The 70,853-nt window shown below is 44.2% G+C and overlaps 4 protein-coding genes and 1 long non-coding RNA gene across 7 annotated transcripts; 2 read left to right on the top strand and 3 right to left on the bottom strand.

Moving 5' to 3' along the window:
• The first annotated feature begins 36,833 nt into the window (after nucleotides 1–36,833).
• Nucleotides 36,834–41,467, top strand: LOC125540421 (4-hydroxy-7-methoxy-3-oxo-3,4-dihydro-2H-1,4-benzoxazin-2-yl glucoside beta-D-glucosidase 1d, chloroplastic). The gene is made up of 12 exons (XM_048704039.2): nucleotides 36,834–37,165; nucleotides 37,336–37,405; nucleotides 37,675–37,733; nucleotides 38,240–38,315; nucleotides 38,459–38,530; nucleotides 38,623–38,710; nucleotides 39,063–39,321; nucleotides 39,425–39,758; nucleotides 39,865–39,899; nucleotides 40,139–40,241; nucleotides 40,594–40,699; nucleotides 40,917–41,467. Exons 1-12 carry the CDS (start codon nucleotides 36,890–36,892, stop codon nucleotides 41,131–41,133), a joined length of 1,695 nt encoding a protein of 564 aa, XP_048559996.1. The 5' UTR covers nucleotides 36,834–36,889; the 3' UTR covers nucleotides 41,134–41,467.
• Nucleotides 41,468–43,484: 2,017 nt separating this feature from the next.
• DOT2 (SART-1 family) lies at nucleotides 43,485–49,140 on the bottom strand. Of its 2 annotated transcripts, none has more exons than XM_048704040.2 (13): nucleotides 48,801–49,140; nucleotides 47,601–48,205; nucleotides 47,302–47,467; nucleotides 47,154–47,214; nucleotides 46,894–47,007; nucleotides 46,722–46,815; nucleotides 46,584–46,650; nucleotides 46,448–46,507; nucleotides 45,718–46,324; nucleotides 45,237–45,607; nucleotides 44,755–44,975; nucleotides 44,141–44,222; nucleotides 43,485–43,955 (listed from the first exon to the last, which is right to left on the bottom strand). In XM_048704040.2, exons 2-13 carry the CDS (start codon nucleotides 48,161–48,163, stop codon nucleotides 43,875–43,877), a joined length of 2,487 nt encoding a protein of 828 aa, XP_048559997.2. In that variant the 5' UTR covers nucleotides 48,164–48,205; nucleotides 48,801–49,140; the 3' UTR covers nucleotides 43,485–43,874. The 2 variants fall into 2 exon arrangements, with proteins under 2 accessions (XP_048559997.2, XP_048559998.2); XM_048704041.2 differs by having other exon boundaries at nucleotides 47,601–48,200.
• Nucleotides 49,141–49,836: 696 nt separating this feature from the next.
• Nucleotides 49,837–54,208, bottom strand: LOC125540423 (N-terminal nucleophile aminohydrolases (Ntn hydrolases) superfamily protein). The gene is made up of 11 exons (XM_048704042.2): nucleotides 53,939–54,208; nucleotides 53,721–53,771; nucleotides 53,296–53,416; nucleotides 53,066–53,150; nucleotides 52,526–52,607; nucleotides 52,306–52,435; nucleotides 51,118–51,284; nucleotides 50,781–50,944; nucleotides 50,451–50,571; nucleotides 50,264–50,365; nucleotides 49,837–50,174 (listed from the first exon to the last, which is right to left on the bottom strand). The coding sequence occupies exons 1-11, from the start codon at nucleotides 54,143–54,145 to the stop codon at nucleotides 50,082–50,084; spliced, it is 1,323 nt and encodes a 440-aa protein (XP_048559999.1). The 5' UTR covers nucleotides 54,146–54,208; the 3' UTR covers nucleotides 49,837–50,081.
• A 2,222-nt stretch (nucleotides 54,209–56,430) lies between these two features.
• LOC125540424 (uncharacterized) lies at nucleotides 56,431–61,119 on the top strand. The gene is made up of 7 exons (XM_048704043.2): nucleotides 56,431–56,682; nucleotides 57,296–57,407; nucleotides 57,710–57,812; nucleotides 57,936–58,113; nucleotides 58,811–58,922; nucleotides 59,483–59,586; nucleotides 60,708–61,119. Exons 1-6 carry the CDS (start codon nucleotides 56,567–56,569, stop codon nucleotides 59,537–59,539), a joined length of 678 nt encoding a protein of 225 aa, XP_048560000.2. The 5' UTR covers nucleotides 56,431–56,566; the 3' UTR covers nucleotides 59,540–59,586; nucleotides 60,708–61,119.
• A 1,037-nt stretch (nucleotides 61,120–62,156) lies between these two features.
• LOC147987747 (uncharacterized) lies at nucleotides 62,157–63,797 on the bottom strand. 2 transcript variants are annotated; one of them, XR_015617717.1, is made up of 3 exons: nucleotides 63,567–63,797; nucleotides 63,274–63,427; nucleotides 62,157–63,140 (listed from the first exon to the last, which is right to left on the bottom strand). It is a non-coding gene; the product is annotated as an uncharacterized LOC147987747 (long non-coding RNA). The 2 variants fall into 2 exon arrangements; XR_015617716.1 differs by having other exon boundaries at nucleotides 63,274–63,797.
• Nucleotides 63,798–70,853: the final 7,056 nt, after the last annotated feature.

Raw genomic sequence — 70,853 nt, 5'->3', positions numbered from 1 at the left:
AGCCATTTTGCGGAATCTGGGCTCATCATCGCTTCCTCATAGTTCGTAGGTTCGTCATGGTCTAGTAACATGACTTCCAGAACAGGATTACCGTACCACTCTGGTCCGAACCGTACTCTGGTTGACCTACGAGGTTCGGTAGTAACTTGATTTGAAGTTTCATGATCATCATCATTAGCTTCCTCACTAATTGGTGTAGGAATCACTGGAACTGATTTCTGTGATGAACTACTTTCCAATTGGGGAGAAGGTACACTTACCTTATCAAGTTCTACTTATCTCCCACTCACTTCTTTCGAGAGAAACTCCTTCTCTAGAAAGGATCCATTCTTAGCAACAAAATATCTTGCCTTCGGATCTGTGATAGAAGGTGTACCCAATAGTTTCTTTTGGGTATCCTATGAAGATGCACTACTCCGATTAGGGTTCGAGCTTATCAGTTTGAAACTTTTTCACATAAGCATCGCAACCCCTAAGTTTAAGAAACAACAGCTTTGGTTTCTTGCCAAACCATAGTTCATATGGTGTCATCTCAACTAATTTAGATGGTGCCCTATTTAACATGAATGCAGTTGTCTCTAATGCATAACCCCAAAACGATAGTGGTAAATCGGTAAGAGACACCATAGATAGCACCATATGCTGTGGTGTTCCAGGTGGCGTGAGTTGCGAAACTATTCCACATTGTTTCAAATGAAGACCAAACTCGTAACTCAAATATTCGCCTCCGTGATCAAATCGTAGAAACTTTATTTTCTTGTTACGATGATTTTCCACTTCACTCTGAAATTCTTTGAACTTTTCAAATGTTTCAGAATTATGTTTCATTAAGTAGATATACCCATATCTGCTCAAATCATTTGTGAAGGTCAGAAAATAACGATACCCGCCGCGAGCCTCAACAGTTATCGGATCGCATAGATCAGTATATATTATTTCCAATAACTCAGTTGCTTGCTCCATTGTTCCAGAGAACGGAGTCTTAGTCATCTTGCCCGTGAGGCATGGTTCGCAAGCATCAAGTGATTCATAATCAAGTGATTCCAAAAGTCCATCAGCATGGAGTTTCTTCATGCGCTTTACACCAATATGACCTAAACGGCAGTGCCACATATAAGTTGCACTATCATTATTAACTTTGCATCTTTTTGCTTCAATATTATGAATATGTGTATTACTACGATCGAGATTCAATAAACCATTTATATTGAGTGTATGACCATAGAAGGTTTTATTCATGTAAATAGAACAACAATTATTCTTTGATTTAATGAATAATCGTATTGCAATAAACATGATCCAATCATATTTATGCTCAACGCAAACACCAAATAACATTTATTTTAGGTTCAACACTAATCCCGAAGGTAAAGGGAGTGTGCGATGGTGATCTTATCAACCTTGGAATCACTTCCAACTCTCATCACCACCTCGCCCTTAACTAGTCTCTGTTTATTTTGCAACTCCCGTTTCGAGTTACTACTCTTTGCAACTGAACCAGTATCAAATACTAAGGGATTGCTATAAACACTAGTAAAGTACACATCAATAACATGTATATCAAATATACTTTTGTTCACTTTGCCATCCTTCTTATCCGCCAAGTATCTAGGGCAGTTCCACTTCCAGTGACCATTTCCTTTGCATTAGAAGCACTCAGTTCCATGCTTGGGTCTAGCTTTGGGATTCTTCATGGGAGTGCCAACTTGCTTGCCATTCTTCTTGAAGTTCCCTTTCTTTCCCTTGCCCTTTGACTTGAAACTAGTGGTCTCGTCAACCATCAACATTTGATGCTTTTCTTGATTTCTACCTTCGTCGATTTCAGCATCACGAAGAGCTCGGGAATCGTTTTCATCACCCCTTGCATATTATAGTTCATCACTAAGTTCTAGTAACTTGGTGATAGTGACTAGAGAACTTTATCAATTACTATCTTATCTGGAAGATTAACTCCCACTTGATTCAAACAATTGTAGTACCCAGACAATCTGAGCACATACTCACCGGTTGAGCTATTCTCCTCCATCTTGTAGGCAACGTATTGTTAGAGGTCTCATACCTCTCGACACGGTCATGAGTATGAAATACCAATTTCAACTCTTAGAACATCTTATATGTTCCGTGGCATTCAAAACGTTTTTGAAGTCCCGGTTCTAAGCCGTAAAGCATGGTGCACTAAACTATTAAGTAGTCATCATACCGAGATTTGTCAAACGTTCATAATGTGTGCATCTGCTCCTGCAATAGGTCTGTCACCTAGCGGTGCATCAAGGACATAATTCTTTTGTGCATCAATGAGGATAATCCTCAGATCACGGACCAAGTCCGCATCATTGCTACTATCATCTTTCAACTTCTTTTTCTCTAGGAACATATCAAAATTAAACGGGAAGCTACATCGCAAGCTATTGATCAACAACATAGATATGCAATTACTATCAGGACTAAGTTCATGATAAATTAAAGTTCAATTAATCATATTACATAAGAACTCCCACTTAGATAGACATCCCTCTAATCATCTAAGTGATCACGTGATCCATATCAACTAAACTATGTCCGATCATCACGTGAGATGCAGTAGTTTTCAATGGTGAACATCACTATGTTAATCATATCTACTATATGATTCACGCTCGACCTTTCGGTCTCCAGTGTTCCGAGGCCATATCTGCATATGCTAGGCTCATCAAGTTTAACCTGAGTATTCCGCGTGTGCAAAACTGGCTTGCACCCGTTGTATGTGAACGTAGAGCTTATCACACCCAATCATCACGTGGTGTCTCAGCACGAAGAACTATAGCAACGGTGCATACTCAGGGAGAACACTTGTACCTTGAAATTTAGTGAGAGATCATCTTATAATGCTACCATCGAACTAAGCAAAATAAGATGCATAAAGGATAAACATCACATGCAATCAAAATATGTGACATGATATGGCCATGATCATCTTGCGCCTTCGATCTCCATCTCCAAAGTACCGTCATGATCTCCATCATCTTGATCTCTATCAACATGTCATCACATGGTCGTCTCACCAACTATTGCTATCGCATAGCGATAAAGTAAAGCAATTATTTGGCGCTTACATCTTATGCAATAAAGAGACAACCATGAGGCTTCTGCTAGTTGCCGATAACTTCAACAAAAACATGATCATCTCGTACAACAACTTATATCTCATCATGTCTTGACCATATCACATCACAACAAGCCCTGCAAAAACAAGTTAGGCGTCCTCTACTTTGTTGTTGCAAGTTTTACGTGGCTGCTACGGGCTGAGCAAGAACCGTTCTTACCTGCGCATCAAAAACCACAACGCGGTATAGTGATTGCTTTTTGATCTTCAGAAAGAACCTTGTTCATTGAATCTGATTCAACTAAAGTTGGAGAAACTCACACCCACCAGCCACCTATGTGCAAAGCACGTCGGTAGAACCAGTCTCGTGTAAGCGTATGCGTAATGTCGGTCTGAGCCGCTTCATCTAACAATACCGCTGAATCAAGAATCAACTAGTGACGGCAAACAATATGTATATACCCACGCCCACAACTCCTTTGTGTTCTACTCGTGCATATAACATCTACGCATAGACCTGGCTCGGATGCCACTGTTGGGGAACGCAGTAATTTCAAAAATTTCCTACGCACACGCAAGATCATGGTGATTCATAGCAACGAGAGGGGAAGAGTGTTGTCCATGTACCCTCTAGACCGTAAGCGGAAGCGTTATGACAACGCGGTTGATGTAGTCGTACGTCTTCACGATCCGACCGATCCTAGTACCGAAAGTACGGCACATCCATGATCTGCACACGTTCAGCTCGGTGACGTCCCACGAACTATCGATCTAGCTGAGTGTCGAGGGAGAGCTTCGTCAGCACGACGGCGTGATGACGGTGATGATGATGCTACCGGAACAGGCTTCGCCTAAGCACCGCTACGATATGACCGAGGTGGATTATAGTGTGGGGGGCACCGCACACGGCTAAGGGATCAATGATCAACTTATGTGTCTATGGGGTGCCCCCTGGCCACGTATATAAAGGATGGAGGGAGGAGGAGGTTGGCCCTCATAGGGCGTGCCCAAAGTGTGGAGCCCTACTAGGACTCCCTAGTCCTAGTAGGATTCCACCTCCCGCATGGAATAGGAAAAAGGGAAGGGAGAAGGAGAAGGAAGGAAGGGGGCACCCCCTTTACCTAGTCCAATTCGGACCGGTCCATGGGGAAGGGGCGCGGCCACCCTTGAGGCCTTTCTCTCCTTTCCCGTATGGCCCATTAAGGCCCAACACAAATTCTCGTAACTCTTCGGTACTTCAAAAAATACCCGAATCACTCGGAACCTTTCTGATGTCCGAATGTAGCCTTCCAATATATCGATCTTCATGTCTCAACCATTTCGAGACTCCTTGTCATGTCCCCGATCTCATCCGGGACTCCGAACAAACTTCGGTCATCAAATCACATAACTCATAATACAAATCGTCAGAGAAAGTTAAGCGTGCGTTCCCTACGGGTTCGAGAACTATGTAGACATGACCGAGACTCATCTCCGGTCAATAACCAATAGCGGAACCTGGATGCTCATATTGGTTCCTACATATTCTACGAAGATCTTTATCGGTCAAACCGCATAACAACATACGTTGTTCCCTTTGTCATCGGTATGTTACTTTCCCGAGATTCGATCGTCGGTATCTCAATACCTAGTTCAATCTCGTTACCGGCAAGTCTCTTTACTCGTTCCGTAATGCATCATCCCGCAACTAAATCATTAGTCACATTGCTTGCAAGGCTTATAGTAATGTGCATTACCGAGAGGGCCCAGAGATACTCTCCAATAGACGGAGTGACAAATCCTAATCTCGATCTATGCCAACTCAACAAACACCATTGGAGACATCTGTAGAGCATCTTTATAATCACCAAGTTATGTTTTGAAGTCTGATAGCACACAAGGTGTTCCTCCGGTATTCGGGAGTTGCATAATCTCATAGTCAGAGGAACATGTATAAGTCATGAAGAAAGTAGTAGCAATAAAACTGAACGGTCATTATGCTAAGCTAATGGATGGGTCTTGTCCATCACATCATTCTCTAATGATGTGATCCCGTTCATCAAATGACAACACATGTCCATGGCTAGGAAACTTAACCATCTTTGATTAACGAGCTAGTCAAGTAGAGGCATACTAGGGACACTCTGTTCTCTATGTATTCACACATGTACTAAGTTTCCGGTTAATACAATTCTAGCATGAATAATAAACATTTATTATGATATAAGGAAATATAAATAACAACTTTATTATTGCCTCTAGGGCATATTTCCTTCATCTATATCTATTCACAGGGTTTGCTGTCAGTTTGCTTGCCAGAATGTCAGACCAGAGTGATAGTCAGAACAGGTCAGAAGAGCAGGTGTAATTGAGTGAGGGCACTAGTCCCTCAAGTACCTCAGATGATGGTAGCACTAGCACTCCTAGTAATTTGCCAAAGGCAGCCACCGGGTCAAGGAAGAAGAAAACCTCAGATTCTGAAGATGAGGACTATGTGGCTACCGAGGAAGAAGTCAGCTCCAAGAAGAAGGTGCTAAAGAAAGAGTATGGCACAGCTGCAACAACTAAGCCAGGGTTGAACAAGAAGGCACCAGCAAGAAGGATTCCTATGTCTAAGGCTAGAGTCTCCACTCAAGAAACTACGGAGTTCACTCTTGAACCCAAAGAGGCTAGAGAAGGAAAGAAGAGGAAGGAGAGGGTCAAGAAGACCATTGCCAGAGTTCTTGGTAGATCCTCCATCATGAGAGAGCCAGAAGAAGATGAAGAGGAAGAGGATGCTGCTTTAGATCCCAAGTCACAATAGCTTATGGGAGATGTTATCAAATCAAGGGCTACTGCTTCAAAGCCCAAAAATGCTCCCAAAGCTGCTGCTCAAACCACCAAGTCTAAGCCCAAGAGAAGCACCAGAAACATTCCTGCTGAAGAAAAGAACAAGGCCCCAGTGCCTGAAGTTGAAGAAAAGGATTATGAAACCCTAGTGCTAAGAAAATTGAAACCCAAGATTCCAGACCACAATGATGCTCATCTAGTAACTGAGGACATGAATATCAGGAAGAATGCAGGACTGAGATTGTGGAGACTGTCTAATCCTTATGCTGTGAGGAGGAGGACTGCTGTTGACTATAGGTTCCACACCAAGGAACAACAGGATTTCTATGAGACTATTCTGCTTGACAAGAAGCCAATTGTCTGCGATATGAAATGGGTCGATTAGGGATACATTGATGAGAATGAAGACTTCTTCCTAGGTGTACATGAAAGCTTCAGGGCTTGTGGAGTTGATGAGTTTGTGGGTCAAAAGTTGACCAAATGGAATGACGAGCTAGTTATGCAATTTTACTCCACTGCACATTTCTATCCAGATGGAAGGATAGTATGGATGACTAAAGGTACGAGGTACCAATCAACTGCTGAAGAATGGTCCAAGTTGATCAATGCCCCAGAGGAACATGATGATGATTTGGATGTGTATGCCAAGAAGAATAAAGACCACAATTCTATGGCAAACATGTACAAAGAGATCCATGATAAAGCTTTGGAGACACACAAGCTTGGATCTGTGCACTATTTGTTTTCTGGTCTGCCTACTATCAACACCATCTTAAGGCATACTTTGCTACCCAATTCTGGAGATCACAAGATGATTAGAGAACATTCCATCAACTTGCTGCAAATCTTTGATGTACCTCAAAAATTCAAGGTCATGAGTCTGATCGTAGAGACAATCAAGAGGACAACTGCTGATCAGAAAAGATCTTGTGGGTATGCTCCACACATTCAGGAGCTCATCAACTCAAAGATGGGCACATGCACCTACCTGTTGGACAAGGAGCACTTACCTTTGCACCCAGAACTTGAAGATAACACAGTTGTGATGAATGAGGATGAACATTCATCAGCACAAGCACAAGAGAAGAGAGCTAAGGCAAAGGCAGAAAAAGCTGCAAGGATGCCAACTGCCGAGGAAGCATCTCAGGTGTTCCTGAAAAGCAAACAAGATCAATTGGGTTATCTGATACAAGCAACATTAAGGATTGAGAAGGGCTTGGCCACCCTGACTCGGAATCAAGAGAGCTTGGAAAGGATTGCTGAGACAAAATTCTATGATCTTGACCTCAAGGTGACTGAGATACAGATTGCAGTTGAGCAGCTCCAGGAGGAAGTTGAGGAGAAGAGAGGGAAGGAAACTACGGATGCTTTTCAGCGTGTGCCAAGGAGTTAGAGGTCAGCTGCAGTGCCAGTACCAGATTCTAGAGCTACATCGTCAGCACCAACAATAGCCTCAGTACCACCTCCAGCACCTGCTCCACCAGCTCCAACGTCATAAACTGATGCCTTCATCCTTGGAGTTCTCTCTACACCACCTCCCGAAGACCAAGCCTGAGAGACACATAACACTATGCATTTTTGAACTTTTTGGTAACTTGTTGCCAAAGGGGGAGAAATGTATAGATCATAGGCTTCGAGAGAGAGTGTTTTTGCTTCTTTGTCTCTCTTGCTTTTGGTTGAACTTTATTGTGTGCTTGGTTGATACTCTATGTCTATGTGAGATACTTGTTTGATCAACTGTTTGATCATATGCTACTTTAATGCTTGATTGGATGATATTATCTCTTATATCCCATATATGATCATTCACTTTGCTTGGTGATGAGTGCATGCTTTTAATTTACATCATTTGAGCGCTCCACCAAGATGTATGTGACATGGAAGAGTAACCCATGATCCTAATCGATTGTGCATTTGCATTCAAAAGCAAATTTTAAATAATGCACAAATTTAGGGGGAGCTCTTGCTTATCACATACTTCTCAAAGCGATGATGTATTTCAATCTTATGATCATTTGTCGAAGCTTTGATCTATATGTTGTCATCAATTACCAAAAATGGGGAGATTGAAAGTGCAACTATCCCTCGGTGATTTTGGTAATTCCTAACAAAATATAGCTCATTGAGCTAATGATATCTCGAGATAAATATTTCAGGAAAGCTCAATGATTGGCATGACATGGATTAGAAATGTGGATCCCTCAAAATGCCAAGGACAAAATATTGGCTCAAGCTCTAAAGCTCAAGACTCTACATTTTAATTTTAGTGATCCAAGATCACATTGAGTCCATAGGAAAAGCCAATACTATTAAAAGGGGATGAGGTGTTGCTTAATGGGTTGCTTGCTCAAAATGCTTAGTGATATGCTCCAAAAACCCTCAACTATTTTCTCATATCCACATATGTCCCAAACCAAAAGTAAAACTCGGCCCCACCAAAATACTCTATCCGGCGCCACCGAGTTCTTTTGACATAGCCACTGCCACAAACCCTAGTCACTTCGGTCTTACCGATAGGGATCTCGGTCTCACTGAGATGGGATTGCAAACTCTCTGTTTCCCTTTGTAACGTTTCGGTCCAACCGAGATGAGCGATCGGTCCCACCGAGTTCGCAGTGCAAACTCTCTGTTTCCCCTTCGTAACGTTTCGGTCTCACCGAGATGAGCGAATCGGTCCCACCGAGTTTGCCTGACCAACTCTCTGGTTAGCTTATTACCAAAATCGGTCCCACCGAGTTTGTGTAATTGGTCTCACCGAGATTACGTTATGCCCTAACCCTAATGAAATCGGTCACACCAAGTTGACATATCGATCCCATCGAAAAACCTAACGTTCACATTTTGAACTAAATCGGTCTGGCCGAGTTTCATTATTCGGTCCCACCGAGTTTGGTGATTTGCGTGTAACAGTTAGATTTTGTGTGGAGGCTATATATACCCCTCCACCCACTCTTCATTCGTGGAGAGAGCCATCAAAACATGCCTACACTTCCAACATTCATTTTCTGAGAGAGAGAACTACCTACTCATGTGTTGAGACCAACATATTCCATTCCAACCATATAAATCTTGATCTCTAGCCTTCTCCAAGTTTCTTTCCACTCAAATCATCTTTCCACCAAATCCAAATCGGTGAGGAGAGAGTTGAGTGTTGGGGAGACTATCATTTGAAGCACAAGAGCAAGGAGTTCATCATCAACACACCGTCTATTACCTTTTGGAGAGTGGTGTCTCCTAGATTGTTTAGGTGTCACTTGGGAGCCTCCGACAAGATTGTGGAGTTGAACCAAGGAGTTTGTACGGGCAAGGAGATCGCCTACTTCGTGAAGATCTACCCTAGTGAGGCAAGTCCTTCGTGGGCGATGGCCATGGTGGGAGAGACAAGGTTGCTTCTTCGTGGACCCTTCGTGGGTGGAGCCCTCCGTGGACTCGCGCAACCGTTACCCTTCGTGGGTTGAAGTCTTCACCAACGTGGATGTACGATAGCACCATCTATCGGAACCACGCCAAAAATCTCCGTGTCTACATTGCGTTTGCTCCCTCCAAACTCCTCCCTTTACCTTCATGTGCAATGTTTTACATTCCGCTGCTATACTCTTAGACTTGCATGTGTAGGTTGATTGCTTGACTAGTGCTAAGTTGCTAAAATCTGCCAAGACTTAAAATTGGGAAAATACTAGATTTTTATTTGGTCAAGTAGTCTAATCACCCCCCTCTAGACGTACTTTCGATCCTACATAAGCAAAGAGTAGGTGTGAGACCCCTGGTGCGCCACGACAGATCGTCAAGGGTTCAATAGCATTTGTTCTCACCCCTGCTTTAGAAGCCCAGACAGACCATCAACTACAAAAAAGAACGAAAATGGAGACAGGGGATCACCCTACTAGAGGCCACACACCAGTGTGAACGATTGTGAGAGGGTTCGATTGAATTTAATATCTCATCGTGGTGACGCATGCCATGATCTATTGCACCCACGGATGAGCAAAACCCATCTTAACCATCATTCGCTCCAAGAATCCCCAATTAACACAATCACAGGCTTTAGAAGGATCCAATTTGTAGGTTATACTAGGCTCTTTAGAAAGAAAAAAACTTTACACCACCCTAGTTTTTCTTCCTTTTTTCCATATATTTTTGTTTGTATTACACAGAAAGGTCAACGTCTATTACGAAAATGTTCATCGTATATTAAGGAAATGTTCACCGTGCATTTTAAAAATGTTCATCGTACACCAAGAAAATGTTCATCGTATTGTTACAAAAATGTTCAATTTATATTTCGAAAAACTTCAATGTATATTACAAAAAAACTTCTGTAAGTGCATCTAGTTCCCCTTAGTGATTTTGGTGTATTGAAGACTTATAGGTTAAGGGACTAATGCGTGTGTGAATGTACACATGTCTATAAGTCTATGAGGAGTTTGATATTTACAGGAAAAGTCGACCCCTAAAAATGAATATCTTCGACTGAAGATTTTGGTATTTCTGAAGACTTTCATGAAGACTTTGAAAGTGAAGAAATTGGTGTGTCCGTGAAGACTTGATATTCATGCGAGAAATATGAAGCTTGAAGACTTTCGTGTTCATAGTTTTGTTTTTCTCTTTCTTGAGTCATAGGAAACACCGTACTGTTAAAGGGGGTCGGGGAAATACTAAGGAAAAATTTCCATGTGATGCTCAACTCAAAATCCTACACCTACCAATCCCTTCGAGTGAAGCCATTGGAAATCTCATATAGTTCAGTCAATTTCTTCAGTGACAGAGACGAAGTTCTTCTGGTCTCTGAGGAATTTGTCCTGACTGAGGAGTTAGGGATTCGCCAGTGCGGATTGCCTACACAGTGAGGAACATGATAGCCCTGAGGATTTTGCTACTCAAAATTCCGCCAGTTGCTGTGCTATGCGCCAGCTGTCCCAAAATATCTATCCACCTAACGGTCATATCATTGAAGGGCATTTATGTCTTATCATGTCGGGCTGCTCCCTAGGCTATAAATAGCCGCCCCCTACAACCACTAGCTAGTTGGCTGCTCCGAGAGAAACTGACACTTGTCATTTGAGAGCAACCCATCCTCCGACGACTTTGAGCGAAAATCATCAAGTGAGGAAAAACCAAAAACCCAAAACCCAAACACCTACAAACCCCAAGTGATTGAGCATCACTGAAGAGATTGATCCTGAGTGGATCCGACGCTTGTTACCTTTGAAGACTGTGCTTCTTCCAGACGGTTAGGCGTCATGGTCTAGAGCATCCAAGAGGAATTGTGGATCGCCGAGTGACCAAGTTTGTGAAGGTTTGGAAGTCGCCTGAAGACTTACCACGAGTGATTGGATAAGGTCTGTGTGACCTTAGTTCAAGGAGAATACGGTGAGGACTGGGTGTCTTGGACTAAGTGTCCTTGACTGGGTGTCCGGGACTGTGTGTCCTCGAGTTTAAATACTCAGCCCCCCCAACCAGACGTACAACTGAGACAGTAGTTGGAACTGGTCTACCAAATCATTGTCTTCACCGAGCTTACTGGTTCTATTTCCTCGACTCTTTCATTTCCTCATAACTGTGATGTATGTTTGTTCTTATTTGTGTTTGAAGACTTTGACTGAAGACTTTCTCAATTTCCTCAGTTCAATTTCTTCAGTCTGTTTGTCTTCATCCTGTGTTATCCTGTGATTACGCTTCTTGTACTCTGTGCCTGTCTTCATTTCATCATGATGAGTATGCTTGTATTCTGTTGTGTTTACTTTTGAGTACTTATTCCACTGCTAGTAGTTCTTCGCTAAGGAATTTCCTCACCAGCAAATTCCTCAATGAAGAATTTCATAAAAATCGCCTATTCACCCCCCTCTAGTCGATATAACGCACTTTCAATTGGTATCAGAGCAAGGTACTCCCTTGTTCTGTGTGATTTTGGTTTAACCGCGTGGAGTTTTAGTTATGTCGATCGCAGGTATGACGAAGATGACATGCCCCATCTTTGACAGTCACAAGTATCCCAAGTGGAAGGCCATGATGAAGAAACACCTCATGGCGATGAACAGCGAGTTGTGGACCGTCACTGAGATTGGCCTGACTAATCTGTGCAAGATGGCGCATGCTGATGAAATTCGCAAGTATACTCTTCTCAACCTCATGGCGAAGGATGTCATCTGCTCCAGCCTGTCACAAAATCAGTTCAGGAATATCATGCATCTCGATCATGCGAAGCTCATTTGGGACCGTCTCTCTGAGGTCTATGAATGTCATCGAACTTGTCATGATCCTTGGTTTGAGGACTTCAAGGAATCTCTCAAAATGATGACATTCGAACCAGAATCATCATCTTCTGCATCATGCCTTATGGCAAAAGATGTTGTGGTAACTGAATGCTACCTATCCGAGTCCAGTGATGATGAATCTGGTGATGAATTTGGACCCAGCTATGTCAAACTTGCTTCCCTTGCTACTAAACAACAAAGAGCTTTGGAAAAAGCTCACTATATGCTAAACAAGAGTGATGATATGTTGGGTGAGGAATGGATCAGTCAAAAGCTTTGATTGAAAGTCTTCAGAGACTTCATACTAAGTATGACACCCTTCAAGATCAACATAACACTCTCTTATTGGATCATGAGAAGCTTTCTTATGAATTTCTTCAAAGAAAGCAAGACCTTGAGAAGCTAAGAGTGAGTTATGAAGATCTTCAGAAGGAGCGCGATTCATTATTTGCTCAACAAATCAGCACTTCTCAGGAAGAATTTGTTCCTCCATGCTTGAAGTGCATTGAACATGAATCTGATAATTCTTCACCTGAATGTTCAAATGCTGCTAATGTTTCAAATTCTTCACATGCCTCTACTATCACTAATTCCTCATCTGAGGACATTGCTGGTATCACTGACAATGCAGGGTTGAAGGAATTGTACATGACAGGCATGTACAAAAGCCTCAAAGGGCATCAGGCTCTTTGTGATGTGCTTAAAAAGCAAATCCTCAACAGGAACCCTAGGAAAGAGGGTATCGCCTTTGAGAGGAAACTCAATGCTGATGGTACATATTGGAAGCCTGAGCAGTACCCCAAAACTACATGGGTTGCTGCAAAGGGACCTCCAGTTGATCCATCTAACTTATCTGGATTTGCATGTGAATCTCCTCATTCTGATGATGAGTCAATTGACTCCAACTATAAGCTATTCAAAAATCAGAATGGTGAAGTATTTGCTAGATATATTGGCACTAACTGCAGGAACGGCTCCCCTATGAAGAAAATCTGGGTTCCCAAAAGATGTCTTGATAATCTTCAGGTGAATGTCATCATGACGCCACCTGTGAAGAATAGGAACCCCAGATCAAATTCTTCATATGGACGAAATTCCTCATATGGAGCAGAGTCCTCATATGAACATCATCGTGCTAACCCGTCTGTTTCGTAGGGAATATCTAAGGATTATGGATATGTGCATTATTCTTCAAATCATTATGTCCATAAGTCCTCGAAGAATTTCTCTGCATACTCTTATGCTTACTCTAACCCCTCTTATGTGAGACGAAATGGACTGGCTTCCATGTCATCCTTTTCGTATGGAGCTTGTAGAATGATGAACTCTTTACCACCCCTTTAGATGTGGGTGGTGAAGAAAAAGAACTAATCTTTTCTGCAGGGTCAGGTCTCCAGACGCACATAATCATCTGAAGAATTTGCTGGAGACCTGAGCATGCCTGAAAGGACGCAGGCTAACCATGAAGAAATGAACTTTCATTTCTCACGTCCTCATATTGCGTTATTAGTTCTTTTACTTGATGAAATTGATCTGATGAATTGATGTCATATTCTTCACTGATGAAGTATATGAGTTTGTAAGCTGCACTAATTCATCTGCAGGATGATCAACCCAAAGCCACTGAGTGGGTCCTCGATAGTGGATGTACAAACCACATGACTGGTGACAAGAATCTGTTGATGGATGCTCCATTATCTCCGTCGCATCTGAAGCATATCATCTTTGCTGACAAAGGCAAAAGTCAGGTATTGGGTCTAGTTAAGGTTGCGATTACAAAGGATCGACACATGGACAAAGTCATGCTTGTTGAGTCCTTAGGATACAACCTTATGTCTGTCTCAATGCTTTGTGATCTTGATATAGTTGTTGTCTTCGGCAAGTACCGTTGTGTTGTGGTTATGGAAGCTGACAATTCCAAAGTCTTCGAAGGCTTTAGGAGAGGAGACCTGTATATTGTTGATTTCTCTACAGGACCACGACCAGCCGTGTGCTTACTTGCAAAAGCTTCAGAAGGCTAGCTCTGGCATCGACGACTTGGTCATGCAGGCATGAGGAATTTGCACACGCTTGCGAAGAAAAAGCATGTCATTGGCATCGAGAATGTCAAATTCCTCAAGGATCACCTATGCGGAGCCTGTGAAGCTGGGAAGATGACCAAGGCCAAGCATCTAGCGAAGACTATCATGACCACCACTCGCCCATTTGAATTGCTTCACATGGATCTCTTTGGTCCTAATCATTATTCTGCTATCTCAAATGAAGCATCTCAATATGGCTTCATTATTGTTGATAATTATTCTCGTTACACATGGGTACACCTTGTTACTTACAAACATGAAGTGCAGGAAGTCTTCAAACGATTTTCCTCGAGGGCTTCAACCAACTTTGGTGTGAAGATCAAGCACATCAGAAGTGACAATGGCACTGAGTTCAAGAATTCTGGTCTCGATGACTATCTTGATGAACTTGGTATCACTCATGAGTTATCTGCTCCTTACACTCCTCAGCAGAATGGCGTCGTGGAGCGCAAGAACAGGACTCTTGCTGAGATGGCTCGCACTATGCTTGATGAATACAAAACGCCTCGTCGTTTCTGGACTGAGGCAATTGATACTGCGTGCCACATCATCAACAGAGTATATCTTCACAAATTCTTCAAAAAGACTGCCCATGAACTCCTCACTGATAAGAAACCCAATGTAAGTTATTTCAAAGTCTTCGATGCTAAATGTTGGATTAGAGATCCTCATCACAACTCAAAATTTGCACTGAAAGCACATGAAGGTTTTATGCTTGGTTACGGAAAGGACTCGCACACCTACAGAGTCTTCAACAAAGTTCTTCACAAAGTTGTTGAAACTGTAGATGTGCGGTTCGATGAAACTAATGGCTCGCAAAGAGAGCACCTACCTACTGTGATAGATGAACCAGCACCTAAGGAAACTATCAAGTTCAAGGCTACTGAGGATGTCATTCCTACTGAAGAATCTGCTGAAGAATTCATTCCAGAACATGAAGAACGTCGAGCTAATGCACCTGAAGAAAATGCTGAAGAAAATGGTGCTGAAGAAAACGCTGATCAAACTCTTCAACGACAACCAGCTCATCCTCGCATTGCAAAAGAAGTGCAAGTTGAAAAGATCATCAATGACATCAAAGCACCAGGTCCTCTCACACGCTCAAAAGCTTCACATTTGTCTAACTTTTGTGGGCAGTATGCTTTTGTCTCTATTACAGAGCCCACTAAGGTAGATGAAGCATTTCTGGAGCCTGAGTGGATTCAGGCCATGCAAGAAGAATTACATCAGTTCGAGCTCAGCAATGTCTGGGAACTGGTCAAACGTCCAGATCCTCGCAAGCACAATATCATCGGCACAAAGTGGATCGGATCTACCACAACAAGCAAGATGAAAATGGCCTTGTGGTGAGGAATAAGGCACGGCTTGTAGCTCAAGGCTACACACAGGTTGAAGGAATTGATTTCGATGAAACTTTTGCACCTGTTGCTAGACTTGAGGCTATTCGCATATTACTTGCTTATGCTAACCATCATGATATCACTATGTATCAAATGGATGTGAAAAGTGCATTCCTCAATGGTAAGCTTGAGGAAGAAGTATATGTTGCTCAACCTCCAGGTGTTGAAGATCCAAAGAATCCTGACAAAGTCTTCAGACTCAACAAGGCCCTCTATGGCCTCAAGCAGGCCCCATGGGCTTGGTATGATACTTTGAAGGAACTCTTCATGAAGAAAGGCTTCAAACCCGGTACACTCAACCCTACTCTTTTCACTAAATCTTATGATGGTGAATTGTTTGTGTGCCAAGTATATGTTGATGATATTATCTTTGGCTGTACTGACCAACATTATAGTGATGATTTTGCCTATATGATGAGTGAAGAATATCAAATGTCTAGGATGGGAGAGTTGAAATTCTTCTTAGGTCTTCAAATTCGTCAACAACACAATGGCATATTCATATCTTAGGAGAAATACCTCAAGGGTGTACTGAGGGAATTCGGCATGCAAGATTGCAAAGGCGTCAAAATTCCTATGCCCACAAATAGCCATCTGTGCACTGATGAAAATGGTATTGACTTCGATCATAAGGTATACCGCTCCGTGATAGGTTCCTTATTATACTTATGTGGATCTAGGCCAGATATAATGCTTAGTGTTTGCATGTGTGCCCGATTTCAAGCTGCACCGAAGGAATCACACCAAAAGGCTGTGAAGCATATTCTTCGATATCTAGCTCACACACCAACACTTGGATTATGGTACCCCAAGGGCTTGGTTTTTGATCTTGTTGGATATTCTGACTCTGACTATGCTGGTGATCGTGTGGATCGCAAGTCAACATCTGGTACATGTCATTTCCTCGGACGATCTTTGGTCTGTTGGTCCTTGAAGAAACAGAACTGCGTATCACTATCTACTGCTGAAGTTGAGTACATTGCCGCTGGTTCTTGCTGTGCCCAATTGCTATGGATGAAGCAAACTCTCAAGGACTACGGCGTCAACATGAAGAATGTGCCTCTCTTTTGTGACAATGAGAGTGTCATCAAGATTGCTCACAACCCAGTTCAGCACTCGAAGACAAAGCACATTCAGATTCGTCATCATTTTCTTCGTGATCATGTGTTGAAGGGCGACATTTCTATTGAGCATGTGAAGACTGAAGAATAGCTAGTTGATATCTTCACAAAGCCCTTGGATGAGAAGAGATTTAGCAAGTTGCGGTGTGAGCTAAATATTCTAGAATCTTCGAATGTTCTGTGAAAAGGGCACTCATCCTAACACTTATGTAAAATTGATGACTTAGATATGCAACACATGAAGAAACGTTTTACTTCAATCAATGAAGAATAACACTCTTAGTGTGAAGAAATTAATGAAGAATTTGATTTTCAGAACCCTACGATAATTGTACGCGGTGTCTAAAATCATCGTTCTTATACGGTGGGTCACGTCACCACCAAAAGTTGAAATTCCTCAAATTATTCATATTCTTCAACTTTGCATAGTCTTCAGCGGTTCCGTCGTTTTTCTTCATTGGCTATATATATATGTATATATATATGAGTTTTTGTCCTCTACAGCATTCACTTATTGCTATTTCTTCAAGTTGGTTTTCTGCTAAGTGAATGTGATCGGACCCTTCCCCTCTATGCTATACTCAACCCAATCTATTCACAAATTCTTCATGTGCGTTCTATTTGAAACTCGTTCAAAATCTTTACTGTGTCCTTGTCAGCTGAAGAAATTGCGAACGGAACTTTAAAACCTATCTTATCGAAATTTTCGGTCTTGCCGCTCAAACCATTCCGCATCCCACGATACACTTATCCACTCACCCACGATCTAACACGATCTCCACCTCTCACTACGTGGGTGACACATGTCATGCGAATGAGAAGGGTCAGGGGCACGTTCGTCCAATTTCTTCGGGCGAGCAGTTTTTCACCGTGGCTATAAATACCCCTCCTTCCCTTCCTCACTTCTTTTACTCCGCTCGACCTCTCTCTCCGGCTCGAGCTTCTCAAACCCTAGCGCCGTCACTACTTCATCGCCGCCGGTGAGGAAGAGCTTCACTGCCTCGACCTCGTCGCCGACGTACTCGTGCCAACCGCTGACATCTTCACTCCACCGCCGTCGTAGCCATCTTCCTCCGCCAAGTTAGGGCGTGGAAGATCTGCACAGACGAACTTCACATCTCCTCACTCCAGTTCGTCGTGTTCTTCATCCAGGGTAAATAAAATTTACTTTTACTGCCCTCGTTGATTCGAATGATTATCTACAAAATCTTCAAAAGTGTTTTTCTTCATATCTTCACACACTGAACACCTCACAAGTCATCCGTTCTTGATTCGTTTCTCTAAGCATCATTTTTCTTCAAGATTCCTGAATTGTGTGGATCTTCGATCTATACAACTCTGGAACCTAAGACAAAGAACGCTTAGTGAAAATCTTCAAGACTCATCTGGTCAAATTCCTCAAACTTGTTCTTTTTGAAAAACCTTCTCAGAACGCATATGACCTCTTCAAATTCCTCGCAACTATACTCTGTTCACAGGTACACATGTCAGCTGCTGAATCACTAGGTTCTCATCAACTTAACTCATTTTCAGTGTTCCTCGAAGAAAAGTTGCATACTTCTTTAGAGAATTCAATTTTTCAAATTCCTCAACTGAAGAAAATGGCTGATGGTAAAAGGCCACAGAAGGGAGGAAAGAGGCCTGAGGTAAATACAGTGTTTGAAATCCCTGATGACATATATGCTGGGTACTGCACACCTTCTGAGGAAACCAAGAATGAGCGCAAAGTGCGCATTCAGAAGATAGAGAGGAGATGGGCAAGAGAATGGAGGGAGTACAGATATGTCACTCCTAAGTATATGAAGAAATTCGCACTCAATCCTCCATGCCCAAGAGCACCACTGGCACCTGACCAAATTGTTGATCCCACCAGCCTCAAGCGAGGTGAGGACTATCCTGATGAATGGGCCAAGCGCCAAGGCAAGTTGGCTAAGCAAGCCAAAGAAGCAGTGAGGATATTCAATGAAGACTCTGCCGCTGCTGCTGCCTCTGCTGAGGCCTTTGCTGTCAAGCCAAAGAAGGCTATGTCAAAGAAGCCTGCACGCAAGCCAAGTGCTTCATCAGCAATGCCCTCACGGCCAGAATCATCAAAGCCCTCACGGCCAATTCCTCATGCTGCTCCTGTTCCTCCAAAGTCCTCAGCTCCTCCGCCAAAGCCTTCAGCTGTTCCGACCAAATCCTCAGCACCTGTGCATCTCGCTTCGTGCCAAAGGACTGCCGGCATCTCCATTGCCTCAGGTGTCTCAGCTAGTTCCTCAGCTGCACCAAGTTCCTCAGTTGGCCCCTCACAGCTGAAGACAAAGGCCACTGCTGGACAAGGTCCACGCCCAAGTCCTCAAAAGAAGCAAGTCGCTTTCCAAGTGTCGTCTGATGAAGATGAAGCTGATGATGATGAACTTGCAGAAATCATCAGAGACAGGCAAGTCAGGGCCGCTAGAGCCAATGGATTAGAGGTGCCACTACTTTTGGATCCCAAGCTAATCCTCGACTACATTGATGATTGGCACAAGGACCCCAACACTCCCTTGCCTGACTTCAAGCTGACTCCTGGCCAAAGTCACATGCTGACCCACTTCATTCAAGAAGAAAAATGGAAATTTGAGAAGGCCAGACAGATCAAGAAAGCGCAGTACAAGAAGGAGAAATTTCTGAAGAACAACGTTGTCACTATGACAACTGATGAACTTGTAAAAATCCAATCTGAAATCAAAACCCTCAGCGATGACTTCAAAGCCTACTATGCTGATTGGCAAGGAGCCAAAGTTAGATTTGTAAAGATAACTGAAAAGTTCACTTCAAATGTTGCTGCCCCAACGCAACAGGAAATTCCTCAGGCTGAAGCATCTGCTCAGCCTACTGAAGAAAATGCCAGCACCGCTGATGATAATCAGGCTACTGAAGATAATGTGAGTTTCAGGGCTGATGACTGCATTCCAGCCGCTAAAGAAATTGCCAGGGCACCCACTAGTGGTGTGCCTAAAGAAACTGAAGAACTCAGGGCAACTGCATCAGTTGTGCCTGAAGAAAATCAACCAGATTCCTCAGCTGCTCCTGCACCAACTTCAACTCTAATCCTTCCATCTGCATCAGATGTGAAGAAGACCAAGGCTGCAGAGCGTGCTGCAGTGAAGAAAAGGAAAGCATCAGCTGCTTCAGATTCTTCAGCTCCGAAGAAAATGAAGCTTATGACAAGTTCATTTGCACATCCGATTGATGTTGTTCCCATCTCAACCAAGCCATCAAAGGACCTTGTTCCTTTTGATGAAGAATATGTGATCCCCAGTGGATCTGATGAAGCAACTCATTCTGCTGCTTCGTCTGAACCATTGGATGAAGAAATTGAAGTGGATGCGGTCCTTTCAACACCTATCATCTCCTCGCCTATGCCTCAGTTCACAGTTGAAGAGGTTGGCGTTGAAGAAATGGAAGATGAAGATGTGGACATTGACTGCTCCACACCCGTAATCAGTGATGAATTCTGGCAAAGTCAGCATCCAAACTCTCCAATGTTCACCCCTCTACAGCAAATTCCTCAGTCCCCCACACAAACTGTTCACATGGGCTCTGAAGAAACTCATCCCACTGCATCTGTCCATGAGGAAATTCCAGCCACTAGCGCTGAAGAAACTACTGCTGCTGAACAACCAACGACGCAGACTGCCACTGAGGAGGAACCAGAAATTCCTCAGCCTGAAGAACCTGCGATTGAGATTCCTGAGGTCGTGATGCAACTCACTGACACTCCTCTACCGAAGCCAAAGGATCCATTCTCACGCAAGCAAAAGTTCAAGGCTGATGATTTCTTCGGCGAGCACGTATTCTTCAAAGATTACAACCCATATGACTCTGCTCTCATTAGGAAGAGGCATTTCTGGACTGCTAGTCAAGCCAATTTCTATTCCTCAATGTTGTTCAACAAGGAGAAGATTTTCTACCATGAGCATATTCCTCACGTGGATATGGAATCTCTGCCGTGCTTCGCACCAGTCCTCAGTGTTCTTCATGATGCTGGACTGCTCAACTTCTGCTCTGACATCTGTGATTGGAATGAAGAACTGATTCTTCAATTTTATGCAATGCTGCACATCACCGGAGATGCTGAAGATGTGAATTCATGGGTGTTGGACTGGATGTCTGAAAACACTCACTACACTGCACCAGCCTCTGAATTGCTTCGTGCTCTACCACTCAGTCCTCCCCTTGAAGAAGCTCGCTGCATCTACAGTGAACCTGAGCTCACACATCATTACATGCAGGTGCTGATGAAACCTTTGAAGCCAGGACAAGCACCAAGAACCAAATTCCTCGTGAAGGAATTGTTGTACGTGCCTAGAACTGTTTATCGTATTCTTACAAGGACAATCAGTCCTATCAAAGGTCACGACTCATCTGATGAGGAAATTGTTGGCATCATGAAGAATCTGGTATTCAACATCGTTCATGGCATTCCTGTCAATTATCACGATTTCTTCATGAGGACTATGGCCAATGTTGCACTGTCTTCGTTTGAGTTGAAGCCTTATGCACCTTGGATCATGAGATTCCTCAGGACAAGGTCTTCACTCAACTACAAAGCTGATTTCCAGAATCATCTCAGCTACTTGCCCCCAATTGAAGTCCTCAAGCAGACATATTCCTCAGTTGATGGAAAGGGCAAGGCACCAGCTGTAATTGATGAAGGCATTCGTCCATTGGATGGTCAGTTTCGCAAAGCTGCATCTTATTCCACCAATGATGACTCTGCCACACATGACTCTGCCAATGCACCCAAGTCCACTCCTGAAGCCATTGCTCCGCGCGTGATGACTGACCGTGAACTTCTGCTTAGTCTTCACCAGAAGGTGGATCGAAATCACAAATGGGTTAAGCGTCAGTTTGGTTCACTTCTTCACAACATGACTGCCACACACAATGCAGTGAAGAAAAACCACTACTACCTCCATCAAGTCTTCGGTCGCACCTAGGCAATCCTGTCACATCTGTATGGTGAAGAAAATCTGAAGAACATGGGTGTTAATGAAGATTTTGACTGGTCTGCACCTCCACCGAAGAAATTCAAGAAGGTCAAGGTTCCTTCTCTGGTGGCCAGCTCATATTCTTCATCGCGCGGCACTGATGAACATGAAGATTTGGACGACACTGTGGCAGGCCCTACATCAACCAACGACCCCAACAACGCTAGCGCTCCTTCATCAACATGATTATCTTCAGGGGCGTTAGTCCTCATTTTCGATCCTTTTGGTCATTCGATGACAAAGGGGGAGAAATATGAGTTAGTCTTCAAGCGGGTCTACTATATGGGTGTTTTTTTGCTAAGTTACAACTCTCGTTCTTCTGAAACTTTATCGGATCGAGTTGTAATCTTAAACCCGATGGTGCTCTGATACTTTTGATGCACTGTGCTCTGATACTCTTGATGCACTATTCTGCATGCTCATTCCTCGTTAATATTATTGCACACATGCTGAATTTCATCAGGCACCATATTTCATCACGCATTTCAAATTCTTCATATTATATGTTAAATGTGTGTATGAATTACAAGATATAGGGGGGGGATCTCCATGATTCAACTCTTCAAGTGTGCATTGCTTCAAAAGCAAATTCCTCACTATGCACATCTTCAGGGGGAGTTCTTCTATATCTTGCAATCAAATTTCTCAATATCAGTATTTACACTTCATATGTTTATCCCCGTTGAAAACTTAACCTATATTGTCATCAATGACCAAAAAGGGGAGATTGTAAGTGCATCTAGTGCCCCTTAGTGATTTTGGTGTATTGAAGACTTATAGGTTAAGGGACTAATGCGTGTGTGAGTATACACAAGTCTATAAGTCTATGAGGAGTTTGATATTTACAGGAAAAGTCGACCCCTAAAAATGAATATCTTCGACTGAAGATTTTGGTATTTCTGAAGACTTTCATGAAGACTTTGAAAGTGAAGAAATTGGTGTGTCCGTGAAGACTTGATATTCATGCGAGAAATATGAAGCTTGAAGACTTTCGTGTTCATAGTTTTGTTTTTCTCTTTCTTGAGTCATAGGAAACACCGTACTATTAAAGGGGGTCGGGGAAATACTAAGGAAAAATTTCCATGTGATGCTCAACTCAAAATCCTACACCTACCAATCCCTTCGAGTGAAGCCATTGGAAATCTCATACAGTTCAGTCAATTTCTTTAGTGACAGAGACGAAGTTCTTCTGGTCTCTGAGGAATTTGTCCTGACTGAGGAGTTAGGGATTCGCCAGTGCGGATTGCCTACACAGTGAGGAACATGATAGCCCTGAGGATTTTGCTACTCAAAATTCCACCAGTTGTTGTGCTATGCGCCAGCTGTCCCAAAATATCTATCCACCTAACGGTCATATCATTGAAGGGCATTTATGTCTTATCATGTCGGGCTGCTCCCTAGGCTATAAATAGCCGCCCCCTACAACCACTAGCTGGTTGGCTGCTCCGAGAGAAACTGACACTTGTCATTTGAGAGCAACCCATCCTCCGACGACTTTGAGCGAAAATCATCAAGTGAGGAAAAACCAAAAACCCAAACACCTACAAACCCCAAGTGGTTGAGCATCACTGAAGAGATTGATCCTGAGTGGATCCGACGCTTGTTACCTTTGAAGACCGTGCTTCTTCCAGACGGTTAGGCGTCATGGTCTAGAGCATCCAAGAGGAATTGTGGATCGCCGAGTGACCAAGTTTGTGAAGGTTTGGAAGTCGCCTGAAGACTTACCACGAGTGATTGGACAAGGTCGGTGTGACCTTAGTTCAAGGAGAATACGGTGAGGACTTTGTGTCTTGGACTAAGTGTCCTTGACTGGGTGTCCAGGACTGTGTGTTTCGAGTTTAAATACTCAGCCGCTCCAACCAGACATACAGCTGAGACAGCAGTTGGGAGAGGCGGAGCCCAATGGGCCAACCCTGTAGCACAGGCTACAGGGTCCGATTTGTTTTTACGTACTAAATATCAAGTTTTTGGCCCAGGGCAACAGGGTAGGCCGGAAAGAGTGCTACAGGGCCCATAATACCAGGCGCGCCAGGCCTCCTTTGGTCCGCTTCCAGCAGCAACTAGTCAACGATCTATGTGGCTTCCCGTATATAGCGAACAAAACAATCGATCCGAGAAAAAAGGCGTACCGCCGCGCACAGCGATTCGTTCAGCGACATGTGCAGCGGCCGGCGGCGATCGGTCGATCCAGGGATTGAGAACCTGTGCAGCAGCGGCGGCGATCGAACCAAGACTCCAAGAGGCAAGAGCTAGCTAGTAGGTACTTCTACTGTAGCTGCTCTTTCTATAGGGTTCGATTTAAATTTTGGAATTGATCTATTCCTGAGTCCTGATGAAGTGACGATTCGAAGCAGCCCGTAGCACTAGCACGGATCCGTTCCTGTCTTCCTCGTCGATCCGAACGTCCGCATGGCAGCGGCAGCCGGCACCGGGGGCGTCGTAATTTTCTCTTCTTCTCTCTTAGCAATATATCAATGTGTTTTTGATTTTTTTTGTCTAGATTAAGGTCATCTATTGAGTCGAATTTACCCCTTATTTGTGTTGTTTGTCCTACATATTTTTGTATGTTGCCACAATTAAATCAATAAAATTGTTGCTAGCAGATTGAATGACCCGGGCAAGATAAAATTGATAGAACATTATCATCCAAAATCTGAAATATCTGGTAAGAAGAAAACACTTTCTAAGGCATTTTATTATGTTCTACTCCCTCCGTTTGTTTTTATAAGACATTTCGGGCAGCTTGTTTTGTACTGTTTTGTACAGTGTCCGAATGTCTAAACGTCTTATAGAAATGAACAGAGGTAGTACTTGAAACTGTAATTCTAATTTTGTTATTGTAGGTTATTGAGCCTTGGTGTCTCATAATGTGTTTTGGAATTTGAGAATGCAAGACATCCTTTTCAATACATTTTGTTGTTTATTTTAGCATTATATTGAGCAGTGTGACTATTGGATTGTTTTTAACCTTTTATAAATCGACTTCTATTATGTTTGGTAGTCCGTGTTACAAGCTATGAAACGCACCTTTGTTTAACACATCGGTTGCTAGATTTTTTTTTCCAATGGTTAAGTGGTGCATCAGGGTAAGATTAGCTCCAGCTCCGCCCCTGGCAGTTGGAACTGGTCTACCAAATCATTGTCTTCACCGAGCTTACTGGTTCTATTTCCTCAACTCTTTCATTTCCTCATAACTGTGCTGTATATTTGTTCTTATCTGTGTTTGAAGACTTTGACTGAAGACTTTCTCAATTTCCTCAGTTCAATTTCTTCAGTCTGTTTGTCTTCATCCTGTGTTATCCTGTGATTACGCTTCCTGTACTCTGTGCCTGTCTTCATTTCATCATGATGACTATGCTTGTATTCTGTTGTGTTTACTTTTGAGTACTTATTCCGCTGCTAGTAGTTCTTCGCTAAGGAATTTCCTCACCAGCAAATTCCTCAGTGAAGAATTTCATAAAAATCGCCTATTCAACCCCCCCCCCTCTAGTCGATATAACGCACTTTCAACTTCACTGTATTAAAAAAAGTTCACCTTATGTTCAATGTGCATTTTTGAAAATGTTCATCGTATATTAAAAAACTAAAAAGTACCCAAAAACTACATAAAAATTAGGAGGTAAAAAAGGGAAACGGGAGGGAAAATGAAAAAAAAAAACGCTTCACTACAGTGAAACGGTGAACTGACTTTTTATTTTGAGCAACTACGGTGAACTGACTTGAGTAGCGTTGCCGCTACAGAGAATGCTACTGGGCCGGCCTATTGCGCTACCACCCTGTGGCGTCATCTATTTGGCGCGTAGGTCACTACATAAGCTCCCCCAGCTCTGACCGAAATTGCATTTCGGCAAACCCATTAGCTCTTTTTGGATTTGGGAAGGTTCAAACGGTTTTTTCTTTTTTCTTTTTGTTCTTTCCTGTATTTTTCATTTTATTTTTTTAATTTGCAATTTTATTTTATTTTTCATATTTATCTCTTTATCTTAAATCTGATCATTTTTCGAATACATGAACATTTTTTCAAATCGTGTAATTTTTTTAAAATTGCAAACATTTTAATACAAATCCATGAACACTTTTTTAAAACCTGAAAATTCATTAATTTTTTTTATTTTTGTACTTTTTGAAATTGTGAACAGTTTTTATACCATTAAATACTAACATTTATGTTGATGAATATTTTTTGAAAATTACGGAACAATTATTTAAATTCACAAACCTGTTTTTCTTTTGATGAACAGTTTTCAAATGCATAAAATGTTTTTTAATACATGAATAATTTTTTAATATATGCAGTTTTTTGTAATTCACGAACATTTTTGAAAAATTCATAAACATTTTTTGAATTCACGAACATTTTATCGGTTTCAGGAACATTTTTTGTGCACGAACATGTTTTCAAAATTACGAATATTTTAAAACTATCATGTATTTATAGAAAAATGTTTGTGTGAACTGCCGCAGTCACCAACGAGAGCCTAGGACTTGCTCCCCAAGGTATCCCTCACATTGTGAGCCCCGCCGGCGGCGGCCTCAGACCCCTTGGTCCCTCTTCGACGGCCCCGGCGCAAGCACGACAGCCACCCTTGGGCGTGCCCACCCAGTCGCCCGTAGTCTCGCTAGCCATCAGAATGAACACCATATGAAAAAAAATATCAAACGTGCATTAGATATATCAGCATCAATGATTTGAGTAGTATAGGGAAGTAGTTCACATAATAGAATGGGGACCAAAGGAAGCATTCATGAATGGTTATCACTGGTGCATCAAGGTCATGGTGACTTAAATGAGCAAGATGTGGTAGATTGAGAAGGATTAAGGGCACAGCCAACGCCAACCCTTAAACCGCCTGCATACGTTTGGACTGTGAAAGCCATCCAACACGGGTCTGTATCTGTCCACTCGGCGGCCCGGATGTCTATTTTCTCGTAAACCAGGGACAAACATGGGGGAAGGGCTTCCGGACCGCTACATGGCCCACGTCTGACCACCCTAGCCCGCCAAAAAAAAAACCACCGCCTCTCCCGCGCTTTCCATCCAACGCCCCGCGCCACTTGCCACGCCACATTCATGCCAGCCCAGAGCATGCAGCGGTCGGCATTGATGCCCGTGATTTTCTGCACGGGAGGGCGGCACTGATGGATGCGATCTCTCGAGCGTCGCCGCTTCAATGCGAATGGTGCATCCCGAGAAACAACCTCCGCCGCTGCGCCGCATTGAAGCGGGCTGGCCGCCCATTCAGCTTGCTTGCTGCAGCTATTTAAGCCGTGTGTCGGTGACGCACAGAGGCGCACTCCCCTGAGCACCTCCCCTCCCCTTCCCCGTCATCGTGCCGGAGCCCCTCCTCCTCTCTGATAACTACGGCGATGCCGAAGTCATGGTGATCCGTGCCGACAGGTGGCGTTGGTAGAAGCTCTTCGTATGGTGGTTCTTGGTGGCGCCTCCCTCGCTCTCCGGCTCCTTCGGCATCCACGTCAGCCGGCTCCTCCGCCAAGTAGGAGATAGTCATCTCCTCTGGTGACGAGGAGGACCATATGCCGCAGCAGCGGCCCCGCTTTCTCTCGGAGGCCGCTGTGACGAACAAAGAGTTCGTCCGTTAGATCGATATAATGACGGAGCGTTCGCTCCGACATGAGGCCATCGCCACCATCGCCGACGCGCGTCAAGGTGGAGCCGTTGTCCTTGCCGCGCCACCGTGTGAAGCACGAGCCGCCGTCCCACGCTCTGGCCGGTCGCGGCCTCGCCGCAGCTCAACTGCGGCGTCTAGATCGGATGCCGCATGAAGGATAAGCCATCGTCGCCCCCGCACAACCATGATGTCCAGATGGGATGCCGTGTCAAGGACGAGCCGCGTCCTCACTGCGCAGCTCGTATACCATGCTGCCACACGTTCATCACCGCGACGTCAAAGGTGGAGCTACCGCCAGGGATCACGAAGGCGCGGGGCCGTATCCTCCACTACCTCAGAGGAGTCGGTTACGGCGGTGCCTCCGGCTTTTGGGCCATGGTTTCCAAGGCAAAGCGCGTGACGTGGCAGCACGCGAGATATGACACGCACAATCCTGGTCACCGCTCCGCGTTCGCCAAGTCGGACGTGGCGCCGGAATGGGCCCGTAATGACCCTGACCTCGCATCCGTGTGGGCGCTCGATCGCTTTGTCACCACCGTGGACACGGGCGCCAGGCGCCGCCACCGCCTTGACAGCGAGCTTGCCAAGATTGACGAGGAGTGGCCTCTTAGCGGCTGCTCCGCCAATGCCGGTCGCAGCAAGGCCGCCGCCAGGGCTCCGAAGGCTACGTCGGCAGTGGCCGCGGCAGCCCTCCGCACCACGCAACAGGAGGCGAAGCGGCTCCTCCGAGAGCGGCAAGCAGCCGTTGGACAAGCTGTCGCAGCCGTCCTGCGCCGTTCCGCCACTGGAGGGACGACGACAACGGCGACACAGACGGCAATGGCGGTGCAGTAGGGAGGGCGGCCACGCATACAAGGTGGTCGCCCGGTATAGGGTTTAGGTATTTTTTTTGTTAAATGATCGAAATATCGACCTTTTTATGTAAATTATAATCGAACTTGAATGAAATCCGCCGTGTTTGCACAAATTTCGTCTGGCTGGTTTAAAATTTGTTGAAATGCATGCGGACAGTGTTGGATGGCTGCCTCCCGCATACGTGTCCTGGGACGGAGGCGGGAGCATATTTGTGGGTCGGCGTTGGAAATGCCCTAACATATCATGTAGAGTACTATACACATAGGGGATTAGGTAAGAAGAATCGATCAGCCAATGTTGAAGTGGTACGTCAACGAGCTAGCGTTTCATGCATGCAACGAAGGAGCATTGGTGTTGTTGTGGCAAATTGGCAATATAAAAGTTGGAACCACAAATCATATTAAGTATCTGTATGCAATGATCTATTTACGTGTGTGTGAAAGAAAATACAACTTGACGCAAATACCATACATGGACAAGATTAGAAGGTATACAAACTATGATTAGAGCGATGTAGATGTGCGAAAGAAAATACAACTTGACGCAAATACCATGCATGAGCATGATTAGAAGAGATACAAGCTATGATGAGAGTGATGTAGATAAGATGATCTAGCAAATTTCTATGAGTGTGCCCCGGTGAACACCCTATGTTAGATGTGCGGCTATAACACATGTTAGCTAGAGTGATGAGCCTGTGTAGATACTATTATGGTCTTGGTGGCCTTTTGTACTCCTAGTGCGAGATGTTGGAAACCTTATACTCCCTCCATTTTATAATGTAGTGTCTATAATTTTTTGCAAAAGTCAAACATTATAAACTTTGACCGTATCTATAGAGAAAAATAGGTACATCTAGAATACCAAATGCACATCATTGAATATATCGTGAGTTATATTTTCAGAATGTACATGTTTGATATTGTAGATGTAGATAGTTTTCTCTATACATTTAATTAAAGTTGGCAAAGTTTAACTTTCACAAAAATCTATAGACACTACATTGTGGAATGAAGGGAGTACTACAATAAGAGAAGGATCGATCCTGCATGGATCCATGCAGAAGCTGCGGTGATTTCATCATCTTTTCGGGAAAGAAAAACAACATTTTTATTGAGGTTCCAGGGTTGATGGGGCGGTGGAGCTGTGATTTAAACAGAATCCAGCTGCTGAGGACATGGTGGTCAACTGTGGCTACTGACTGGGCGGTCGGCTCGATCTGTATCTGCATGGGGGAGCCTGAAGGATCTATCTCCCTAATAAAGGCTTGACACGTACACATCACATGGCCATTTTAAGCATACTGACAAACAGAGCAGGCCCGAGTACGATCGCACGGGGCGCCCAAAAATTTGAGGGCCCAAATTACGTCTTAAATAGTAGCATTTAATAGTGTATTGATCAAGAGAGTGATGAATACTTGATCGCCCATGCAATGTTCCAACTTCCAACACCAACCAGTTCCAAATTCCAAGGACAATCAATACAAACACACACACACATTTCTTTTGACCTCTCTCTATTTGAATAACATTAATATTAATAATTAACGCTACTAGTACTTCGTTGGATTAGAAATTCCACATGCATCGAATTCATAACTACGTAGTACTACTTGAAGTAAGGCTGGTTGTAATGAGGAGTATCATATACTTCCTCCTGTCCTGTGGAGTATCATTATGGGATGGAGGGAGTAGTATTTACGTGTGGCTTGTGACGCCATGTATGCATGGACCCGAATAATAGTGGTACTTATTTCGCAAAAAGAAAAGAATAATAGTGGCACTCGGTGAGCGGCTGTTCGTCGTCTGCATGCATGTGGGACGTACGCGCGATTCTCGTCGACGTGTTTCTTGTTTGGATCGGCATATTTCCTGGTACCGGCACATCGTCGAGCTGGCCAATCGCATCGCTCGACGTAGCTGCCCTGGATCTGGATGGCATTATATATTGGTGCGTGATGCACACCAGGCCGTCCGTATCAGTGGCGACAATGCGCCACATCGGCGTCCATACTGCCAGGTTGCCCTTGCACCGTGCCCGCCGCACTTGTATCGTGCCCAGGAGACACCCGCCACGTTCCCTCCGTGGCCAATGGATTCAAACTGCGTGTTCCTTTTTCTTTTTGTTCTTCTGAAAAAGATCCAAATCAATTACAAAAGTTCATCCAAAAGTACAAAGCACTCTAAACATGATTAAAAAAATCACCGAGGACCCTGAACCATCGAACGACTCTGTGTGAATGAGCCGCGCAATGCGCCGCGGTCGCCACTCCTATACCAGTGCCAGTGCGAGCATGACCATGCCAAGAACAGTTGGAAAATGAATGGTGGCACTGAGTGAGTAGTTGTCAGTCACATGCATTGATGACACCAGCATGTAGTCAGTCCAGCTAGTGTTTCACATCGGTAAACATAGATGGCTGGACGGTGTACATACACGCTATTCTATGTTGCTCGATCCACGCGGACACATACTTACTTCCTCCGTCTTGGTCTATTGTGCCCCTCATATTTTAAGTCAAATTTTGATCATAAGACAATTTATTTGACTAACAGGAAACTTTGATCATAGACGTATAGTGATATATTGCTGCCTGATCCACACTAGCAGGTCTGCATCAGTGGCCACAATTAATGCACTAAACTGTATGCCAGTCGACATCATAAAATCTTACTCCGTGTGAGATGTTGGGTTTAACCTTTGCAATAATAAACGGATGTGTGCAATAACCGCACCCTCTTTCTAACCCCAAAATAAACAAAATCACATCCTCTATTGGAAGAGGGAAAGCATCATTTTTCGAGGTTCTAGGGTTGATGGGGGCAGTGGAGGTCCTGCAATATTTGCAGAATGCGGTGAGAATTTGGCGATCAACAGTGGCTGCGGATTTTGCGTACCGTGCTTCCAAACGGGTCTCCCTACATGAGTATACAAGTACGGTGGGCACAATATTTGATGCTCATGCGTCGAAGCTCACATCGCATGAGCTTCGACGCATGAGTATACAAGTACGGTGGGCACAATATTTGTGTACCGTGCTTTCGAACGGGTCTCCCTACATGAGTATACAAGAGTATACATGCACTCGGGATGATCTGGATCTGCATGGGAAACATAAAGGATCTTCCATTGATGGTAGGCTTGAACAGATACTATATTTTTGCCAGAAACGGCAGAACACACATCATATCACATGACTATCTTACCCTATCGGTACCCTCCTAAAGACCGTAGCTGCCTGGATGTAGTACATTATTGCTGCGTGATCCACGCTAGTACGTCTGTATCAGTGGTTACAATGCACGGCACTGTGCGCCACATAGTGTGCCCACCGTACTTGTATCCTAGGCTCTTAGCAGTTACATGTTTCCTGCGTTGTCTCAAAAAAAAACATGTTTCCTGCGTGCCCAATGCAGATGGTCCCGAATTAACCGTGCGCGTGGTCCTTGCTCTACACAATAGACGATATGCTGATGCACAGGAGCAAGGTAGGACACGCATGTATACTCTTGATGCTCATGCGTCGAAGCTCACATCGAGGGAGACCCGTTCGGAAGCACGGTACGCAAGCAAACCGCTGGCCGCTTTTATAGAAACAAAACCCAGATGCCCAGGATGGACCCCATCTGAACGTGCGGCGGCTATGGGCTGCCCTAAGCCAATTTGTTCATCCATAAAGCCTCGAGGATCGCTGCCCTACATCACGAAGAACGAATGAAGAATGGGAGAGAAAGAATAAGGAAGAGATGAAAAAATAGGGTAAAAAGTAGAATGGTTTTGCGATTGTGTGTTGTTATTTCAATCAGCCGTCAACCCTCATGTATATAAGAGGCGGTTGGACTTTTTGTACAAGAAAAAGGTTTGGATTGACCTCCAAAACCCGGAGTTTGGTTCCAACTCGGATGTTTGCTTTGAACTTTTCAAAAATGTTCGGTCTAAAAGCTGGTTGCATCTTGCGGGTCACTTTTCAGGCCGTATTTGAATTCGGATGAAAATGTGCCCAAAAGCAAATTTATCTGTTTCAACGAGACAAACAACTCTCGTGTCGGACGTTTTTTATTCGAGGCCATATTGAGTGCCGAATAGCTGGTGCAAAACAGGCAATAACTCATACTATCCACCAGACATAGTCATATGAGTGTCGGGTGTTGGAGTCACCTAATGCTCACGGTAGGGTTGCACTGCGCTGGCTCTAACTTTTGTGTACGATCTCGGATTAAGATGATCCAAATATCAAAATTGATCGACTCGACGAGGCGAAAACAATCTGTATAGAACACTTTTTCATATGAGCTATCTTGGATGCATATTTCACCAACAGTACTCTAAATACCAAATAGTATTACTTTGAGCACAACTTTGACCCCTGAGATGATATGAGATCGGATGGCGATGATCCAAACATCAAAATTGTTCATCTCGAACACACAATGATTTTTGATATTGTACACTTTCTCATTTGAGTTCATCTTATATAAGTTTCTTGTCATGGCAAAATCTGGTGTCTACAGTAGGAAGTAATCGCTTCCGCTATAAAAACCGAGCTAACCACCAATGCAGATGGTCGCGTAATTTGCGGAGATTCCCCCTAGAGTGAAAAAATTCATTAGTAGTACAATTAATATAGCACATCTGCCTATGCTCTGATCGGGCCCAACAATATTAATGACATGGCAGATTCTTCTTTCCTAGCCATGTGATACTGACGTGACACATTGATCCTCGCCACTGATAAAGACGTAGTACTCTTTCCGTTTAGGTGTATAAATCATCTTACAAAAACCAAATAATTCCAAAACACTTAGGCGTGATCCATTAAGTCTCACCTCATTTTTTTGTTTCTTGACATAAGTAAAGGAATCAACCAATAAGAGATGGGGGACGTGTATGCTTTCAATGGCTTGAGACTACCAAACATGACATGCAGTGGTCAGTTCATTGCATGCAATGCTATTAATTAGCAAATAAATATGAAGTTCTCTCATTTTCCCCTGTCTTGGTCACAGTGTACAACCTAAGATGATTTAAGAGTCATAGTGGGAGTAATTTAGGTAGTAACATAGAACACTCAAAGAAATTTTTGCTTATGTGGCATGTAGTTAATGAGGAGAGAGGTGTTTAGAGTAACATAATATGTCATTGTAACATAGCGCTTTCCGAGAAAGGATGAGTCTACAAGCTAATAAATGATGTCATCTATGACACTATAGTACTATGTTACTTTGCACTATGAAGGTAGTAATTTAGACTAGTGTCATATGCACGGCACTAGTATAAGTTACTCCCCACTATGACCAACTTTATGCACCTGGACGGAGGGAGTAGTACTATCTCCGTCTTGGTTTATTAGTCCTCTTCATATTTTGTGTCAAATTTTAAGCATAAATTTAACTAATAAATATTAATGCATGCCGTTAAAAATAATATCATTGAATTCATATTTAAACATAGTTTTTGATAATACTATTTTTACTATACATATAACTTATATTTTATTGGTTATAATTATGATTAAAATATGACACTAAATAGGAGGGGACTAATAAATTAGGATGGAGTTTTCCTTTTTGAAAAAAAATTTGGATGGAGTTTATGTGCGGTTCAGGCAGCAATATATTACGTAAAATAAATCAAGCCAGGTACGTTTAGCGATGCGATGTGATACGCTAGCTGGACCGACAACATGCCGGTGACATCAATATGTAGATTAATAGTGTACTTATAGAGATATGGTACCTACCAATGTGCAAGATAAACCTTTTTTATAGGGATGGTGTAAGATGGCCTTGTCTTGATCTCAACTCACGGCGACGAGAAACGCGGCGAGAATCCTACGCCCCCCACATGCATGTTGAGGACGGACAGCCACTCACTGGATGTGCGGACTGTACTGAAAAATGCAAGAACCACGAGCCACGCGTTGCACGAGCAGTTTATTGTTCCGACCACCAACGGTGAGTTGCTAGAAGGTGAAAAGGCCACTGTTCGGATCCATGCATCTCACCACAGGCCATGGTAAATGATTGATTCGTTAGCATCGTCGGCGTATTCCTGGTAGAGATGAGTACATGATTTAGATGCAAATTTAGGGGCCTAGACCATTCTGATGATGTAGTAGGTAGGTGATTTAGACGAGGACTTCGGGAGTTTCTTTCTTCTATAGGGTAGTATTGATGTGATATATACGATTAAGGAGTACTTACTTTAGATAATTTTGAACTGATCAAGGGCTAAGTTAAGCTAACTGGATTGACGCACTAAAGGGTGGTGCTAGGACAAATTTGATTTGTTGCCCCCCCCCCCCCCCCTCTTCCTCTCTCTCGCGACCGCGTCGCGTCCCCTCCCCCCCCCCCCCCCTGGGCGGCCGGCCGCGCAACCTTTCTCTCCCGCCTCCAGCCCCCCTCTCCCCCTCCTTCCCGCCGCTGTCGCTGGCACCCGCGGCCGGCCTGGCCCCGGGGTCGCTGGTGGCGACGGCCCTCCTGCCCTTCCCCTCCTGGTGGCTCCGGCGCGGGGCGGAGTTGCACCGGGGGGTGCTCCTAGGCGGCGGCGGCCCAGCTGGCGGCGGGGTTCCTTGTCACAGAGCTAGCGGGCGACTGGGCGGCGGCGCCGTCGTTGGCGGCGGGGGTGGCGTTGTGGCTCGTCCTGGCGGCGGCGCTCGGCCCAGATCTAGGCCCTACGGGGCCCATCTGGACCTGGGCGGGCCGGCGGCGGGGCTGGTTGGCGGCGTGATTCCCGGGATGCAAGGGAGCGGCATTGCGTGAAGGGGGCTGGCGGCTCCGACGCCAGCTTGCTGCAGCACGGCCGGTGGGGCTTAGCGGGCCCGCTTCGGGCCTGGCCGGGCCAGGGGTGGCCTGGCATGCCCCGCTGTCGTGTCCGGTCGGCTACCGCGACAGTGCCAGAGGCATGTCTTCTCGCACGACGGCGGTGGAGGTGGTTCCCTTCCGCTCGGCCTTGGTGCTGTTGCTCTTGTCGCGTGGCGCTTCTCTTTGGTCTTCTCGGCCTCGTGGTGGTGCTCGGCGTGGGCGGCGGCGCAACCGCGGTGGCGCATTGGGTGGTTGTTTGGTTGGTTGGCTCCGGACGGGCAGTGGTGTTTGGTGTGCGGGAGAAATCCTTGCTGGTTCATCCGACGCCGATGCGGTGACACCGGCGGGTGCCACCATTCCTTCTTGAAGGGCGTCGGTGGTAGCCATCCTCTACTTTCCTCCGCATACCGAGGGAAACTCTAGGACTTGTCCGGGCAGCAGCGTCGTCGGCGTCGCATACCTTCTTGGAGGTGCTGCTTGGTATGCGGCACTCGGAGCCTTGGGCTGTGGTGGGGTGTTTCCAGAGGGCGCAGCGATGGCAGGCCTTCCGCGCTTTGTCGAGCTGCCGTTGTTGGCATTATGTTTCTTCTTCTTTTTTGTCTTTGGGCTTGTTGTGCTGCTCGCCCCAGTGTCGAGATGTATCTATGTTGGCTGGTTGCTTTGGAATACAAAGCGGGGGAAACTCTTTTTCGGTAAAGTTATGAAAAAATAAGTTTATGAAATCTTATATTACTTGAGTACTTGCAAGATATATGTCGAGGGACAGCTTTGCTCTAACACTTGCATGTAGAGATGGTTTCCCAGCTGAACATGTATACTTTTTACTTTCTATAGGAGGCAGAGTCAAGTCATGCCTTTTTTCTACCGTTAATTAGCTTTTTTTCAATAAAGGACATTTCATTCAATTGACTTATCGAGGTAATACAACCACATTAAAAAGGAAGCCCATCTTCAGCATAGCACGATGCGCACAACCAACACAATCAAAAATAAAATATTGTTCTACAACAATAATAAAAAGTCCAGCATAAGATGGGGTAGATCCTATCCGAAGATTACTTCACCATCCATGAATGGAGAAACCTCCCTGGCCGTATGCTCCAGCCGGGTAGGCGTCATCATAAAAATATATCTGTCCTCTAGCCTCTGTGGGATAGATCATGTACAGAGCCATCTCTTACATGCATGAATAACCTGCAAAGGAGATGAAACACATTTATTATTAAAAACCATGCCCTTCCTGATAAGCCGCAATGCCTAACATAAGGCAGCTGCCCCAACATGTGTGTAGAAAATTGTTTGTCGATACCCCGCAATCAATTTCCGAATATATTACATGCACAACGTAGGGGGTAAAAATTTGAAACTACTGTTAATTAGCTTAAGATAAGAAGAGTTTCAACATGTCAATTAGGGTAGAGAGATTGGTATTTAAAGAGCCCAGTTTGGCCATTTCTTTTTAACTTAGTGTGTTCAAATATATATGTGTGCCATTCGAATGTCTACATGTCTACAAGTACAACTTTTCAATGTTCTCTTTAATTTATTTAAAAAACACATTTTTTTTGTTACATTTGACCCAGAGGGATACGCTCCTCTGCCATACTTGTTTTGGGGTGAGCTGCTGGAATGCACAGTGGTAAGTTACAAAGAGCTCCCACCAGGTTAGCCAATTGCCTTGTGTCTTAGCTAGGGTTCCAGCCGCAGCTTCATTCTCATCCCACCACCACCCCCACTTGACAGATTCTCCATCCGCATCTATAAATAGATGCATAAGCCTGCAAGGGAACTCACTCCTCAAGCTGCTCACAACACTTCAGCCAGCCGCTAGCAAGAGATGGCTCTACTTGCTGCCGCTACCCTGAATCCCACCACCCACCTTAGCCTTAGAAGCCGTGCAGGACGCAACAGTGAGAACCTATGGCTCCGGTCTGCTGCTTCATCACAGAAGAGCAAGGGAAGGTTCTGTAACCTCACCGTCAGGGCAGGCACACCGTCAAAGCCAGCAGAGCCCATTGGGCCTGTGTTCACTAAGCTCAAGCCCTGGCAAATCCCTAAAAGGGACTGGTTCGACAAGGACTTCCTCTTTGGTGCCTCCACTTCAGCGTACCAGGTATTGATTGTTTTCTTTCTAGCACAAATGTATATCTGTTAATTTTAAAGAAATAATGGTGCCAACTGTTTCAATGATAACTAATACCTAAGGGAAAGCATGATGTCAAAATGCATGTTTAATGGTTTGTTCGATTGCACAAAATGTTATATATGTCGTCATCCATGTAGATTGAAGGTGCTTGGGATGAAGATGGCAAGGGGCCAAGCACTTGGGACCACTTCTGCCACAAATATCCTGGTAACATATACCCACAGCCTCAATTTTTGTTCTATCTATGTAACATAAGTTGATATATATGATGTACTCCCTCTGTTCCAAATTACTCGTCGCGGAAATGGATGTATCTAAAACTAAAATACATCTAGATACATCCATTTCTGCGACGAGTAATTCGGAACGGAAGGAGTATATAGCAACAACAAGATCTACTTTTCAGTGTTATAAACATATGGTATTATTCTTTCCTGCGTCCTTCTCCTTAATTTCATGTGTATATTTATGAACAGAGCGCATATCGGACAGGACCAATGGGGACGTTGCAGCAGACTCCTACCATCTGTATGAAGTAAGTACTGGGATGCTCTGTCATATGCACCGCATAACTCATCCGTGGGAATATCCAAGGCACAACTACAATAATCATGCTAAGGGAACAGGAAAATTTTCAACAATTTTATCACAGAAACGAGATATTAGAAAAAAGAAAATACAAAGGAAATCACAACTGGATATATTAAAATATTGTTAATAAGAACATTAATTATTTTCTACCACATGAATTGTGTTTTCTGGCCATGATTATACCAAAATCAAAAATTGGGAAGCTGGTCGAAAAAGGTGCGAGTGGTCCTTTCATATTTTTGGGACATGCATGAGTTTTGGGTAACAAGCTAATATATTGGTTACATATGCGAGTTAGCTCTTTACATGTAAGAAATGTTATGAGATGATTGATTTCATGTCGTTGCATTTTTTTTGTTTGGAAAGACCATTTTGAATATGCACTTCTAATTAAAATATGCATGATAATATTTTGTCATCATTATTCATGTCATCATTTATGACTGGCAGGAGGATGTCAAAGCGCTGAAGGACATGGGCATGAAAGTGTATAGGTTCTCCATCTCTTGGTCGAGAATACTGCCAAGTAAATACAAAATAACCATATATGTTTTGTACGGTGAATAAGTTACGAACAATATAGATGTCACGTACAAATTAGACGCAACTGATAAGAATTGTTATAATATTGGGGTCCTAATTTCATCACATGTTTATCACGGCTTTCAGATGGGACGGGGGAAGTAAACCAGGCAGGCATCGACTACTACAATAACCTGATCAACTCACTGATAAGTCACGGTGAAAACCCTTTTCTTCTTGGTTTGATTAGTGCTTAATGAGTCAGACTCGCAAGGGCTTGCACAAATAATTATTTGTTTTTTCAAACTCAGACATAGTGCCATATGTTACAATTTGGCACTGGGACACCCCTCAAGCACTGGAAGACAAGTACGGCGGCTTCTTAGATCTGCAGATTGTGTAAGTATGCAGCAAACAAAAGAAAATTCATCTGTAAGAAGATGGTTCTAAAGAAAGAACAGTAATTGCAATCACGATGTGTATAAAAGCTACAAACTATAATATTGTTAAATTTGATTTGAACAAGATTACTTTATAAATGATTTTGCTTATACACGATTTGGTTTCGCGTTTCATATATAACTATTAGAGGAAGGCCATTCGTGGACCATGATTTAAAAAACGTTTCTTTTCAGATCACAAACAATGTTGTATTGTCATTGGATGATGCATCAGTAAACTAACATAACTACTTATTGTTAAGCTAAAAAACAATATTGTTGAACATCCTTCGGGTTTGATTTTCTTCCAGAGATGATTACAAACAATTCGCCAAGGTGTGCTTTGAGAGCTTCGGCGACAGGGTGAAGAACTGGTTCACCTTTAACGAGCCACATACGTATTGTTGTTTCTCCTATGGAGAGGGGATTCATGCTCCTGGGAGGTGCTCGCCGGGGATGGATTGTGCCGTCCCAGAAGGAGACTCGCTCAGAGAGCCATACACTGCTGGTCACCACATCCTCTTAGCTCACGCTGAGGCTGTTGAGATGTTCCGAACGCATTACAACATGGTACATAAACAAAGAGAGAGATATACATTGTCTAGGAAACAAGTAACAACTAGTGGTATGCATTTGTATATTTAATTTATTTATATTGACGAACCAACTGCAGCATGGAGATTCCAAAATAGGGATGGCTTTTGACGTAATGGGTTACGAGCCATACCAAGACTCCTTCCTCGACGATCAGGCCCGGGAAAGATCCATCGACTACAACCTCGGATGGTTCCTGGAGCCAGTGGTTCGTGGTGACTACCCCTTCTCCATGAGATCACTGATCGGAGATCGGCTACCCGTGTTCACTAAGGAGGAGCAAGAGAAGCTAGCCTCGTCATGTGACATCATGGGGCTCAATTATTACACCTCCAGGTTCTCCAAGCATGTTGACATTTCACCGGACGTTACGCCAAAGCTGAACACCGACGACGCTTACGCCAGTTCAGAAAGTAAGAAAATATGGTTGAGGACAAACCTTAGTACTACTTTACAGATCCTTTGAGAAATTTGATGTTCTCATACTAATCATGTGCCTTTTTTCTTCTCTTCGAGCAGCTACAGGGAGTGACGGGAATGACATCGGTCCTATAGTATGTATCTTCCTACTACTTGATTGATTTTGCATACAACATATATGATGATAGTGATAATGTAGATTATTTTAACCAAAATCTTATGGTAGAACTAGTCAGCCAGTACTTTAGTTAAAATTTTGAACAAAAAAGGTTAAGTGGCATAGACATGACAATGCTTTGTTTCTGCAATAAAGCTTAAACAAATCTGAAGTTTTTTCTCTTTGTTAATTCAAAGTTTGGACATTCATTTGCAGACTGGGACTTATTGGATTTACATGTACCCAAAAGGCCTAACGGACCTCCTTCTGATCATGAAGGAGAAATACGGAAACCCACCCATCTTCATCACTGAGAACGGTAAGTAGTGATATGTACGTGTATATATAGCATTGGATTTTGTAGTACTCCAATGATCAATCATCGGTTCATATCGAACTTTAGTTAACTTGCAGCAATTATCTTTTCAGTTCTCATCGTGTGGGCCTTTTGTCAAGGGGTTGATTAATTAGGTAGTTTTCAGTTAATAAAAAGTTTGAAAATCTGACATCAAAAGTAACTAGTTAAATTTCCATGATCCTCAAGACTGATACACACTATTCTTTAAACAATCTTTGTGGTCGAGTGGTACTAGTTCCCTATCGATGGACATGATGATGGTTTGTGAGAGGTTTTTTTAGTGAAGTGTGATGGATTTAACTTGTGTGTGCAGGAATCGCTGACGTGGACGGCGACGAAACCATGCCAGATCCGTTGGATGACTGGAAAAGGCTAGACTACCTCCAGCGCCACATCTCAGCAGTCAAGGACGCAATAGAGTAACTACCCACTCTAAAATCCTACCTTTTACTAATTACTTTGCACTTTGCCTACATATATAAATACAAACATACACACACATACACTAACAATACATTGATTACTCGCTCAGTGGTACTACTAATGTTTGTACCTTACCATGCATGCATATGTATATGTATACATACACACATGGTTGAATTCAAGCTAAGCTCTTTCATATATTCGTGCCTTCAGCCAAGGCGCAGACGTACGGGGCCACTTCACCTGGGGTTTGATTGACAACTTCGAGTGGGGCAGCGGCTACAGCTCACGTTTCGGCCTCGTCTACATTGACAAAAATGACGGCTTCAAGCGCAAGCTCAAGAAGTCAGCCAAGTGGTTCGCCAAGTTCAACGCCGTCCCAAAACACTTGCTTGGTACTACCAAGCCAACTGGGCAAGCTCCCGTGTGACGGAGAAGCAATGTTATGTTCAAATAAATAATCCAATGCTCAATGCATGGTATGCAGTTTGAAGAATAAGTAATCCAATGGATGCAATAAAATGAAGGAATGTGGCCATTTACTACCGGTGATGTTGAATTAGTAGCATTGACTCCAGAGGGTGTAGCTCTTCAACATCCCGCTCTGGCTTCTGGTTTGTTTTCTTTATGTTGGGCTTACCTGTGTTGCAGCCCAGCCCAAATTATTTCCTTTTTGCTTGGTGAACCTTCGTATTCGATAACTATGTATTTGTGGAACTCGCCGACTTATCTATAAAGTGGGGCTTCATGCCTGTTTTTTATTATGTTGAATTAGTATGGACGATGCATGGCCGGTATATTTAAGGGGAATCTCAAGGGAAAAACTATGTGTGTTTACTGTTGGATTCTACCCTCAACAACTCAGCCATCCATAAATCTATTTTAATGATAGCATGTATTTGTAAAGATTAGAATGTTGCCCTCTTAGGGAAATGCTGAAATGGATTTGGAATCTAGAAAATGAGAAAGGAGTTTGGCAGAATATGCTGCATAAAAAATATCTTAGCAAACAAACCCTTTCTCATGCTGGCAATCAAAGAGCTTTTCTACTACTTCTGCAGAAAAGAAGTACATAATGGGAAATCACTAGATTTTGGGAGGGTCCCTAGATTGGTGATGAACCACCCCCATCCGCTTCTCCCTATGAAATTTAGTGGAGTTTACACTATTACCTTCTCCCAAAACATCACTATGTACAAGGTGATCTTGAGTCACTAATGCCTTATTTTAGAAGGCTCTTTGGGGAGAATATTTAGAGCGAATGCTTGTAATTCCAAGGGACATAAGCAAATGTCAAGCGAAAACTCTGTATGTTTGTTGTTTCATTCTGCACTCGATGGCTCACCCATCAATAAATCAATTTTCATGATGGGCAGCCTGAAAAAGAGAAGAAAGGGCTATTTGCCGTTGTGTATTTAAAATGGAAATATGATATAATTGATTACATCTCTCTTGATAGTTCCGCTAAAATGTGAATAATTAGGTTGTTCTATACTTCAACTACATAATTCTTTGATAGAGCAAAATCGACATCTTGAGTGCAGTGGTCTGGGCAGGCATCATAGTAATTAATAGTGTAGTCTAGGACATAGAATCCATATTATCAATAACATATAAAAAGGGAGTTTTCAATTAAAAATCAGGATGTTCTGTTTGACGACGCAATTCTTTCATAGAGCAAATCTAAGATCTTAAGTGTCGAGCTCCGAGATGGCATCATATTTTCTGTTTTGACATTAAAACCCCTTATTATTAACTTGCGATAAGAGTTACGTCATTAAGCGCTAGGGGGGTCCACTGAGAGCTAACTGACCCCCTAGCCATTCTCATGGCGAAATTATTAGGTTTCGTACGTAGAGCATTGTTCAAAGGACTGGAAGTGATTTCACAAGCTAAACGATGGCAATCATCAAAGATCGTTGTTGCTGCTTCTGCCAATCTGCCCCCTCCTTCATCGTATTTATAGATTCAAAGTTATCTGAATTGATGACCACTCTATTGCATCCAGCAGCGAAAGCGGGAGAGAGCCCGGGGTGGAGCACGATGGCGTCTGTCATAAGAACATCTTGGCACCAATCGGTTTTCTTATTGTTCCTGCCACAATCATTTGGCCAGTGCCTCACGCAGTATACCACTCACTAAGCCTTGGAGAAGCATCAAATACTGCACCAACATTCGATTTAACCTGACCCTATAGGTATGCGTCAAGCTTGCAGTACATATATAAGTGTTGTTCCTTTTTTTCTAGCGACATTCTGGTTGCTCCCTAAAAAAAGGCAATGCTTGCAAATATTGACCGCTTCTGAAATCCAATCCTCAAATCACAAGAAAGATGGGACTCGTTTTGGGAGCTTCTATGGAGGTGCTAGGCGGTTTGGGAGTTTCAAATCAGCCATCAGACTTGTCGTCTCAGTGTGACTATTGATCAATCATCAGTGAGGACCATGACGGTCTTTATGGGGACGGTTCTAGCATTCCGTCTTTCCCACCACAACCCGCTCGAGCTATGCTGGTCGTTAGCACTAGCTATTGGTGAGTTGAGGAAAGAGAACATGAATTAATGAGCCTGTGGGGAGGCATCCTACACCGGGGGCAGAGGCAAGGATGCGACGCCCGGCAAAGAAGGGAGTAAGTGTTGATGGGTGGACATGACTTTAGTTCACCCACTACTGGAGAAGCCGAGAAGGGAAGGCAGCTAGGGATTTCAGCCAGGAAACGAGACACGGAGATGGCCCACGCAGCGCAAAACCCGCTCCACACCAACTGACAGCCATAGCACCGTCAAAAAAAACATTAAGCATGCTATTGTAATGTTTGTCATGGAAAAGAAATCCTAAGAACAGAGGAGTGCGTAGCTACAACTTGCATCACTTTCCACATAAAGGTTAGCAAGCATGCTTCTCTCTGCAACTTTTAGAGCGTGCATGGATAGAAACATCGTTGCGTTACAAGTTACACCATCTCTGTGTGTGTGTCACCATCAAAACAATCGGTTTAGGGTGCAAATTTACAGGTTATTAGTACATTTCAGCGCATCTGAGGACGGGTGCTCCTGCATGTGGCAGGCGTTTGGCGCCTTCCGTCCATGTCGGTGACTCATAATCTGCTCCAAGATTGCATACTCGCTATAGAGCTGCCGCTGGTTCCTGTTCACTCCACTCCGCTGCAACCTCAGTTCTTAGGCTTCTTTGGCGGCAGAGGCGGCATGCCTCCGAACTGGGCGCTTCGTTTGATGCCCAGAAAGTGCTCCACCTGATGAAGAATTAGGTCAGTAACAAGTACGTACATCTGGATATGGCAAAACACTAAATGCCCAATTCAGTAAATGCTATTCCCTCTGATCCAAAATAACTGTAGTTCAAATTTGGTCTAAGCTACTGCCACTTAGTTTGGATCGGAGTACAGAACAGGAGCGGCAACATCATATGCCAACCTACCTTTTTGTCGCCGAGCATGGGCGTCAGACTCCCGGGATGCGCCTTCTCCACGCTGGCAAAGCCACTAGCATCGCCTGTCGGGCTACATCACAAACAAGAATTTGATCAACAACCTCGGCAAGAAAGGAACTTGCAGGAAGACAGAAAACTAGGAGGACATTGCAGGTTAGTTAGCCACTTCCATTCAAGCAGGACCAACGCATTTCAGATAGCATTTGCAATATTCAGACGAGACATTTTATGAGATGATCGATATGTAGTTGACATTAGAGTCGTTTGGGAATCTTTAACATATTCAGTTATTCAGATCTCAATCAGAGTAGCAAAACAAAAATCATCAGTATGGCCCTCGAGCCCTTATAATCTCTACTAAATCTAAATCACCCAAACCTTATCCAAAGGTCTGGATCAGGAAGTCGCGTAGCACCCCAAACTCACTAGAGAGTAGATATCCTAGATTATAATCATTAATATACATCAATTACCTGTACTCATGAGTCATGATTTATAATAAGTAAACCAAACGAAAGAAAGTTTTGTTAAGACTAAGAAAGCATAGTAGCATCAACAGGACCAACAAACATGGACTATTCGAATCAGAAGCATGAACATACCCTGATTTTGCATTGCCACTTAAAACAAGGTATGGTGTTTGGCCACGAGCTTGAGCGTCTCTCATCTTTTCCGCGGACATCAAAGGCGTGTCAGAAGATTTCATTTGCTTAGCTTTCATATCATCCTGGTACTTCTTCTGCCGTTTTTCCAGCTTCATTTTACCTGGTCCCTTGCCATGGAATTTGTGCGAAAGATCCCTAAATGCCTCCTTAGGTGTCATCTGGAGGAAAAACACAAAGTTATGGTAAATAGCATATCATTGTTTTGTGGCACATGTTCTTCGAAAGGCTAAACAAATACACATGGAAAAAGATGGTGTCAAAAATGCGTATATCAAGTGGTATGCAATGATAAAAAATGATAACCAATGCTGCATAAATCATAGCGACCACACCAAGATGCACCTCAGTACTATAAGATTTCATAGAAAGGAGACCCGAGTATGAGGGTGGGTAGGACAGCATGCAAGATGATTACTTACCACTCGACCGAATTCATCCATTCTTTCTATGCGGATCTCTTTTTTCCCGTCCTGAGCCTCTTCCTCAATACCAACAAGCTTGCTTTTCTTCTTGTCCGTGGTTCTGCCTCCCCAATTTGTGCCCTCATTGAGGGTCCCTCGCTCCTTTAGAAACTTCAAAGCTCCACCCAAACCCTTGCCAACTGCAGCTTCATGCACAACCTCATCCGGTGTGACTTCTTGCTCCTCTACATCCTTTTTTGGGTCTTCAATGACAGCTTCCTCTTTGATCACTCCCAATCTGCTTGTGTCATCTTTTGCTGTAGTACCTGAAGGCATATCATCATCGTCTTCATCCATAAACACATCTTCTGCTTCTGGCTTGCGTGTTTCTGCAACAAGATAATAGCAGCAGTCAATATCAATACTCAATAAAATTGATTCATTAGTCAGCTCTGTACAATTGTTACAAATTTATCAGAAAATACTTCAAGTAGGTTACCTTCATTCAATTGCAGACCCCACACAAACTCTTCCATCTCAGTGATAACAACCTTATTCTGTTGTGCATCTCCCTCTGCAGCATCTACATCTCCTTGTCCCTTGTTTGCAGCAGCCATTTCTGCTACAGACAGAGGACCAGAACCTGCAGCCTCTTCCTGCTTCCTTAGAGATAGCTTCCTTGCTTGCTCCAGAGATTTCTGCAGATCTTCATAATCGTCACCAAAAACAAGTTCTTCCTCTTCAGCCGGTTTACTGGGCATTTTCTCCTGACGCAATGCTTTGGATGCCTCTTCAGCCTTTGTAATGGCTACTTGGTATGCATTGCTTCTCTTTTCAGCATCAGCCTTTTGCTCTACCTCCCTAGCAGACTGTCGTTTACCATTATTCCTGGACCCAAGATCAGCTGCTCCCAATCCAGAAGCAATTGCTTCTGCTTCAAGTGCATCCAGATCTAGCTTTTCTTTCTTCCTATGGGATTTCTTTTTCTTTGGTTTCTTAAACTGCAGCATTTCATCAGCGGTATAGTAATCTGATGCCATCTTTGCTGCGGAAGTAAGGTCTTCTGTCTTTTTCAGAACAGAGCCACCTTCAATCCTTTTGCGGAGCTGTCAACAGGAAAATGTAAATTAGTAAATCTATCCAGAGCTCCGGCTTTGGCATTTCCAGGTTTTCGTAGAAAACTACAGTACCAATAGCATATCAGAATTACTAGGGAAAATATAAATTACCTCTTCCAACTTCTTCTCTGCTTCACCAGTGAAGCGCCCACCTTCATCAAGTGTCACTCCCTGTCAAGTGAAAGGCCAAAAGATTAAAGAAATATCAATAGAGTATCTACCAACTGAAGCAGAACAGCATGTTTACCTCATCTTCCATTGGGTCATCATAATGTGAGAGCATAGGTTTCTTTGACATCGGGTCATCATTGAACCTACCAACATATTCAAGAAACAAGGATTATGATGAGAAAATTCATCAAAGAAACACAACTAGTGAACTTACTTGTCATCATATGTTCCTTTCTTCTGCGCAGCCTTGTAAGCTTCGTTTCTTTGCTTCTGCTCACCAATCTCAATGTTCTCAAGCATATCAGCCTCTATAAATTTTAATTTTTACATAAGTCAGAAAAGGTCAGAGGGAACAAGTAATAACAAGTAAAACAACAACACATTACCTTCATTGATATCCCCATCAGCCAGAATACTCTGATCTTTGAGAGTCATGACAACTGCTCCACCTTCTATGACTTTGTCAAGGCCGTGAAGAACCTTCACTCCAGATAAGTGATCTTTTTTCAAAACAATGGGGGGAAACAAGAAACATGTTAGCCTGACTTCCATTGAAAGAAAACTACGACTAAAATAACTCATTACAGCAATAAATATAGTGGTTGACAAAATAAACTTTGATAATTCAGGATTTGTGGGTGATTACCTCCACCAAGTTTATCAGCCTCATCATAGTCGTCATCACTATTTTCTGCTAACATATCATCCTGAAAATTTTAAACCATGAAAGTTATTAGTAAATAACATGGAGTCATGCTGGATAACATATCCAAAACAAATCACTAAATCATCACCTGTTCCTCAAATACTCGTGCAAGACGTAACGCCTTCTCCTTTTCAGCTTGTCTTTTCTCATCAAGTTTGCGACTCTTGCCTACCCAGGATAGTATCTCTGAAGCATCATCTTTATCATCCAGAATTCCTCCTTCCTTTTTATCCTTCAACCTTTCTTCCTTGGCCCTAAAGCAGATAGCCTAATTAGAAATTATTTGTATTCTTAATTGTTCAACAAATTAAGAGATTGACAGTGTGCAAATTCATGACTGAAGAAAAGGCTAGTGAATCGAACAGAAACAATTACTCAAGGGCATACCTCGCAATGCGGTCCCGGAGGGCAGATGTGGAGGCCTGGTCAGGCTCTCCTGGGAGGTCACCTCCCTTCTTCTGGTCTCCCTCATCACCCTTAGGCAAATCTGCGTCTTCTCCACGGTCCTTTCCCCTCAACTTCTCCCGTTCCCTATCCTCCTTGTCCTTGTTCTTATCTCTGTTACGGCTCCTGTCCTTGTCCCTATCCCTCCGTTCCTTTTCTCTTTCCCGCTCCCTCTCTGTATCCCTTTCCCGATCCTTCCCGCGATCACGGTCACGGCCTCGGTCACGCTCTGAATCCCTATCCCTGTGCTTGCTGCTATCCCTGTCTCTGTCCCTATCTCTTTCCCTCTCCCTATCCCTGTCCCTATGCTTGGTATCATCCTTGTCCCTCCTCCTCTCATCCTTATCTTTCTCCTTCTCCTTGTCCCTCCTCCCACTGCCATGGTGATCCTTCTCCTCCCTCCTGTGTCTATCCCTCCTGTCCTTGTCCTTGCCACGGTGCCTGTCGCCACCATCAACATCCATCTCTTCCACCGCCGCATCCCTAGCATCGTCAGCCTCCCCCATTACCACAGTCCAAGATTAACCAACAAGCAGCAGCCCCCTGCCCTGGAAAATATCAGTTAAGAGCACAGTAAACAGTGGGGAAATGGAATGTTTGCCTCAAATTCAGTGGCATTGTATCGCATATTCGCATGCACTTCAGTTGATTGCAATGGATGTTTTAAGTTTTTCTTGATGCGTCGCATTGCCCCACCCCTCTAATTAAACATGTTTCTATTCATAACAACAAATAGCCCATTTGAGAATTTGAGGAAACATAAATGCCCATCTCTGTTCTTTTCAGTCCTCCAAACAAATGCACTTATATCACTAGACTCAAACCTGCAATGATAGATATCTCTCTACCTGACACAAAACTGGACCAATTGACCCAAACACAACAAGATTATGCAGCCCATGGACAACATAACTACGAACTATTCACACATCAATCACATTCCCAGACATGGATTCCTCTTAGGGAGACCGCTGCACCAAGTCCGCAAGCCAACTAGTTCACATCTCACAGTCAGGTCCACGACTAATAGCCAGTCACAAGCAAGGCAACGCCCCGTCCTCCCACCCTCCGTAGCAAGACCTAGCTAGGGTTTAATGGACCGCACGAATCACGCAAGGGGGGTGGAGAGCACACAGGCCATACCTCGTGGAGGCGGCGCTGGCCGCAGGAGAGGGCGGCGCCCGAGCCCGAGGGGCGCGCGGCGGGGTAGGGGCCGACGGGTCGCGCTGGGAGCGAGCGCACCGCCCACCAGCTCCGCGGACGAGGTAGGGCTTCCTCCTGGCCCAGCGAAAGGGGTCGCGTCCGGGACGGGCGCCGGTGCCGGCGGAGGCTGCGGCAGATCACGGTCTGCGGGCGGGGCGCGCGGGCTCTCCGGCGGGAGGAGGAGGAGGCAGCGGCGGCGGCGGAGGAAGCCGATGCGCGAGAACGAGACGAGACACCGGCCGCCAAATCCGAACCCACGCGAGCAGCGGCGGCGTAACCCAGAGCAGAGCTTTCTTTGGGCCTGATGGCGGTCGGTGGTGAACTGGTGACATCGGGCCAGGCTGGCCCGTAGTCCAGCGATAGATGGGCCGCGCAACACGTTGCATCATATTTGATTGAGCCCGGAGAGCTGATTCTCAAAAAAGAAAAAGATTGAGCCAGGAGAATGCCTGATTTTTTTTTCTTTTCAGACAAACCGTATTAAAAAAAATAAGTACTTATAGCATTCTAAAAAAAAATACTCCCTCATCCATTTCTCCGACAAGTATTTCAGGTTTGACAAACTGTCAAATCATGTCCCGAAGTCGAGCTAGTTCAGGTTTGATCAAGTTCACCAGGCTTATTAAATTTCTTGCGTTGATCATATAGATTATCAACATATACAAAACCAAATACCCCCTCCGTCCAAAATTACTTGTTGCAAAAATGGATGTATCTAGACATAGTTACATCCATTTATGCGACAAGTAATTCCGGATAGAGGAAGTATTATCTAGTACTAGTATTGATTTGGTAGTGTAGATATAAAATTGGTTTCTACAAATTTGGTCGAACTTAGAACGAGTTATGTAAGATTCTTCATGCAACGTTCTTTTAATAATCCATGCAACAATCAACACTGTGCAACGTTCTTTTAATAATCCATGCAACAATCAACGTGTGCAACGGTCTTTTAATAATCCATGCAACAATCAACGCTGTGCAACGTTCTTTTAATAATCCATGCAACAATCAATGTGTGCAACGTTCTTTTAATAATCCATGCAACAATCAACGCTGAATAAACCGACCACCGCGAGTGTTCAAACAAACAATTTCAGTTACGAGTACGACGTATATTCAAAGTTTGGATCTATGGCACACACAGAATCTGTTCACCCCTCAACACAACAGAAAAGTTTCCCAGGAAAAGAAAAAGGGAACCACAGGGGCAGCTGATCGTCATCCTTCGCTCGACGGTGCACCGAAATTCACACGGGTAGCGAAATGCTGGACGGAGCCGGATGGTGCTCTTGAATCCCTAAGCATTGAAACCTACAAAACATTATCCAGCGTGAGAAGACTGATCCAAACAATCAATCAGTTGAGATGGGTTTTTAGCAGAGACTACAACATATACCTACCTTTGGGCTGTTCATATTGCTCCCGAAATACCCGATGCCAAACGATGGGGATGAGTAGGCGGCAACGAGCTCGACGGCTTCGAGTAGAGGCAATTCCCCTCTCTGCGAACATGCATTGTTAGACCATGAATGGAGGAGGTCGCTCATCCAAAGTCGAAGGAAAGGAAATGGTTTTGCAGATGATAACCTTTGTAAGGTCAGACTGAACTAGCAATAGCCCAGCACCCGTGTCATGAGACATCTCGCTGCTGCTCTGCACCACCGAGCGCAGAACTTTGGTGCACGAGGAAGCAGGGCCAGACTGTGACCTGAAAAGATACATATTGAGTTGCAAATGTAATGCTGATTCTTTTTCTAAAATAGATGTGATGCAAAAGATACATGTTTTTCATGTTCGTCAGTCCGTTGAGGTTAGCAAAAGGTCTTGTGTACGAGATGATCATTTTAAACACAAGACAAATAACTGATTTTCCAATCCAAATAATATATGGACGAAGTCGATTGAAGAAAAACCTACAGTGATGCTGAGATACAACATTCACGGGAAGCAAATCCTCTAATTAAGTGTTCGCCAGCTCCGGTTGCACAACACCCAATTACGAATGGTGTGCCAAATGGTCCTTTGGATGAAGCCCAGCACCCAGAGCCATACATAGCAGCTAATCCAACACGGCCATCTACCTGCAAGAACATCATGCTTATCAGCGTCTATAGGCATAAAAATCATGCTTAATTTGCCCAACAGAGATCTTCTTTGAAACAAACAAAGGGCTTATATGAAGGAACGACAATTCCAAGTACACTCCTAGAGCTCAACTGCTCAAAGTGAGTGATGAATAAAATGACCAAATGACCTTTAGCGCAATGCCACCACTAGATGCCCCAGATGCTACATTTCCATATCCATCAACACATACAGCGCCAACAGTATCCATTACACAATCTTGATCATCTTCCATGATTGATCTACTGAATTCTTTCTTGATCTTTTTTGCATTGTTCAAATTCTCAGCTTGAGCTCCTAAAATAAAGTGGGACAGGTGAGGTGGACTGGTGGAATACAAATACTGTATGCCAAAAGCAGAGTTGAATCACCAGTGCACACAACAAGCACAAGCCAAATATTTGGGTGTTGAAAATTGAAATTTATTCTCTGGAAAGAGATCTATAAATACATAAAAGCAGCTACATGACCATTTATGGAGACCAAAAATAACTAAACAGATGAATCAAGATAACATGCAGCAGAAGATATTAACCCAAAATGCATGAAGTTTAAGCAAAAAAATCAATGATCTGAGTATCTAATATAAGCACAACGAGACTTGGTCAAATCATTATTCTTGCCCTACATTGTGAAACATCGATTGATTTGACGATATATGTTGGACGTTGTGCTGTTCGTGGAATAGATTTTCTCCCTTCTTTTCATTTTGTAAATTACCTATGCAGCATGCAAAACTATCGGCAGAATAAAACATCAATACAAGAATAAACTGAAGCATGGTTGGGTTACAGGTGGATCTTCTAATTTTGCTCAAAATCATATTGTTAAGAGAGCATATTGGGTACTGCCTGAGACAGAATGGCATCCAGGATACTGAATGGAAGAAATACCTCCTAAAATAACATCGAGCTCTAACATAAGAGGCTGTCGCAGTGGCACATATAGCTATATAGGGTGATATGTATGTCAGACATATTAAACTAAGCATCGTACAATAGGTCACATTGTACAATTGTAACTAAATCTTCTGTACACAGGTGCAAAGCATCGTGCAACAGCTAATAGTAAGCTTTTTTTCTTTCAAAAATAGGCCTGAGCCCAGCTTCTTATTGAAAGCTTAAAATAATACGTATAATCCTTAAGCTCATGGTAAACTTCCTATTCTAACTTTAATATTTGTATGTAAAGACCAATGCTAATCATACAAGTGCAGTCAAGTTTCAGAAGATAAACCAACCAAAGGAAGCATATGGATGCCAGAATCTTTGGTTACAATGAAAGCACAAGTGAGATATAAACAAGCAGAGGAAGGAACCTGATGGGTCCAACTGTATTGAAATAGATTCTGAAGCAGAAGCAGTGGAGCGATTAACAGATTCCTTGGCACTAGCAAGCAACGCACTGTATTTTACCCACTGTGCTTTGGCATTCTCAGTCACTAACCACTGTGTGAGAATGAGAGAGAGAGAGATAGTAAATTACCAGCGATTAGGATTGAAGAATTGGATGAAAGAATTCTACAGAAGATGGTTTACATTATTATCCTCCGATGTGGCATCGATTATGTCAATCCCTTTACATTTTGCCCATTGGCATGCTCCCTCGCCGACCAAAAACCTAAGAAAGATAGAATAACTCAGCAACTCAGGATTACTGGTAGGATGGATAGGTGCATGATAGATTGCCATCCTTGGATAGGTTCAATTCCTCAATGCATATCTAATATGTTCAATGAATATAAGCCGTCATTTGCATTACTTATTTCAGCATGAGCCAGGATTAATTCCAAATTACTCCCTCCGTTCCTAAATATAAGTCTTTGTAGAGATTTCACTACGGACTACATACGGAGCAAAATGAGTGAATCTACACTCTAAAATGCATCTACATACATCCGTATGTGGTCCATAGTGAAATCTCTACAAAGACTTATATTTAGGAACGGAGGGAGTAGAAGATAACACAACGGAATCGGTCATGTGGCGGAAAATGACAAAGGACAGGAAACTACTGAAAAAGAAAAGGTTACGGTAATGAAAACGTGGAGAAGAAGCTTGAATTTTGTGATTACATACATGGGGGGTATCCGACCAAGCAGTGAAGGACCTGACATTTGTTCCTTTGTCAAGTGCAATGCAACTTGGATGGGGTTCTTTACACCTGATCTACAAGAAACAGAAAGTATGGTCAGAGCTTTAAGGTTCTCTGATTGTAAACATTCATATCAGCAGTAAATTCTCTGATGTACTCTCATTTAAGCTTCTACTCTGTAGGATCAAATTTTTAGTAAATTTGTGACAACTACCTTGCACAGCTCCAACAGCTCCGTAAGAACCTGTAGTTCCATCCATGATACTCGCATCGCATTCCACCTGACCACTCTCGGTCAAACTTGAACCTCGGCCAGCGTTTGTGATGGGGTCATCCTAGTCAGGCACGGATGAGAATCAAAACTTACATTCAGCTTTTGAAAGAAGCAAGTACCAATAAGGCTATCATGCACCTGAACTAAAACACCAGAGACTTGCTTAAATCTAGGAGGGTCGTAAACTTTGATTATACAAGTAATGCTACTACTTTCCCATTTTGACATTAATAAATTGGGACTAAATCAGCTAAGCATACACCAGATGATTTTTTACTCATACAACCCATACTGCCGGAGATGTTAACGAAACAAACTGTACAGATAGACACTACATCTGTCCACAGGGAATGATATGTGCATACCTCTAGCACTCGAATGGCAGCTGCGACGGCATCAAGACTTGTGCCGCTGCCCTGCAGATACACAAGGAGCATTAGGGATTATTATTCACAAGAGCAGAGCTACATATGCTTGACGAGAGAGCACGGATGAATCCGAGCGACACAGGCAGCACGGCGAAACCAACGCGCTACAGAATGCACGGGAGGAGGAGGGGAGTTCTGGGGTTCAAGGAACGGACCTCGCGGAGGACGGCGGCGGCGGCGAGGCAGGCGCGCCTGATGACCCGGCGGTAGGCCCGCTCGTTGGCCGGAGCGTGGAAGCCCGCGCCCACGTGCACCGCCACGAAGAGCCTGCGTCCGGGCCCACGGACAGACCCCGCCCCCGCTCCCTCGCCGCCTCCATCCGCCGCGGCCGAGCTGCCCTCCCCGCCGCCGCCGGTGGCCATGTCTGCGCCCCTGACAGGGCGAGGAGATTTCGGAAATTACGAGTCGGACCCCTGCAGAGTTGGCAATTTGCGCCGGGGTATTAAATGCAAGGTGAAAGCATGATTTAACTGTAAAATAATGCACAGGAAATCCTGAAAATTACAGTGATGATTTGTCATTATCTCTAGGATTACTATAATTTTCAGGATTACTCTAGCTCACTAGTATTTATTCTACTCTATTCTTTTCTAAATTTTGCGAATACCAGAATTACTTTTTATAATTATGCTTTTGTTTATTTTGATAGATTCTTGTGCAACTTGTATGCTTACTATACTACTGCATAGTTTTTGGTTTGTCCTTGATCAAGAGAGCCTATGATAGTGTTCCTTACAGCTAATGTTATACTACCATGTTTTCATGATGTATACTCCCTCCGTTCCCAAATATAAATCTTTCTAAAGATTCTAACAAGTGACTACATACAGAGCAAAATGAATGAACCTACGCTCTAAAATATGCCTACATATATATATATCCATATGTTGTAGTCCATTTCAAATGTCTAAAAGGACTTATATTTAGGAACGAAGAGAGTATACAACAAGTAGAGCTATCGGTAATTGTTTATGGACTAACCGAACTCACATCTTTGTGTTAAGTTTTGTTTGGCTTTAAATTTTGCTTCATTTGGGGTGCCATGACAATTAACTTGTTTTCAAGAAGACTCACAAAACTAAGCTTGGGAATGCCCAAGGCTTCATTTATGAAGACCTTTCTATTCCTCAATATCTAGATATTCCAAGCCGCATTGAAACCCACTCCAGTAAACAAAGGTTGATCAAGCCACCATGCACGTGCTTTTTCTTCTTGCTTTGCAGGAAGCCACGTGCCTCCCCCAAGTGAACGTGATGAGGTCGGTCGCTACCCTGTTGCAAACCAGAGTCCCAATGATGCAATGCAGCCGCGTGTTGTTGCGAGTGAAGTGGAGAGATGTGTGTCGCTGCGAATGCGGGTGGCGCTGCTACAAGCAAATGTTTTTGTTGTGATGTAGCATATAGTGTTTGCCAAAGGAGTTGAGCAGCGAGAGGGACGACATAGCACAATCCAGCGGCTACGCCAGGGGGCAAGCCGATGGTTGACGCATAACACGCATCGTCCCGGTCTTTACAAATGCATGATAGATGGCCTACGAAGACTGCAACGGTCAGAGTAACCTAAAACCGAGCACGGGTAGCCTGGGCCGGGTGGCTCAGACTGAAGCCCGGCGTCTGGGCTAGTCTCGGGCCTCGCTTTATAGCCCGCAAACTAGGCCAAAAGCCCATGGCGCGTGTATTTAGGGATTTCGTTTAAAAAATAAGTATGCTATTGTATTATTCAACCCTGAAAATAGGTATGCATTACTTGAAAAATGCAAAAATAGATTTTTCCTAAGTTGCGGGCTTGGCATTCAAGGTCGGGCTTTTCAAAGCCCAGCCAAAAACCTGGCCCGACCCGGTCAATGCCTAGGTCATTAATAAAGCGGCCTGAGTTGGATATTTGCTATGATGAGAGTTTATCACATAAAAAACTGATGGAGTTGGTTGTCACCCTTTGGGCAATCTGAACGGCAAGGCGGAAGGCAATTCATGAAAGTGTTTTGCAGAGTCCACATGCAACTCACTCTTTCGTGATCAGTTTCATCGCCGAATTGGAATCCTTACAGAGTCCAGAGAGAGCTCAAGGGCACGTGGGTCTTGCGCCCATGGTCGGGGCTCTCTCTCGCCAAAGTTGGAGACCTCTAGGAAAAGGCTTTGTAAAGATTAATGTTGATGGCGGATTTTTGAGGACAGCAACAATGGTCATGGAGTGTATTTGGGTTCATCGATGATGGTCTTCACAGGGAATAATGATGCGACCACACTTGAAACCTTGGCATGCAGAAAAGTTGCATCTTTTTTTCTAAAGGAGGATTTCCCCTAGCCTCTGCATCAATGGTGGACATAATCGTTGTTGCTTGTGTTTCAAAAATGATGGTAGCGGACATTAGCAGGGGGCACAGAAGGAAGATATCCAACCATTGTCAAAGAAATTGCTTTACGATTGAGGGAGTTTTCCACATGTGACATCAAATTCGAAGGCCGGTCTTCCAACTGGGAAGCACATAATTTAGCTAGATTTTCTAGTTCTCTAGATGTTGTAGGCCATGTGTGGCGATCCCCTAATTAGTCCTGTAAACTTTGACACTATTTAATAAAGCGTGTTTTTTTTAAAAAGCGGCTGGCTTTGTGATCTTTAAAAAAAAGAGACACCACTAAGGTGGGCACCCCGCGAGCGTCTTTCCCTCCTCGTCGCCGTCGTCTCGTTTTGTATATACAAAAGGCAGAGGCGGGGCGCCTCCACCTCCACCTCCACCCCCTCCAGGCCTCACCAGCCAGAATACTACACACGAATCACCAGCCATGGACGCCAACTGGGGCGTTGGCGTTGGCGTTGACCTGAACGCCCCGCCGCCCACCGGCGGCGACTGGCGCGCCCAGCTCCTGCCCGAGGCGCGCAGCAGGGTCGTCAACAAGATGTATGTATGGACTCTGCTCGATCTGCTCTGCTCTGCTTTCCCCTCCCTCTAAAACATACTCATTCGATCCTTCCTCCGCGTTTGCTTTCGGTTTCCCAAGCAATTTCCTGCGTGTTTTCGGGTCGATCTTGTCGTCGATCCATCCGATAGAGCTTCGATCTAGCCATGCCCTTAGCGGCAGCACCAGATTCGTCGTCGTCGATCTACACACTCCAGTCTCTGAGCCTCTGTACTATATTACTCAGGTCAAAATTGACTGACTAATCAACTTCCTAATCAGTCCAGCCTAATCACTTCATCATTTAACTTAACTAGGATTCAATTATGTCTGAACAATTTAACACAGAGATGTCACACCGTTTGATCTCCTAGGGGAAACCATGCTATTAATTAGTACTGTGCCGGGATGCAGTTTTGTTTTGAAACTTGAGTTCTTCCTATGCAGTATGCTTCCCCAAGTGGATATATATTCCCCAAATGTTCAGAATTACGCCTTGCTTATAGGAATTCAGAATTGGGGATCTACCTCAATTGGCTGGCTGCTCTGCCTACTCGTTCCACCATACATCTCAGATGCGACATATTTTATTCACATTTTGCATTATACGTGTAGAATGGAATGTCTGAAGAAGCATCTGCCGGTATCAGTGCCAGAGGGACTGAACGAACTTCAAATCATCGCTGTGCGGTTCGAAGACAAGATCTATGCTGCAGCGACCAGCCAGGTAATTTAATCCATCTTGGCAGCTACTCGAAGCAGAGCACAGTCTATTTTATTTTTAGTTATGGGGGTCAAACAAGGTTTATGTGCTAATAAAGTAATAATAGAGCAGAACTGTCTCCAAATGTTGTAGAGGATATTTTTGAAGTCATGTTAAGTACCATCCTCCTATAACTATGATTCAAATGTTAAAAGCTGAAGCACCTTCGAGCACGCTAAACTGCTAATCAACCAGAACTGTTGGTCGCAAGCCACTATTAGTAATTTGGTACAAAACTTTACATTGTTTCCCTTTGTATTACCCAGTCTGATTATTTGCGCAAGATCTCTCTGAAAATGCTATCTATGGAGACGAAGACACAACCTGGAAATGCTCAAGTGATTCCAAATCAAATGAACCTCGGTCAAGGTATCATATACAGTAAACTGAGTGTTGCACATTTTATCATTTTCGCTTGGATATTGTTTTTTGTTGCATCAAGCGCTGAGATTGTGTGCTTTAATGCATTAAATCAACCTCCACCCTCTCCAGCATCATGTTTAAGAATGCCCGACGGAACCCCCTGGCGGCCCACCCAGGGGCCAGACCCCGCTGCAGTCGCTGCTGCCGTCGCCGCCGCCGGCGTTCACCCGAACGCCTCGGCCCCCACCGGAGGCGATTGGCGCCCCCAGCTTCAGCCCGAGGCGCGCAGCAGGATCGTCAATAACATGTAGGGACTGCAATTGATTTGCTTTGCTTTACTTTCCCCTCCCTCCAATCATATTAATTCGATCCTTCTCCACTTTTTCGGTTTCTCACGTACAAAAAAAGAGAAATTTCCTGTGTGTTTTCGGGTCAATGATCATCGATCCATCTGATATATCTTTGATTCAGTCATATCCATAGTGGCGGCAACAGATTCATCGTCAATCTACACACAAGCTCCCAGTTTCTGTTCATCTATTCTTAGGTCAAAAATTCCTGCTGGGGGATTGACTAATCAACTTCGTATTGTACCTGCTTTGAATCCAGCCTAATTACTTCATTTAAGTATAATTAAATTATATCTAAACAATTTAACACAAGTTTATTGACGAAGAGGTGCAAATCTGTCATGGCATACACCAATACAGTATAACACAGATATCACAATGTTTGATCTCGTAGGGGAAACCATGCTATTAGTACTGTGCAGGGATGTAATTTTGTTCTGAAACTAGAGTTTCTCGTATGCTGATATTTCTCCTTGGTCTTATCAAAGCGAAAATTACGCCTTACCTATAGGAATGGAGGGTGTATATGATTGAGAATTGGCTGCTCTGCCTACTCATTCCACCTTACATCTCAGATGCCAGATATTTTATTGCACAAAACCGTTGAAAGCAATGCATCCCCCAATTTATTCACATTTTGCATTATACGTGTAGAATGGAATCTCTGAAGAAGCATCTGCCAGTATCAAGGCCAGAGGGACTGAACGAACTTGAAAAAATTGCTGTGCGATTCGAAGAGAAGATCTATAATGCAGCGACCAGCCAGGTAATTTATCCTATCTTGGTGGCTACTCGGAGCAGAGCACATTTTTGTAGTTATGGATGTCAAACAAGGTTTATGGGCTAATAATAGAGCAGAACTGTCTCCAAATGTTGTAGAAGATTCTTTACATCATGTTTAAGTACCTTTAGCAGTTTCCCTTTTTTGGGATACCTTGGGTGACTTTTTTGCTCTCCAGCTGCCAACGTTTTCTTTACCTGCTCTTGGGAACATATCCTGGTTTTTCTCATGCTTGGAAACACATACAAAATTTTCTGCGGTTGCCGGGACTTGAACTGGGGCCATGGGTGTGTCAACGCCCACACTCAACCATTTGGAGCATATCTGAGTTATTTTAGCATTTTCACACTTAGTACACATACAAATAGTAAGTTAATAAGCTACTATATTTTAAATCATTTTAATTATGTTACATAAATGATAGACCAAAACGCTGATCATGATCTTGGTTATTATCGATCACATGTTGGGTGGAACTGTTGGTTGCAAGCCACTATTAGTAATTTGGTATAAAGCTTTACATTGTTTTCTTTTGTATTACCCAGTCTGATTATTTGCGGAAGGTTTCTCTGAAAATGCTATCTATGGAGACGAAAACATAACAGGCTCCTGAAAATGCTCAAGTGATTCCAAAACAACCCCGGTCAAGGTATCATATACAGAAACTGAGTACTGCACATTTTATCACCTCCGCTTGGATGTCGATTCTTTTTATTGCATCATGTGCTGAGATTATGTGCTTTATTGCATTAAATCAACATCCACCCTGTCCAGCATCATGCATAAGAATTTTGCATCTAACTTGTGTGTCATGTGTCCATAGTTATTGAACCCGGAGCGATGATCGACATGGTAAGTGCGTCTGTTCACTGTTCAGACCGCCGGATCAGCAGTCCAACCTGTTGGTTAAATAAAATATTATTGCACGGTTTTTGTCTGTTAGTACATGGTAGAAACAATGTTTTTTTAGATGATATGGTAGAAACAATGTTAAGTACGAAGATAACAAATGAACACAGCCTAGTTAGTTATCGGCTGGTGTAGCCTACCTTCATCCTATCTTAAAGACGGTTCAATTGCTCCCACCTACAGAATATTTTACTGACCCCTGGTTCAGCGCTCAATTGGGTGGTTTAACCGGGTTTTTGCGGAAGATCACAACAGGTTGATTGGATCAACCTTCACTGCAAACCAGATTGGAACAGGGCTTGGTACCGCTTTGTTCTGGTCGGTTTTAATAACTATGCATGTGTCAGCTGAGACAAGTCCACTTTCTAGGTTGAATTATTGCAGAAGTTCACTTTTCAACTTTGAACTCAGAATCTGGTTGTTTTTAACCTTGAATTACTAAATTGTTTTACTTTACTCCCTTGGCCCTATCCAAAGTGGTTCCCTGGTGATATGGCATCAGCTTATACAAGCCAACAGCAATTTAAGTAACAAAAAAATAGAAAACCAGAAAATATATAAATATATATCATAGTGTTTTTTTTGGGGGGGGGGGGGGTGGGTGGGTCTGTTTTTAAAGGAAATTTATCACGCTACACTTTATATCATTCATCAGCTAATATTTACTTGCTTGTTCTTGCACATGTTACTTGTACTCCCATTTACTGTAAGTGCGATGCCTATGGCATGTCGATGCTGAAATTTATTGTTGAGCAGATTGTATGTCATAAGCATCTAGATCAGCATGCATTCATTTTATCCTCTGCTCTTGAATGTCTTGCGATCATTCAACATGCTCACTTGACTTGTTCATTTGGCCAGATGCATAAGCTGACGATTATCGTGATACTAAGTTCGCTAGCGGTATGATGACTAGGTGTATTCTCAATTGCTTGTTCGTGTGGGGATGGCGTCTCTCCATGTTCGAGTGTGATGTATGTTTCCACTGCCAAATGAAGAAGTTGTGCTTGTGCCCTTAGTGCCGTTGAGGTGCCATGTAATAAGTTAGACATTGTGTAAGACTATGTTGTTTAATGTATGGAATTTCTGTATCAACCATGCTTCCTAGCTTCATGATCCTGGGGCGTGAGCCGACTAGATAGGAAAGCGAGGCTGGATTAACAATTTGAAGCTAATAATGTTTAAACAGTGTATGACTAGTTTTGTATATACAAACAAAGATAAGGATGTAATGTCTATGCTCAGGTCAGGGAAAGTTATTGCCCTTTGGACATGGTTGGACATCTCCGTTATTACCCTATTCTGATTTGGAAACTTCACAACACACATTAGTATAATGACAATGCAAGTGTCAAAGAAGAAAATAAGGGAATACTCCGTTCATGCCCTTAGTTGGTTCCTATTTGAACTAAAACCTCGGCACTTGTTTCCAAACGGAGGGAGTACTTTCGATCCGAGGGTTCTGCCCCTAGTTTTCAACTCTGCTTGGTTTTGCCCCTAAAGTTGAACCTAAGGTTGCCTGGATGAGAACAAAATGTCACTTATAGGTGGGACTCAACAAAAATAAAAGAAAATCTGTCTCCCCCTCCCTCCTCTCTCTCTCTCTCTCTCTCTCTCTCTCTCTCTCTCTCTCACACACACACACACACACGCGCGCGCGCGCGCATGCACGCACGCACTCACACACGCACGCGCGCCCGCACACACACACACACACCTCAAATGGGCGGCGAGGCAACAATGTCATCATTTGTCATCCACGCAACCATCGACCACCCCAAGCCTAGCCTCCATGTCCTAGGCGAAGGAATCGACAAGAGTTCCCATGAAGCACCACCTCGGTCTTGTTCCCCGTCTGCGGTTAGATGCCGCCGCAACCCAATCTCCTCCGCTTCGCCCCGTCGCTCTTCCTATACTCTCATCTCTGAGTACTGTTTATTCCATTATAGTCCGGTGTCCACCTTGCGCTAATACAAATGCACTAACAATCCATCTTAGTTTCCACTTACCATTAGCTTATACACAAATCACATTTTCTGACAATAAATTGGAGCAACTTTGCCTAGCCTAAGAAACTACACAAAAAGCTAGAAACTTGTAAGAAAGTAACACCAATGGAAAAAGAAAAGGTACTCATTTGTAGTAGAAGGTGATATTACGGAACTAAGCGTGCCTTGCCGCCGGTCGGCAGATTTGCCTTGATGAGCTCAGAAGTTCCTGAATAAGATTGTTAGGAATCTGTTGGTCTGTTGACCATAATGCGAGTTCGGGTGAGGTCTGATCTTATACTGGCAGGCAGAAGTCATCTAGTGGCCGTCAGAAGGCACGTCATTAATTCAGACATAGTTCCTGATAGGTTTGCGCTCGCAGAAGAGCTAACACTTTGAGTTCCCTTCACAACAGAGCTCTCTCGAATCGCTGCAGAACCATTGGTGGGATGCCAACAATAGTTGGGCGATCAAACAGAACTGTTGTCGCTCTTCTGGAGCCGTGCGGCCAGAAGTGTGACGCCGTCAGAGTGATGCTCCGGCGATTTAAGCCATCGTCAGAGGTCTGAGGTCTATGGATCGTCAGGATTGCCGTCCCGACAGACTTGCTTTGCCCCGGTATCTGCTGTTCTGCCAGGGGTCCGTTCCTTTTAATTCCAGAGCCATCAGGGGACTTCGAATAGCGGGCTTGGGCCGCCCCGTGCCTGCTGGGCCTCTTCTGTCCTCCGTGGATACAACATCTGCCTGCCAGGTTGGGCTACAGGTGGATCTTCTAGTTTTGCTCAAAATAATATTGCTGAGAGAGCATATTGGGTACTGCCTGAGGCAGAATGGCATCCATGATAGTAAATGGAAGAAATACCTACTAAAATAACATCGAGCTTTAGCATTACGATTATTCTGCTCCGATGTGGCGCCAATTATGTCGATTCCTTTACATTGTGCCCATGGCATGCTCCCTCACCGACCAAAAGCCTAAGAAACATTGAGTAAGTTAGCAACTCAGGATTACAGGTAAGATGGGCAGGTGACAGAAAAATGACACAAAGGCTTTACATTTGCATTACATGTTTCAGCATGAGACAGGATTAGAAGATGACACAAGGCGGATCAGTCATGTGACAGAAATTGACACAAGGGCAGAGAAGTTAAAAGGTTGTGGCCTGTGGGTAACCAAAGCATGTAGAAGAGGCTTGAATTTTGTGGTTACATAGATGGGGGGTATCTGACCAAGGAGTGAAGAGCCTGATATTTGTTCCTTTGGCAAGAGTGCAATGCAACTTGGATGGGATTCTTCACGCCTGATCTACAAGAAACAGAGAGTATGGTCAGAGCTTTAAGCTTGTCTGATTGTCAATATACTAGTACATATGAACAGTATCTCATTTAAGCTTCTACTTTGGAGGATCAAGTTTTAGTAGTAAATTTGGCACAAGTACCTTGCAAAGCCCCAACAGCTCCGTAAGAAGTAAGAACCTGTAGCCCCATCCATGATACTCTCGTCGCATTTCGTCCGTCCACAGGGAACGAAGCGTACCTCCAGCACTCGAATGGCAGCCGCAACGGCGTCAAGACTCGTGCGGTGCCACCGCCCTGCAAACACGCAAGGAGCATTAGGAATTATTCACCCAGAGCAGAGCTAGCTAAATGGATGCTTCTATCAAGTCAAGTGTGCCGTCGTCGCATCACAGTATGACACACAGACACTATGGGGGGTAGACAGTCGACATACTTGAGATTCAGATAACAGTAACTCAGGCAGCGGAAATGCAGACCCACAGATAGCATAATGATGGCGTAATCAAACTAGGCCACCAGTACAATTTTACGAAGGGATGATCTGGATGATGGCGTAATGCTCATCGATTCATCGCCGGTAGACTACTCTACGTCGCTGCTCTAATCTACGGGTTAAATGAAATCCCGGCGCTGGAACAGTCGGCGAGACCGCGTGGAGAAATCAAGCAGCTACTACAACATGGAAGTTTTGCGGTTTGCGCCCCGAGGAAGGCCGTATTTGCGCCCACTTTTTTTGCGGGAAGGAAAGAAAATGCGGGCAGGGGAGGCAGGAGAGACGGGCGGGACGAGATGCTTTCCATTCTCGTCCGAGCTTATCTTTATCTGCTGAGGTTGCGTGTCTTGAGCCCCGCCTGCGCGTCTTCAGTGCGAGACAGACAGACAGACACACATACAGGTCTGACGGTAGACTGATTTGATCTGATCTGAATTTGACTGCACCATGCGAACCCAGGAGGCTGGTTTTGAATCTTAATTTGATTGGGCCGTGCGAGTTGATAGGAAAATCGATTGCTTAGAGAGAACAAAACAAATCATTCGTTCATGCACGTTTTAATTTCCTGTACCTGGACTGTACCTACTCTGTTTTGAACAACACAGCCACTGAAGGTTTCACATCATGACCGTCTTTTTTATGTATGCATGTATGCTTATTCGCAAAAAATAAAATAAAAATGTGTCACGTATGCAATTGCGCGCGTGCTTGATCCATGTCATTCATGTTGTTAGTTGTTATCGTTGTTGGTCCAAAGTGCATGTGTTTCATGGTACTCCCTCCGTAAAGAAATATAAAAGAGTTTAGATCATTAAAATAATGATATAAATGCTCTTGTATTTTTTTACAGAGGGAGTACTTGTATTATGTTGGTTCGTTGGTGGGCTAGTTAGTTCCATCATACTACCTCCGTCTCGGTGAACAAGTCATTCGCTTAGTTCGGGAGCAACTAGTTAACGAGCGCTCCTTCGGGAGCCTTGCAATGATCAGCACCACTTGGCACGCTCTTAGCCATTTGCCATGTGTCGCGCTCTGGACGTTCCCTTCGGATTTTGTTTTTTTCTTATTTTTCCGCATGTGTTTTCAGCTTTTTAAACGGTTTTTTTCGGTTTGGTTTTCCCCCGGTCTTTCTTAGCTTTTTGATAAAAAAAATTGCATGAAAAAACGGGTTTTCTTTTTTTTCTTTCGGGAAAGTCACGGTTTTTCTTCCACGAGATGCACGGTTGTGCTTTCGCGAGAGTTATGGTCGTGCCTTTCGGAAACGAAAAAAAAACGCGTTTTCTGTTTTTTTTCTTTCGCGAGAGTCACGGTTTTGCTTCCGCGAGAGGCACGGTTGTGCTTTCGCGAGAGTCACGGCCGTGCCTCTCGGAAAGGGAAAAACAAAACGCGTTTTCTGTTTTTTTTTCTTTCGGGAGAGTCACGGTTTTGCTTCCGCAAAAGGCATGGTTGTGTTTTCGCGAAAGTCACGGCCGTGCCTCTTGGAAAGGGAAAAAAATACGCGTTTTCTGTTTTCTTTTCTTTCGCGAGAGTCACGATTTTGCTTTCGTGAGAGGCATGGTTGTGCTTTCGCGAGAGTCACGGCCGTGCCTCTTGGAAAGGGAAAAAATACGCGTTTTCTGTTTTCTTTTCTTTCGCGAGAGTCACGGTTTTGCTTTCACGAGAGGCACGGTTGTGCTTTCGCGAGAGTCACGGCCGTGCCTCTCGAAAACGAAAAAAAACGCGTTTTCTGTTTTTTCTTTCCACGAGAGTCACGATTTTGCTTCCACGAGAGGCACGGACGTGCCTCTTTCGGAAAGGGAAAAATAACATGCTCCCGGTCCGGTTTTTTCGCCTGGTTTTTTTCGTCTGATTTTTTTCATAAAAAAAAGTTCGTCAAAACCTATCAACATGGGATCTAGTTTTGAAGATCTCGACGCGAGGAATCCAACGGTGAAAATGGTTCGAGATTTGAAGGCACGGTTTAAGAGATAAAACGTTTTGAATAAACGGATCTACGAAAAAAGAGAAAACTCCCAGGTTGCGACAAGTGGCGCGCTGCATGTGCGCCACTTGTCGCGACCTGGGAAAGTGGAGTGCTCTTTGCAACGAGTACTCCTTAATTAGTGATTTCGGCCTAGTCCTAAGTCGATGATTTAACTATCTAAATATGTATTATATGTGACAAAAAATATATATTTAGAAACTACATTCGTGTAGAAATCTAGTGATATATTTTTCATGATATATAACACATATTTAATTCCTTAAATCGATGACCTACAAATACGCCAATGACTTATTCATCTAGATGGAGATAGTAGTCTCTTTTTCTTCTTCTAATAAAAGTCGTCTCCCTCTCCACGAACCATAGCCGGCACATTTGTTTTGTGTCTTGATCCCCTAGCTCCTTCTCTAACCGGCGAGACCAACTTCGGTATGGGGAGTCTGTGAGGTTTTCTTCTGTGTGGCCGGATTAGGTGGTCTGCCATCTTCATCACGTTTCTATAGCATCCAAAGCCAGACCCTCAACCCCTCTATACATCCGGGTGGACGCCCTGGTTAGTGACCGGTCGTAAAAATGCAACCCAACCGCCCCTCTCAAACCGGCCCTATACTTATGGGCTGTTTGCCACCCCTCAAACCCAGCACATATCTGGGCCGGACATGGGGATGCCCAGGTGCACCGGGACGCATCCGCCATGTCGGATCCGACAAACCGGACCCACGTCAAATCCCTTCAAATTGACCTAGTCCATCAAATTGGACAGACCTCCTCCATGTTCATCCTCCATTTCCTGCGCCCGAGCCGTAGCCACCGTCCACCCTTGATGCCCGTCCGCGCCGCTGCTCGCATTCGAGCCGTCGCAGATGTCGTCGCCAAGTACACTGGCCCCCATGATGCCTCAATGGAGTTGGTGGGGTCCCGTCTATGGCGGTCAATTGCAAGGCGGAGAATGTCGCCCGGAGGGAGCGATGAAGGAAGTTGCGCCCAAGGAAGCCGCAAACAAGGAGGTGGTCGACATCAACATGGACCCCGATGCTTCGCTGTCGAGAAGGAAGGTGTCACCCCCCCCCCCCCCCCCCCGATTGAGAGTGAGTCCGGACGATTGGACGATTCCAGATGGCTTGATGCAGCATGACGCGCCATAGACGGTGTGTGACTCGTTGCAACTCCAACAGGAAGGGGTAGCTCTCGGAATCGCCGGAGCCGGGTATGCCCAGTTCCTGTTCGAAAAAATGGTACACCAGGACATGGTATAATTTCCCCCCTCTTCTGTTTGTTTCGTATGCCATTCGATTAAATTAGGGATGCATGTGCCATTGAATCAATTAGGGATGCATTGTTGGGGAACGTAGTAATTTCAAAAAATTTCCTACGCACACGCAAGATCATGGTGATGCATAGCAACGAGAGGGGAGAGTGTGATCTACGTACCCTTGTAGATCAACAACGGAAGCATTTGGTTGATGTAGTCGTACGTCTCCACGGCCCGACCGATCAAGCACCGAAACTACGGTACCTCCGAGTTCTAGCACACGTTCAGCTCGATGACGATCCCCGGACTCCGATCCAGCAAAGTGTCGGGGAAGAGTTCCGTCAGCACGACGGCGTGGTGACGATCTTGATGTACTACTGTCGCAGGGCTTCGCCTAAGCACCGCTACAATATTATTGAGGACTATGGTGGAAGGGGGCGCCGCACACGGCTAAGATTATGATCACGTGGATCAACTTGTGTCTCTTGGGGTGCCCCTGCCTCCATATATAAAGGTTCAAGAGGGGGAGGCCGGCCGGCCACCATAGGGCGCGCCAGGAGGAGTCCTACTCCCTCCGGGAGTAGGACTTCTCCCCCAATCCTAGTTGGAATAGGATTCGCGAGGTGGGAACAGAGAGAGAGAGAAGGAAGGGGCGCCGGGCCCCTCTCTCCTTGTCCTATTCGGACTAGGGGGGAGGGGCGCGCGGCCCAGCCCTGGCCGCCTCTCCTCTTCTTCCACTAAGGCCCATTAAGGCCCATGTACCTCCCGGGGGTTCCGGTAACCTCCCGGTACTCCGGTAAAATCCCGATTTCACCCAGAACACTTCCGATATCCAAATATAGGCTTCCAATATATCAATCTTTATGTCTCGACCATTTCGAGACTCCTCGTCATGTCCGTGATCACATCCGGGACTCCGAACAACCTTCGGTACATCAAAATGCATAAACTCATAATATAACTGTCATCGTAACCTTAAGCGTGCGGACCCTACGGGTTCGAGAACAATGTAGACATGACCGAGACACGTCTCCGGTCAATAACCAATAGCGGGACCTGGATGCCCATATTGGCTCCTACATATTCTACGAAGATCTTTATCGGTCAGAGCGCATAACAACATACGTTGTTCCCTTTGTCATCGGTATGTTACTTGCCCGAGATTCGATCGTCGGTATCCAATACCTAGTTCAATCTCGTTACCGGCAAGTCTTTTTACTCGTTCCGTAATACATCATCTTGCAACTAACTCATTAGTTGCATTGCTTGCAAGGCTTAAGTGATGTGCATTACCGAGAGGGCCCAGAGATACCTCTCCGACGATCGGAGTGACAAATCCTAATCTCGAAATACGTCAACCCAACATGTACCTTTGGAGACACCTGTAGAGCACCTTTATAATCACCCAGTTACGTTATGACGTTTGGTAGCACACAAAGTGTTCCTCCGGCACACGGGAGTTACATAATCTCATAGTCATAGGAACATGTATAAGTCATGAAGAAAGCAATAGCAACATACTAAACGATCGGGTGCTAAGCTAATGGAATGGGTCATGTCAATCAGATCATTCAACTAATGATGTGATCCCGTTTAATCAAATGACAACTCTTTGTCTATGGTTAGGAAACATAACCATCTTTGATTAACGAGCTAATCAAGTAGAGGCATACTAGTAACACTCTGTTTGTCTATGTATTCACACATGTATTATGTTTCCGGTTAATACAATTCTAGCATGAATAATAAACCTTTATCATGATATAAGGAAATAAATAATAACTTTATTATTGCCTCTAGGGCATATTTCCTTCATGCATATCCCATTGAATGTTTTTTTGCAAACATCATTAGTAATCATGATCTTTTTAGGAGGCCATCATGACAGACATGATCGATGATGGTCAAGAGCCTATGCATTATGACTTGGAGTTGGAGGATATCAACTCTCCTACGTATGATGTTGGGCAAACATCAACATCCATAACCAAAAAGAAAAGGATACCTAAGGCAAGAGGTCCGACATTCTGAAGCGAGGGTGTTTTGTTGTGTGAAGCTTGGTCAGCCACAAGGATCGACCCTATATGTGGAACCGAGAAAAATGGCATAAAATTTGCAATTGCTATTAATAATCCGTGCACAAGGAAGGAAAAAGATGTAGGTTTTTTGACGAGTGAGGAGTGATGATGTCGGCGTGTTATAGTGCTTATAGTCGTTGATAGGTGGTCTACAGACGTAGATGTAATTTATTACTTATGGTGTTCTTTGTATTATATAATTTTTTCAAAAAGACTATATTATTGTAAAGAACAAAATAGAAAAAAGTTTATCTTATTACTCGGTAACGATAATGATCGTAAGGCATTTTTTTTGTTTTCTACCACGTTTCTCAACACCTTGGATTTTAAATATTGGACCGTTTGTAATAGTTGAGACCAACTTAAAACTTGCCTGGCTGTCTTAGCAGAAGTGAGTGAGAATAAAATTTGCAATTGCTATTAATAATCCGTGCACGAGGAAGGAAAAAGATGTAGGTTTTTTGACGAGTGAGGAGTGATGATGTCGGCGTGTTATAGTGCTTATAGTCGTTGATAGTGGTCTACAGACGTAGATGTAATTTATTACTTATGATGTTCTTTGTATTATATAACTTTTTGAAAAAGACTATATTATGTAAAGAATAAAATAGAAAAAAGTTTATCTTATTACTCGGCAGAGTTGATAGGCCAGGTTAGCTAGAATAAGCTGGCTCATCTCTGCGTCGTAGGAGTTGCCTTAGCAGACCCGATAGACCAACTGTCTAGCATGGCTGGTCCGTGATTGCATCCTAGGCCGATACAGAGCGTACTAACAGACTATTTAAACCGGACAAAGTGTTTGCACGCGACCGATGTGGGACTAAACAAATTGAAACCGAGCGGTGTAGTTGATGTGCTCGCTCCCGGTCCACCAGCAGTTTGTCTGGGCCGCCGTCGTCTTCGGCCCACCTGCTTAGTTAATCGCGAGGAGGAAAACAAAAAACAGCCGAAGCAGACATTGGGCGACCGCGCGAGCGAACTGACGCAAGCCGTCTGCGTCAACCAATTCCGATTCGGAGAACGCGCGTACTGGTCGACCTAGACTGCCGCTGGAGTATAAAATTGAGTGCTACTTTGGAGCAACTCCACGCACGTATCTATTTCATCCGCGCGCCGTTTGAATCGTTACGGACATAAAAGTCAGCTCAACGCGCCGACTTAAACGGACGCGCATCCGCCTGTCGACCCATTTCTGGCCTAATTATGGGCCTCATTTATGTCGGCGCGGACAGAAAGCGGAAGCGCGCCTACCCCCCTTGCCCCACCAAGTCGGTGTCACATTGGCTCTTCTCTTCCACCCCTCTCGACAGCAAGTCCTCGTCCCGCCCCACCCAGTCGCCGCCGCCGCCTAGTTCCGGTGTCTCGGCCAGCAGTCCGCGCCTCCACACCTCCTCCCACATGCCGCCACCTCCCCACGTCGCCGCCACCACCGCCTCGACGCCGGGCCACCGCAGCTTACCACCCCTACTCCGACGTCGCCGCGAGCGCGAAGTCGCCCCCCTCGAACCCGGCCAGCTCCTTCCTCCACTCGCCAGACGCCGCCACGCACGTCGGACAGCTCCAATCCAGCCACCTGGTCCAGGGGAGGCTCGCTTCTCTTTGGCGATGCCCGCATGTTGTTCGGCAGTTTGCCTCAAGGTGCAAATGGACTCCGCCGACGAGTTCTTTTTCCACAATTTTCTGTGCGACTCTGATGATTCCTCATCCGATGATGATGAGGAGATGGTGGCTGCTGTGTTGGTCCATGACCACCTTAATAGGCAGCAATCGTTGTTCCAGGGCTCGATCCCGGGGCACACTCCGACGTTGAATTGCAACCAAGAGAGTGGCCATTTCGTTCTTTGGAATGACTACTTTGACACAGCCAACCCGCTCTTCAAAAATCACCAATTCTGGCGGCATTTCCGTATGTT

Source organism: Triticum urartu, chromosome 2A (assembly GCF_056163025.1).
Source record: "Triticum urartu cultivar PI428250 chromosome 2A, HENAU_Tu73, whole genome shotgun sequence".
In the NCBI taxonomy this organism is placed as follows: Eukaryota; Viridiplantae; Streptophyta; class Magnoliopsida; order Poales; family Poaceae; genus Triticum; species Triticum urartu.
The sequence above is the reverse complement of the archived record's forward strand: the minus strand, read 5'-3'. Positions and strand labels throughout refer to the sequence as shown.

Excerpts from the sequence above, each read along its gene's own strand:
- LOC125540421 (XM_048704039.2), top strand. The coding sequence starts at position 36,890 with ATGGCTCTACTTGCTGCCGCTACCCTGAATCCCACCACCCACCTTAGC. Across the intron at positions 38,316-38,458 it reads TTGGTCGAGAATACTGCCAA|ATGGGACGGGGGAAGTAAAC; the intron begins GTAAATACAAAA and ends CACGGCTTTCAG. Across the intron at positions 39,900-40,138 it reads GGAATGACATCGGTCCTATA|ACTGGGACTTATTGGATTTA; the intron begins GTATGTATCTTC and ends ATTCATTTGCAG.
- DOT2 (XM_048704040.2), bottom strand. The coding sequence starts at position 48,163 with ATGGGGGAGGCTGACGATGCTAGGGATGCGGCGGTGGAAGAGATGGAT. Across the intron at positions 46,651-46,721 it reads AAAGGAACATATGATGACAA|GTTCAATGATGACCCGATGT; the intron begins GTAAGTTCACTA and ends ATATGTTGGTAG. Across the intron at positions 44,223-44,754 it reads AGTGGCAATGCAAAATCAGG|CCCGACAGGCGATGCTAGTG; the intron begins GTATGTTCATGC and ends TTTGTGATGTAG.
- LOC125540423 (XM_048704042.2), bottom strand. The coding sequence starts at position 54,145 with ATGGCCACCGGCGGCGGCGGGGAGGGCAGCTCGGCCGCGGCGGATGGA. Across the intron at positions 52,436-52,525 it reads CCACATCGGAGGATAATAAT|TGGTTAGTGACTGAGAATGC; the intron begins GTAAACCATCTT and ends ATTCTCACACAG. Across the intron at positions 51,285-52,305 it reads AATACAGTTGGACCCATCAG|GAGCTCAAGCTGAGAATTTG; the intron begins GTTCCTTCCTCT and ends ACTTTATTTTAG.
- LOC125540424 (XM_048704043.2), top strand. The coding sequence starts at position 56,567 with ATGGACGCCAACTGGGGCGTTGGCGTTGGCGTTGACCTGAACGCCCCG. Across the intron at positions 56,683-57,295 it reads AGCAGGGTCGTCAACAAGAT|AATGGAATGTCTGAAGAAGC; the intron begins GTATGTATGGAC and ends TTATACGTGTAG. Across the intron at positions 57,813-57,935 it reads TCAAATGAACCTCGGTCAAG|CATCATGTTTAAGAATGCCC; the intron begins GTATCATATACA and ends CACCCTCTCCAG.